Here is a 57,599-nt window from a genome sequence, read left to right as displayed (position 1 = left end):
TTTAAAATTTTTTTAAAGAATTGTTTAATATGTAAATGCATTTTTTAAAAGAAGAAATCCAATTGTTTTTAACTCTCTCTGTATGTGGATATGCGTGTGTTTATTGCATTGTAAATTGTTTTAAGATGCCTCCTAGAAATTGTTTCATAAATAAAAGAAACGACTCAGTAATGCCGTGGATAGAATGGAAAGAAGCAAGGGCCTCGAGTCCTTTCCCCAGTATATATTGGACACGCTGCTGCTGCTGCAATTGCACTTTGAAAAATTCTCATTTTAATTTGGGCTCGGCTATCATTATTCTCTCTCTTTCTTTCCCCAGCCTCCCCCCCCCTGGTTTTACTACTCATTGATCTTCATTCGATGCCATCTTTATATAGTTAGAGTAGTGTTTGCATTGTTGTTAGCCATTGGGGGGGGGGGGGCTCCATCTGGAGGGGAAATAATATATCCACACAGAAAACACTGGAACAGACCACTCTGGCAATTATGTCCTTTGGGAGGGGGGTGGGCAGTGACCAAATCTGGAGAAAAGAGGAAAGCTTAAGAAGAGCCCTGAAATTGGACCAGACCAAAGTGGGCCCATCTAGTCTGCCACCCTGTTCTCACAATGGCCAACCAGATGCCCCAATGGGATAAGAGCAATTCTCTTTTAATTCCCAGTAACTGGTATCCAGACACATGCTGCCTTCTCCATTGTGGCTAGAGGCCACTGAAAACCTCCTCGTCCATGAATGTGTCCAACCTTTTTTTATCTTGTGGCAGTGAGTTCCACTGAGCACCTTGTGGCAGTGAGTTCCACAGTTCCACAGTTTAACTCTCTGCTGTGTGGGAAAGGTCCTTCCTTTCTCCTGGCTTTAATTCCCACCATTCAGCTTGCTTGGATGTCCCCACTACGTTCTAACTCTGAAAGGAGGAAAAACTCTCTGTCTGCTTTCTCCGTGCAATGCTAAATTTTAACACATCGGTATCCCTGTCCGCAACAAAACGTATTTTGTTGACCTTCCTTTGTATTTATTTATTATTTTATTATTTTACGATGTTTTGTTTTAGTTCCTGAATGTTAAAAACCCACTCACCCCCCTTTTTTTCAAGAGCTAAGATACTTTTTTTTTTTTGTGCGACCCATATCTTCAGCTGAATTTATACTGTTTGGTTCCATTTGGGATGCTTCTTACGTATTTAAACCATCACAATTATTCAATCTGCTTTTTCACAACTGTGTTTCCTGGGACATTGTGCATAAGGAATCTTTTAAGTCAGGGGTCAGCAAACTTTTGCAGCAGGGGGCCAGTCCACTGTCCCTCAGACCTTGTAGGGGGCCGGACTATTTTTTTTTGGGGGGGGGGGGAATGAACAAATTCCTATGCCTCACAAATAACTCAAGAGAAGCATTTTAAATAAAAGGACACATTCTACTCATGTAAAAACACGCTGATTCCCAGACCGTCCGTGGGCCGGATTTAAAAGGCGATTGGATTCGGCCCCCAGGCCTTAGTTTGCCTACCCATGCTCTACACCAGGGGTGGCCAACTCCCAAGAGACTGTGATCTAATCTCAGTTAAAAACTGGCAGTGATCTGCCCCCCCCCCCCTTATGGGGTTCAGGTCAAGCTTGTTGAGCTTTTTAGGGAGGAGGAAAGCCACATTTTGGAGGGTGCAGGGCAATAGTGTTGAGCTTTTCTTTAGGGGAGCCAAAGTTGTTGAGCTTCTTTGGGGGGAGCCAGTGATCTACCAGTGATCTACCACAGATGTCCAGTGATCTACCGGTAGATCACGATCTACCTGTTGGACGTGCCTGCTCTACAGCATGTGCAGAAACCACCTTCTTAACCATTGGACTCACTCTTGGTCTCGTCCACTCCATCTGCCAGAGCCTGCCTTCACACGCAGAGGAAGTCCCTAACTCCCGAGGGTTTGAGACTCGTCGGCTCCTCTCTCCTGGTTTAGGCAGCTGGCCGAAGCCATTTCCCATGGTGTGGCCGCAGTCGCATGCTGACAGCTTCTAGGAGCCACAGGTGAGAGTTGAGTGCAAATGGGGACCAGAGGTGGACAAACTATCCCAGAAGGAGCAGAGGTTCTACCCTTCCTCTAACAACCCTAATGCCCCATTATTGTGATTACGTATTAAATCTGAATATCACCCTCCATCCATAGACCTCAGGGCACTTCACAACACAAACTAGATGACCCCTTTGGGTCCCTCCAGTTCTACAGTTCTGTGAATAAGGAACAGCAACATTCCCTTGGAAACCCCTCCCAGTTTTCCATGAGCACACTCACAACAACAACAAAAAACTTTCCCTGAGGACTAGGAACTTGTTTTGCAAGAACTAAAAGCAACGCTGCAACCATCGCCTTGATACATGCTGGGGCTCAAGACGGCTGCACATGAAAGGCACGAGGCACCCACTTACCCCTCTAGCTTGCCCCCCCTCCCCAAAGTGGAACATACCTGTACACCATGCCAGTACACTCCAGCTCCTCTGGGCTGATCCCGGCCTCCAGCAGGTAGCTCTCAAGCCGCCGCTTCTCCATCAAGCACCTGGCCGCCTCCAGCACCTGGGCAGGGGTCAGGGGCTGCCCCTCTCGCCCCATCTGGCCTCCCTGGCTCCGCCGCCGGACGCTCTCCCCCCGCGCCCCTTTGCTCTTCTTGGGCAGCCCGTAGAGTTCGTCCACGCTGAACTTGCCCCCTCCTCCGGGCCCCCGGCCCGCGGGCGCCGGGCCTCCCCGCGAAGAGCTGGCAAACATGATGGCTGGAGGGGCTTCTGCTGGGGCCGGGGGAGGCCTGGCTGAGATCCCCACGGCACCTGCCGCAACCAGAGCCGAGGACAGCGGCTTAGCTGGAGTCACGGTGCTTAATGCCCGGAGATTCCCTTCTCACTCCCTTCCCTCCCTCCCCACGGGGGAGGGAGCATGTGGGGGATTTGCTGGCCTGGCAGCTGGTGAAGCATGGCCTCTGACACCCCCCCTCGCTACCCTCCCCTTTTCCTTCCCCTATGCCCCTAAATTGCCATATCTATCCTATCCCTACAGCCCGTTGCCCTGTTCGGGACGGTCTCGTTTGGCGCTCTATAATTCCTTCCCCATAGATCTGATTCCCCACCGGTCGAATTTGCGGAGGCAAATCTCTTGCATGCTTCTGGCACGCCAAAGACGCCCTGGTGGCAGCAAGACTCCTGGCATGTCTTCCTTGATGGGACACCTCCTTCCCTCTTTTCTTTTCAGGACACTCCTGTTTGTGGACACCCAAGTGAGAAAGGCCACCTAACCACTGGTCACGGAAACAGGAATTCAGGACCCGTGAAGGGTGCCGTAGGCCCAGGAAAGCAACAGGACGGCTCACTTGCCTTAAAGGTAAAGGGGCCCCTGGCCATCAGGTCCAGTCGTGTCCGACTCTGGGGTTGCGGCGCTCATCCCGCTCTATAGGCCGAGGGAGCCGGTGTACAGCTTCCGGGTCATGTGGCCAGCATGACAAAACTGCTTCTGGAGAACCAGAGCAGCGCACGGAAACGCCGTTTACCTTCCCGCTGGAGCGGTCCCTATTTATCTACTTTGATGTGCTTTCAAACTGCTAGGTGGGCAGGAGCTGGGACCGAGCAACGGGAGCTCACCCCGTTGCAGGGATTCGAACCGCCGACCTTCTGATCAGCAAGCCCTAGACTCTGTGGTTTAACCTGGGTCCTTGGGATGTGTTATTGGAAGCTGGAATCTCCCTGCTGGTCAAGGAATCACAGCAAAGCTGAAAGCACGACACAAAATTCGCCGGAAGGGAATCCAGGCACTACCTTGAAGCCCACCTTTGATCCCTCTCCTGTGCTCAGTGCATCACAGGTGCCAAATCTCGTCAAGGTAGGAGAGGAGGCGGGACGATAAATCCAATTTAGGCTTTATGTGCACATTACGAAATGGTTTAAAAAGAAAACCGGCTTAAGCCACCCATGTTGGAAATTGGCATCTGGAGACGGAACTACCTTATTTTCTTGAAGAAAAACCATGCGCAGGAGTCAGGCCTACAAAGAATATTACTAATTGCCTGCCCTTCGCTGGAAAGGAAGGCTCACAACATTAAGACGTGGTATGAAAAGCTTAAAACAACTTACAAAAAGGAAGTTGGTCTTAAAGACATGCACGTCAAATGCCAAAAGCCGGGGGAAAGAGTTTCATAGAATCATGAACTTAACTCGGCACCCAAGCAGGTCTGTAGGAAGGAGGCAGTCTTTCAGTTATTTGGGGCCGGAGTTGTTTAGGGCTTTAAACCCTCCAGCACCTCCCACTGCGTCTGGAAATGAACTGGCCACCAGTGGAGCTGTTTTAAAACAGGGGTTATATGAGACCTACAGGAAACAGTAATCTGGCTGCAGCATTTTGGATCGACTGAAGTTTCCGTGTCACAGCCCCATGCAGGAGGGGGCACTGCTAGGCTCCAATCTGGAAGTTACCAGAGCATGGAGTACAGTGGCTAAGTCATCTCTGCCCCAAAGGGGCTGTAGCTGGTGAACCAGCCAGAGCTGGGGAAAAGCACTCATAGCCACTGAGGAGCCTCCACTAGGGATGGGAAAGAAGTCAGGTAGATTTGCCTGTAAACGCAAACTGAATCTAATTTGCACTTTCTGAAACAATACGCGAATCAAATTCCAAAACCTGCAGGTCTCCATATTTTGCAATGCAATTTATTCGGCCCAGCAGCGTGGCAAGGGAAAGCATGAACATGAAATGCATACGAAAACATGCAATGATGCATCATGTTAAAGAAAAAATAAATAGTTGGGGAAAATATGGCTTTTAATATGCACATACTAAGGAAAATTGTGCACAAAAATGTGCGTTATTAGGAGAGATTTGTACCACTAAAATGCTGATTTCTAAAATAATAAGAATTGCAAACGGATGGGGGAAAATGAGAGAAACCGAAATTGACAACTTTGCCCACCTGCCAGGTCCTCACTGTGCCCTCAAAGGCAGCAGTTAGAAGCTACAGCTGCACACACTTCCAAGAGTTAAACCCCAGCTGGGCCAAGTGTTGGCAGGCCCCACCGATGCCGTTCCCATTTGGGGCTTTGTAGGAATTAAACTCGGGAACTGTGCAAAATTCAAAGCTTCTCAGCACACCCAAAGCACCCTGCCTCTGGCCTAACACCACCTGGTCAGCTCACTGGGATTAGCAGAAAGCTAATGGGTATGTGTGTCAGGCGGGTGGGGAGATGAGAGAGAGAGCAAATCAGCGTGTGGCGTGTGGCAGGGAGGGCCCAGGAGGAAGAAGAGCCAGCGAGTGGAGTCCTCCTGGTGAAGAAATGCTGCCAAACCCCAGCTAGATGTGGAAATCCAGATTCGCCCCCTGCATTTATCCTCCTTAAGATAACAGCCCACTTAGTCCAGCATCCTGTTCTCACAGTGGCCAATCAGACGCCCAAGGCAGAAGCCCACAGGAAGCAACCGAGCGCAAGAGCCCTCTGCCCTCCTGTGGCTTACAGCAACTGGTATTCAGAAGCATTTACTGCCCCCAAGTGTGGAGACCCAACCTAACCATCATGGCTAGTTGCCGCTGATAGCTTTATCCTCTATGAATTGGTCTGATTTCTCTCTGAAAGTCATCTGAGCTGCCTCCCGTGGGAGCGAGTTCCACAGTTTAACTCTGCGCTGCAGAAAGGAGAAGCTTCCTCCTTCCTAGGGATGTTGGGAAAATTTTGACGAAAACAGAAACGGGAGTGGAAATTCGCTTACTCGCCCTGCGTCCCGAACGGAAATCAATGCAGTCTGCAAACAATATGCTGTCATGGCCCCATTTGCACTGAAGTGAATGGGGTGGAATACTCATAGAATCATAGAGTTGGAAGAGACCACAAGGGCCATCCAGTCCAACCCCCTGCCAAGCAGGAAACACCATCAAAGCATTCTTGACATATGCCTGTCAAGCCTCTGCTTAAAGACCTCCAAAGAAGGAGATTCCACCACACTCCTTGGCAGCAAATTCCACTGCCGAACAGCTCTTACTGTCAGGAAGTTCTTCCTAATGTTTAGGTGGAATCTTCTTTCTTGTAGTTTGAATCCATTGCTCCGTGTCCGCTTCTCTGGAGCAGCAGAAAACAACCTTTCTCCCTCCTCCATATGACATCCTTTCATATATTTGAACATGGCTATCATATCACCCCTTAACCTTCTCTTCTCCAGGCTAAACATACCCAGCTCCCTAAGCCGTTCCTCATAAGGCATACTCTGGTGACAATGTTCACCACATATTTAACTGTGTGAATTACCTAAATTACATGATTTTGCAACAGTGAGACACGTTAACGCAGTTTTGGGGAAGAAGGTGAACCGCTGCAGAAATGCAACGGACATGGAAACCGATGCCTTTTGACCCCCTTGCTACATCCTCACCTCCCCCGCTGCATCTTTCAAAAGACCCCCAGCCCCAACCGTAAAACAACCTCAACTACAACTTCTAAACGTGGAGGTTATCTGAATAAAGCCTTCGCAAAGGGCTGTGGGCACCTCTTTGAAAACGGCAGGGTGAGTCAAAGGGCCTGTCCAGGAAACCAGACGTTCAGTGGCAGCAGGAAGTTCTGCCGAGACGAGAGAGACTTGAGACAGCCTTCCTTCTGCCTTCACCACACGGTGCCTTATCAATACTTTGGACTGAAACTCCCATCAGCACTGCTGTATTCTCTTGGGGATTATGGGAGTTGTGATCCATAATATCTGAAGGGTACCAGGTTGGGGATGGAGGGGGTGAAAGACATATTACTACTTTTAAAAATAAAATAAAATACTGTGATTATTTCAACAGGCACCACCAGATTTCTATCCTCAGGCCACTGAGGATAAACGGGAGCCGCTGGCGATAACCCAGGGGGCGCTGCCGAGATCCTGAGTTGGTACCTTTATAAACTAGAATCGAACCCGGGGGCATCCTGATGCTTGGAGGGTCACCCATCATGCTCGCTCGTCCTGTCTTGGGGCATGCAACCTGATGAGCAGGGTCCTAGAGGTGTAGTCTTCTGGGCTCTGAAAGCAGGGAGATTTAAGACTTCACTAAAAAGAAAGCAGGGCTTTCATTGCGACTTTTAAGGTTTTCTTTTAGGCAGACTCATTTGGAAAAGGTAGATTGGGTCAGCTCTTCCAGGAGATGGCAGTTTCAGGAGGAGGAGGAAAACCTGGGCCCTGCCCTATGGAACACAGGGCTGAACCCAGCCAGCGTTTTCCGATTCTCAGACGTGCTGCTCCCCTCCTCGCTACCTGCTTGCCCTTGTTGTCCTGAGGGATTAAGCGAAGATAATCCCCACCAGGCACTAAAACCCAGCACAGGGGACAGGCGCTCTGCTCTGCCTTTTAGCGGCAGGAGATACCTGGCTGCTGACCTGCCCTTGGTTCCTTTGCTGAGACACTTCCGACATTCAGGGGTCCTGGGTGCGAGATGCCTTGTAGGACACCAGGGGGCACCCATAACCGTGTGCACGTGCACAGCAAATGCTGACTCCACAATCCTGGTCCCCTTAAGACACCTTTGTGCCTGTACTAGATTCAAGGGTCGTCTTGTTTTGACAATTTTTTGCAAGCTGCTTCGAAAAGCAGGGCGCAAGTATTCCAAAGAAATATAAATAAGCCTCCTCTTTGGGAGGGAGGGGCACTAAGGCATGAGAGAGGTTAACATAAGAACATACCGTAAGAAGGGACTGCTGGATCAGGCCACTGGACCACCTAGTCCACTGTCGTGGGTTATGCTCCTGAATGCCAGCCGCAGGGTGCCATGGGAGGGAAGAGGGCTCTTGCTGGTGGGTTTCCCATTGACATCTGGGTGGCCCTTGTGAGAACTGGATGCTGGACTAGATGGGCCACTGGCCTGATCCAGCAGGTTCTTCTTATGCCATGCTTCAAAAATGCCATTTCGCCAGTCCTTGAATGCAAGTCCATGCCATCCACCAAGTGACATTGAGGGGCATTTAATTGGATGCATCTCCAGGCTAAGGTTTTATACCATTTAACGGACCGAGATCACCAGCAGGGCAATATGCAACCTTTCAAAGCATGCAAAATTTATCATGACAAGAGAGAACGAGAGACATAATTTTTTAAATCAACTCGCATTTGAAAAAGCTGGAAACAAGCTTGAATCACACACAAAACTCCCAGAGCTTAAAACGTTCAGAATGAACAGCAGCAAATAAGGGAAGGGTGCAAATGGCTGTGGCCTTTTGAGAGGGGGAGAAAAGCAAGACGGTGGTTAACCCAGGCACTTAATTTCTGGCCTGGGGGTGTAGCTGCCGATGCTTTCGCTTTGTTCCCCTTCTCTGAACATCAAAGCCCAAGGACGTAAAAAGCCCCGAGTGATGCAAGGACTTGAGAGCAACGATTTAACGAGCCGGTTAGTCCAATTTGAAGAAGAGCTGCTGCCTCGCTCGCTGGCCTTCGGCATCTCGTTTGCAGGGCGACCAAGAAGCTGAGACTCTCATCTTGACAACAGAGGTTTTTGTGGAGGCGGCCCAGCAGCCATTGCAAACTTAACACAGTCTGGGGGCAATGGCAACAGAGTTAGCCAGCAAAGCCCAGAGAGTCTGTGGTGACCCTCAAGCCACCTAGGTAGGGCCAAGGGTGATCAAAGCAACTTCTGATCTTAAGGTGGCATTTTGTTTAATTCACGAAAGGTGGATCCAAGCAAAAAAACAACAACAGTTCTTTTCTCGACCTGTGATGCTCGTCGACCTTTCCTGGTGGCGGAAATGTGAAACTGGGTTTCGGGCCCGTCTTTTCGCGAGATGCATTTGGGAAGGACGTGCCGCCGCGTCTTCTGCTGCGTCCAAGCAGCATCCCCCCCCCCAGCCCCGGGGCACTTGATGTCATGCCCAGGCTGGGAGAGCACTGGACTGGAAAAGCAGGAGAAGAGACTGGCTATAAATAGGAGCTTGGGGGGCGGAGGGGGGAAGAAAGGGATGAGGCAAAGCTCTATAAATAGAAAGGAAGAGGCCTGGGCTGCCAAAGGACTGGGTGTCGTGGTCAGGAGGGAAAGGAAGAGTGGCTCTTGGGGTCCCAACCAAGGGGGAATACGCAATGGGACAAAAGATGGAGCTGTGGGTCAGGGGACATGTGGGGCTGGAGGGAACAGAGGAAAGCACTGTGGAGAAAGCTGCTGTCCGAAAGGTATCCAAGCTCAGAGTCCTGGTTTGGGACGCAAGTCCGTTATGGCTGGGGTGCAGGGAATGACTGTTGTTCTGACGATGGCCCACCCAGCAGAGAAAGTGCCAAGTTCGCCGCCAGGCAGTACTCCACGTGCATCGTGGGAACTGTAGTATTTACAGCATGGAACGGGGACAGGCAAGCACCCACCCACACCACTTAGCCTGCCCGAGCTGAGAAGAAGGGCAGCCCACGGATGAAGCCGTCCAGCTTGCTCCGAAAGAGCTCGCTCTGGATGTTCTCGTTCAAGCTGCACAGAGGGTTTTTGACCACATACTCCACATAGATCTAGGGAGGAGACGGAAGAAGCTGAGTGAGAGGAGAATCGCGAGGCGAGTGAGATGAGAACACCCCTCCCTCCCCTCTGCTCCCCAACTGAAACCGCTTCAGGGAAATGAAAACCAAACGTTGGGAGGTCTGCCGCTCCATAAAAGATTTCTATTTTGACTAACCCCCGTAACTTATGTTCCATTCTTACTTTGGGATCATTCGCACTTGCCTTCTCTCAGGACAGAAGTGGGACTCCCGTGGAGTTTGGCATGTTGGCAACCACTGAGTCAAAGCAACTGCCGGAGTGAAGTGCAGCTGGACAAGGAATGGGGCAAATGCACTGGAGGAGATGAATTAAAGGCCCAGAGGAAGCAGGAGTCTGGGCTCCTTTTTGAAAGGCTGCACCCCTAAACCCTAATCTGACGGTCTTCCAACATCAGGTAACCGCTTTTTAACAAAAAAATATACAGAGCTTTGGCCTGACCAGTTGATCTGTTTCACTTGCTTCTACCACTCTCTCTCATTTTTTACTCAATTCACCCATAAAATATAAAAAGTACACCAACAGAAAAAAATTCAGTACTGGGGAAAAATAATAAAATTTAAAATACTGCATTCATAATCACTATACAGTCACATCTTGGAAGTCGAACAGAATCCGTTCCAGAAGTCCGTTCAAATTCCAAAATGTTCAGAAACCAAAGCACGGCTTCTGATTGGCTGCAGGAAGTTCCTGCAGTCAATCGGAAGCTCCGTCGGACATTCGGCTTCCAAAAGAACATTCAAAAACCATCATGGGATGGGGGTGGGCCAGGGGAGGAGACTGCACCCCCCCCGACTCACATAGCTGTAGATCTGATGCAGGACATCTCGGATGTTGCCCACCCCTAAGTCTGTGTTCATCACCACCTTGAGTCCCGTGGGCGTCTCATAGTAGTGCAGCTTGTACTTGCTGGTCTGGAAGGAGAGGAAGCCGTCTTTCCTGGGGTGCAGGAATTAAGGAGAACTGGAGGAAGGAGACGTCAGTCAAAGGGGGCTAAGCCCCCTGCTTGCTTCGAAACAAGTTTTACTCCTTAAGTAGATAGGGCTCCCCCCCCCCCCCCCCCGTGAATGAAAAAGCATCCAGTCAAGCTCCCTCTGTCAAAAAACTGCAAGAGTGATACTTTTGAGGCTGTTGTTTAAGCAGAAAGGATACATGTCCACAGGGCTCATCTTGCTAATGAAGGAGCGGATGGAGAAGATCATGCCATACATCAGCTTGAACTCCTGCCGGGGGGGGGGGGGGGAGAAGGAGAGAGAGAGAGAGAACATGAATATGTGCACAGGGAGATTGTTCTTTGTCTAGCTCCTTCCCTTTCACCTTACTACTCTATTCCGAACTTAAAAATTGAAAGCGTAATGCTGGTGGCCAAGAAAAGAGGTTTAAAGACTGTCTCAAGGCAAATCTAAAAAAATGTTGTATAAACACCGACAACTGGGAAATAATGGCCTGCGAGCGCTCCGGTTGGAGAACAGCCTTTACCAAAGGTGTCATAGGCTTTGAAGACACTCAAACTCAGGACGCAAGGGAGGACGTGTGGGTCCAGAATTGGCCTCCACAGTCACTTACGGACTCATTGTTAAAACCGTGTTTATGGAAGACAATCTTACTCGGCAGCACAGGGAGAATGGGGTGAGATTCCATGGCAAAGATAAAGAACTCAGTCATGCTCATTTGCTCTGCTCTGGCGCCACCCTGTGGCTAACCGTACAAGGGCATTCATGGCACAGAAGCTAAGATACGACTGTACTTACTCCTGCTTTTGCTCTTCAATGGCAGGAGGTAGCCAGCCAGTGCAAAGCAGTTCCTATCCCTGGCTTGAAGAACCACTGGAAAGATGAAGTGGGTTTGCTGGTGGTGGTTTTAAATGGCCAGAAAAGGTAGTTGGGATATCACTGCACAGCTGCTGATTAATCTTTTACTCAGTTAAATTGTCACACTTAAAAAAAAATTACTTGCCAGCTGAATTATGCCCACTTGGAACTGAGCCATCATTTCAAGGCTCTGCACCACACAAGATTAACAGAGGTAGAAACGAAGTAACTTGCAGAACACTGCAGTTTGGTTTCCCTCACCTCTGAACAGGCTCCCCCCCCCCTCCGCCCACAAAACTAGGGTGGCCAGGCAGAGATCCCAGTAAGAGACTGGTGCAGTGCAAAGTTAAACTATGGAACTCACCCCCACAGGAAGCAGTGATGGCCACCAACCAACAGATGGTTTAAAAAGAGGATTAGACAGATTCTTGGAGGAGAGGACTATCAACTGACTCTAGCCATGATGCCTATCGTCTGCCTCCACGGTCAGACACAGCAATGCTTCTGAATACCAGTTGCTGGAAACAGCAAGAAGGGAGAGGGCTCTTGTGCTCGGATCCTGTTTGTGAGTTTCCCACTGAAGCATCTGATTGGCTATTGTGGGAACAGGATAGGTCACTGGCCTGATCCAGCAGGGCTCTTCCTATTGTTATAAGAAAAAAAAAAGTTCCTTTTCCCTTATGGGGTATTCCAGAGCCCGTATAGTCCTTAAGTGGGTTCCCTTTTGGTAGGAGAAAACAGAGGCCAACCAGAGTATACTGAGAAGCAAAGTGGCTAACAACAACAATGACAACAACAATTTATTTATACCCCGCCCATCTGGCTGGGCCTCCCCAGCCACTCTGGGCAGCTTCCAACAGATTAAAATACAATAATCTATTAAACATTAAAAGCTTCCCCAAACAGGGCTGCTTACAGATGTCTTCTAAAAGTCTGGTAGTTGTTTTTCTCTTTGACATCTGATGGGAGGGCGTTCCACAGGGCAGGCACCACCACCGAGAAGGCCCTCTGACTGGGTCCCTTTAGCTTTGCTTCTTGCAGTGAGGGAACCGCCAGAAAGCCCTCGGTGCTGGACCTCAGTGTCTGGGCAGAATGATGGGGGTGGAGACGCTCCTTCAGGTATACTGGGCCTTTGAGGCCGTTTAGGGCTTTAAAGGTCAGCACCAACACTTTGAATTGTGCTCGGAAACGTACTGGGAGCCAATGAAGGTCTTTCAAGACCGGTGTTATGTGGTCTTGCCGGCCGCTCCCAGTCACCAGTCTAGCTGCCGCATTCTGGATTAGTTGTAGTTTCCGGGTCACCTTCAAAGGTAGCCCCACGTGGAGCGCATTGCAGTAGTCCAAGCAAGAGATAACTAGAGCATGCACCACTCTGGTGAGACAGTCTGCAGGCAGGTAGGGTCTCAGCCTGCGTACACAGAATTAACCTGCGCCTCCATGGACAGCTGTGACTCCAAAATGACTCCCAGGCTGCGCACCTGGTCCTTCAGGGGCACGGTTACCCCTTTCAGGACCAGGGAGACCTCCACACCTGCCCGCCTCCTGTCCCGCACGAACAGTACTTCTGTCTTGTCAGAATTCAATCCCAATCTGTTAGCCGCCATCCATCCTCAAACTGCCTCCAGGCACTCCCACAGGACCTTCACTGGTTCTGATTTGAAAGAGAGGTAGAGCTGGGTATCATCTGCATACTGATGAACACCCAGCCCAAACCCCCTGATGGCCTCTCCCAGCGGCTGCATGTAGATGTTAAAAAGCATGGGGGAGAGGACAGAACCCTGAACACTCATCCCCCCCCACCACTTTCTGAACATGGCCCAGGAGGAAGGAGCAGAACCACTGCATGACAGTGCCCCCAGATCCCAACCCCTCTAGACGGTCCAGAAGGATGTTATGGTCGATGGTGTCAAAAGCCGCTGAGAGATCCAGCAGAACTAGGAAACAGCTCACACCTTTGTCCCTAGCCCGCCGGAGATCATCAACCAGTGCGACCAGGGCAGTTTCAGTCCCATGATGAGGCCTGAATCCCGACTGGAAGGGATCCAAATGGTCCGCTTCTTCCAGGCATGCCTGGAGTTGTTCAGCAACCACTCGCTCAATCACCTTGCCCAAGAATGGAAGATTTGAGACTGGGTGATAGTTGGCCATATTGGCCGCATCTAAAGATGGTCTTTTAAGAAGCGGTTTAATAACCGCCTCTTTCAGTGGGTCTGGGAAGGCTCCCTCACAGAGAGAAGCATTCACCAGCCCGCAAAGCCCATCGCCCAGCCCTTCCCGGCTAGCTTTTATAAGCCAGGATGGGCAAGGATCAAGGACACAGGTGGTTGGTTTCACTCGTCCAAGCAGCCTGTCCACATCCTCGGAGGTAACAGAATGGAATTGATCCCACACAACTTGACCAGACAGCACTCTAGCACTCCCCCGCCCCGGCCCTGCTCCCATGGTGGAGTCTACCTCTTCCTGAATCTGAGCGACTTTATCTGCAAAAAACTTTGCAAAATAATTGCAGGAGATCATGTGGCCCGTACAGGGCCCCGATGGAGCAGGTGGTTCCGCTAAATTGCGAACCACCTGAAAGAGTCTCCTGCTGCTGTTTTCTGCAGATGCAATAGAGGCGGCGAAGAAAGTCTTCTTCGCTGTCGCTACCGCCACTTGGTAGGCTCGACATTGAGCTCTAACCCGTGTCCGGTCAGCTTCAGAATGAGTTATCTGCCACCAGCGCTCTAGCCGTCTCAGCAATTGTTTCATTGCCCTCAGGTCCATGGAAGCCTGATCTTTATTCAAGGAAATGTTGCAACAGGGTCCCCACTCACCACACGCAGGAGGGAGGAGAACCCTGAACAGTGGTACACAAACCCTTATATAGACTATTGAAATTGCCCACCCTGTAGCCCAAGACCACCCCCCAAAACACCATGCATACATCACAGGAGACGGTCTACAGCAGAAATCCTGTGTCAGGATACCTGATAATGGTCACTGAATGCATTACCTAGGCAGACTGGCTATTCTTTTGTGATGGTTAATACTTTAGTTCCTGAATCGAGGTCACTGGCTCACCCTATTAATACCCTATTTTAGACACATGATTCGTATGGATATGTGCGCATTTATGAATATTTACTGTATATTTGAGACCTTAAAATTCTTATAACACTATGTTCTTAGCAGGTTTAAGCGTTGGTATCCTGCTCTGTATATCTCAAGCCTCACCTCATCTTTAGAGATGCCGGCTTGCTTCTTCCGGTTCCACTCACTGTAGTGCAGGCAGATTCCATTGCGGTCGAATATGTACAAATTATGCACCGTCATCTGCAAGGAAAGCGAGGAATCCAGCATGTGCACCTGGCATGGATCCAGAGATCCCACCCACCACCAGATTGCTTGTGGAGGCATTTAGTTTAGTGGGGTCAGGAAAGGTGTCCCCCCACAAGGCATCCCCCCACCCATGACTTCCTTTTGGGGCACCAAAGAGAGAGGTGTGGCTCTTGGCAAGAGTGGTGCCAGTGATGTTGGCTTCCCAGAAAAATTCCTATGCAACTTAGGGTTAGTTGCACAGTGTGTGTAGAAAAAAACTGTTTGCCTCAGAAAATCTACTGATGCCCTGTAGAGTGATCTGTGAATGTTTATTTTTCTTGTATTTAGTAAACAATTGAATCAGCCAAGGCTTACCTAATATTTACTTGCAATTGGCAGCCATTCACTATTACTAAAAATCCTATGAAAACAATTGGTGGGGGGTTACAAGGCAGTGGGGGGGGGAATCCAGCCAACATCTTTGGGTTGTGGCCTGGGCAGAGGTAGGTTGGCAGACTTGAGAAAGTCCCTTCCACCTCCACTGCCCTAGTGAAGCTGGGCTCGCTGGCGTGAGCCACCTTATAAACTCTGGCAGCATTGCCTGCAACAGGCCAAGTGGCTCAGGCTTGCCTGGTGGTGGCTGCACCTTTCCCCTCAGAAAGGTGTCATTTTAGGAGGTGAAACTTAATTTTTTGCAGATTTCTTCAGTGGGGGAGTGTTAAAAAGATGCTTTTGGGTGTGAGGCATTTGAACCAGCTATTACTTTTGTGACTGTACAACATTAATCTTGGTAAATCTATGTTTGATTAAGAAGCACATAAACTGGTTTCAGAAAACACCAATTTTAATTTTACCTTCTGAAAATGTTGGGCTATGCTAAATAACAATAAAAATATAAGTGCTTGGCAATCATTTTGAATGATTTCTATGCAATTTTACACCCTTTTTTTACTTACCCAGCAAAACTAAATTATATCACTTTAACCAAATTCTCTTTTGAATTCCCAAGTCATGTTACATCTGTTTAGCACCCTTCACTTTTGGAATTCGAAAGTGGGTAAATTACACGCGCCCTGCTCCCCTCAACGCTCACTGTGGGGACAGATAGGGGGTGGGTGGCGGGGGGGGCATTGCCGCGGTCAGCCTCCGATTCCCATCAGGCAGTGAGGCCGATGGCCAAGGGGCGCGGGAGTCGCAGCCCAGTCAGTCCTGGAGCCCTGGACCCAGTGTCTCCCCCACCAGCGTTGGGCTGGTTCTGCCCTTGGTGGGGAAGGTCCGGGTGGTCGCCGTTTTGTCCCCTCAGAGGGCTTCCCGTATTGAAGACTCTCCGGGGCCTTCAGCCCCCATCCCTACCCCCCACCCTCACCCCTCAGTACGGGAGTCTCACCTTTGTCTCTATGGCAACCCCCTCCCTGCCCGGCAGCTTCCGAATCCTCTTACTTCCGGGAGGAGAGGGGGGGAGGGGAAAGAGCGAGAGCGGTAGGGCATGTGCGCGCGCGCTGATTGGTCTGCCGCTCGGCGCGTGCGTGGCCTTGTCACCGCGCTTCCGCCCGCCCGTGTCTCGTTCGGCAGCTCGCGCACGCGCATTTTCACTTTCCCCGCCCCGCGCCTGCCGCGCTCTTGCCCTCAAGCAAAATGGCGGCGACGGCCTCCCCGCCCTCCCTGCCAAGGTGGTTGACAGGAGTTGCGTTGGCCTAAGCCAAATGAAAACCAAGCGTTGGTTGGTTTGGGTTTTGTATTTTGTGTGCGCGCGCTATTTTTTAGGGTGGGGGGCGCCGCCTAGAGGTGGGCGAGCGCGGGACAGGAGGAGCGCGAGGGCGTTTAAAACGGCGGGAAAGAGCCGGGCCCGCGCGGGGCTGTGTGAGAGAGAATTAGGATTTACCTCAACGCTTGGGGGGGGGGGGGAGCGCAGTGTGGGCGGGGCCTGTGGCAGGTGTGAGGCGGGGGACAGGTGTGGGCGGAGCCAGATGGTTGTGGGTGGAGCTCCAGGGGGATTGTGGGGGAGCCTGGTGGTTAGGAATTGTAGGAGGGGGCCTGCCATTAAAATTGAGGTGGGGGCGCTTAAAGGGGAAGAGAGTGTGTGATGTGGGAGGAGGCATGCTTGGGGTTGTTTTCAGAAAGTGAGTGTGGAGCTTTAAGGGGCAAGAAGAGGGATCCCTCTAGGGCAGGAGTGTGGATCAGGACCCTCCAGATGTTGCTGGACTACAGATCCCATTGCCCCTGGGCGCTGGCTGTGGCTGATGGGACTTATAGTCCAGCAGCATGTGGGGGGTGGGGGTGGAGGCCCACCCAGGATCCATAGAGCTTAAACCAAGTAGGAGTTGAGCTCTTGCCATGTGCCCACCAGGAAATGGGGACTAATGTCACCATACAGGGCAAAGGCGAGCAGTGGCGCAGGGCAGGGCTTTTATTCAGCTGGGATCCGACCCCTGATGTCACCTCTGTTTTTCCCGTTGTCCTGCTGTGAGCTCATTTCTATGCCCCTCACGGGTATCGTTTTCTCTTCAGGGCACCGGCTGGGAAGCACCACCTGCCCAGTCCTGTTCCTGTAGCCCCAGGCGAGGCCTCTCCTTCCAGCATCTCCTTGCCGGCACTCTGGGTGGGCCAGCATGTCTGAAAGCACCTTTCCTCTGTCGGATTCCTGTTGTCACGGGACACTCCGCATTATGACAGGGACTCTGGGCTTCTGAGCACAGAACTCCTGCAGCCTGGCCGGCTTGGGCAAAGGCTTTGGAACCACCACCTCCAACTGTACCCATGGATGACAAGAGTGCCTGCAGGACTTTGAGCTCCTCCATCCACAGCGAGGATCTTTTGAGCGACATGGAGCTGCTGCCACCCTCGGCTCCTGCCACCCCAGGGCAAAAGGTCCCTTCCTCTCAGGCGGGCACCCCCTATACCTCCCAGGTGACGGCGCAACTCTATGCCTCGCTGCACCAGAGCCGGCAGGCTGAGGCTCAGGCCCGCTCCCACCTGGAGAACCAGCACAGCTTGGGCCACTCCAGGGAAGCGGAGGCCCCCGAAGTAGATCTGGACACTCTGGCGGAGGAGCTCAGCCACCGACTCTCGACTAGCGTGGAGGCCAGCACCTACAGGAAGGTGAGGAGGAGAGGCCACGTGGCTGGGGAGAGGCTGGAGACGCAGGATAAAACACCCAGGCCTCTTTCATTCTCTCCTGCAGGGACCTGCTGTCGAGTCCCGCCACATCTCTGAGATGGAGAACGTGCGCTGCCATCTGCAAGGCATGCTCCGTGGGTCCAGGGATGCTGCTCATGGTGAGAGTGAGTACCAAAAATAAGATTTAAAAAGAAGCTTTGCCTAGTACGAGGAACATGGTCCAACCAGGCTTCCCGTTGGAGAGGCTCCCCTAATCCTTTTCCTTTTTACTCACTGCCCCGCGTGGCACCCTTTCCACTGCCACCCACCTCTTGATCTCTCATCTAACCCCTGAATCTATAGCAGGTTCTCGCTAGCCAGCCTCCTAAGTAGGAACGCAGGAAGTGGCCTTATACCAAAATCGGAGCTGTTTTTCCCTTCACCCTCAGAAGCTGCTTATGACCTGCAGACAACAATTCCCCCCTTTCTGCCTGCAGGGGATGCTGTGGCACTGCGAACTTTTGAGCAGAAAGATGATGACTCCTTTGAGAGTGACACCACGACTGCCTTGCTCAAGTAAGTTCATCTCAGGACATGAACAGACTTCCTAGGCTCTGGGCAGTGGTTGGTGTTTTTTTAAAAAAGAAAAATAGGTGCTGCTACGCGGCGGAAGGCACAGCCTCCCGGAGGTGCTTTAGCGCAACCCTTTGAATGCCAAAGCACATTCCCGGAAGGTGCCTGAGGATCATAAAAGTTGTTTGTTTGGGCATGATCCTTACGATCACCAAAGCACCTTTTGGGAGAAGCGGCGGCAGTGAGATGGTGGCAGGGAAAAAGAGGTAGCAGTATGCTATACTGATGCGTACTGACCGAAAAAAGAACATTGGCTCTGGGTCAGTTGCTATTGTAGCTTTGAGGGGTTCCTGCTACACAGCTCTTCCCAGCCAGAAGCAGCTGCATCTCAGGAGACAGATAAAGAACCCCGATTAAGCTCTTGGGTGAATTTCAGATTCTGTTGAGGAGCCTTGATGTTTCACCACATGTTGGGGTTTTTTTAAAATCATTGGGGGCCTTTGACAACTGTGGCTTGGTTTGCATGCAACACAAACCTTGGATCAGTCCTGAGCCTTGGTAATGTGCATGAGTTTCTGATTGGTTTTGCTTGGTGCATTCAGAGGCTCATGCATGTCATGAGAAAACCATGGTTCAGTGTTGTGGCCGACCAGAATTTACTTCTCTGCTTCCTCACACATTTGAAGGATGAATGGAGGTGCCTTCCCTTTAGCTAGGACAGATGATCTCATACAAAGCTTATCTTTGGAGTCCACTGTTCTAGAGAGCAGAGGTGAGGAACTGGATCTGGCTGGTGGGCCAGATCCCTTAACTCCACTACCCTCTGCAGGTCACCAACTTATCAATCATTACTGTACATCACCGTGATGTGATTCCCCAACCCCCGGGCTAGCATAGAGCCTGCGCTACACTTTGAAGCCCTGTGGATCAGCTTTAAAGCACCACACGCAGCTCTGTGCCAGCCCCGAGAATCTGGACGGCTCCCAACTATGCAATTCTTGCATAGAGCAGTGCTGGCACTGATTGTCAGGGCTTCACAGCGCCCCATGCAGGACTTTGCAGGTGCGCCTGATTTGCAGTGCCTGCGACCCCCCTTTTTGGCTCACTCCTGCCTGTACCTGCACCTCACATTGTGATGTGGAACAGGTGGGCAAGGCTTGGCCAAACGAAGTCCTAGGGCCCAGCTAACGAGGCCTGTGGGCCAGAAGTTACCCACAATAGTGAAATGCAGACACCCCAGTGTAGGAGCAATATTGTAAAAGGAGGATCAGTAGATAGACGACAGCCCTTGGGGTGAAAGGCCAGGAAGTGGTTCAGCCAACCCTGAAATGTTGAGAGAGAGAGGGGGCTCTAGAACTCCTGGGTCCTTGTCCTGGCATTTCCTGGCACCTCGGGGATAGAAGATGCCGGAAGCTAAAGAGTAAGAGTGTCAGGAGGGTGGAGGGATCGATTGTGGCTGGTTTTGATTTGAAAGAGCCTCTGTTGCCTTCATGTCCCCTTTCCGCTTGTCCCCTTAGCGCCAGGCCCCTGCAGGAGGTCTCTCCTCCCGGCTCCCTAGCCGGCTTTGAGCAACTATTTCCCCGCTACACCAGCCTGCGCTTGGGCCAAGTCCGTGAGCACCCGCCGTATGCCAACTCCCACCTGCTGAAGGACTCTTTGGACAAGGAGCAGGCCCGGCGGAAGGTGAGTGGCACCCCCAGGCAGCTGTGGAGCCTGTCTGAAGGATTCACAAAGGATTGTGGGAGAATGAGGGAACGGGTGGCTGCTGGGACTGGGTCTGCCCTGTCCTCTCCTCTGCCCAAATTGCTTTTAAAGGTCATATTCTTTCCCTAAAACAGTGGCTCTCAAAACATTTTTTCCCTCTGGGACACACTTTCAGAATAAAAATTTGTTCATGCCACCCTGAATTTTTTTTATTGATAAGAAATACATTGGAAAATGAAAAGATCACAATTTGGAATATCCTCAGTATCACTTGGATACTGAAATGTTTCTTTGATTAGTCCTCGAATCTTCCTGCCACACTTACCATCCTCTCCTGCCACACCCCCTGAGAACCATTGCCCTAAACAAAGAGATCCAACTGCTTGAGGATTTCTTGGCCGGGGTGGGGTGGGGGGAATGCTCCATGCAGGCTGGTGTCTAGTAAAAAACGCAGCCTAGTCAATTGGCCCAGCTGCCTCGCACCCCCCCCTTCTCACCTGAGCCTCTCCTAATTGCCAGGATTACTGCTTTGCATTAGGCAGCCAAAGAGGCTTGAAGGATGGACCAATATGGCTGGAGGGGGGAGGGGGCGGCATGAAGTAAGTGTCATGTGACCTGCGACTTTAAGTAAAGCTACTCGGACTTAGCCGGTATCATGGCCCGTAATGAGCTTTCTGACCTTCCAGCCACGTGCCCCCCTACATTCACCTTCAACATGGGCAGAGTTCCATGGGCAGTTAGGAAGATGGGCTCAGGAATCAGGGCTACAAGCGGTGGTTGTTGCTGATCTGCAACCTCTTCACGAAAGAAAACCAGGAGTCCTGACTTCTCTGGGGAAAGGGATTAGGTCCAGTAGATCTGCTTTTCAGCAGCCCCTACCTCTCAGTGAATCGCAAAGCTGGAAGGGGCTATAGCCGTATCCCTGATACGTGTCCAAACCCTGCAGAAAAGCCTCTGCTTTAAAAGTGCACCACCTTTTGTGTCAGCCCTGATCTTCAGGCAAAGGGAAGTGGAGCTGAACTTCCGGAGGTCTTCAGAGTTATCTGTGGCACCCTTTTCTTCTCCCACCTCCCAAAAGCTTGCCAAGCAAAAAAAATAAAAATTGGTGGGTTTTTAAAAATAAAATAAAATAACACAACAATTTTAGGCAAAATCAGCAGGAGGCCATGAGACTTTGATTTCCATGATTTAGGATGCAGAATGTGGCTCTGTTCTGGGGCAGAACTTGAATTTGTTAAGCTTCATACAGCCTGTATAGCCTTATACATAACTGTATACTTGTGACACCATAATAATTAATCTAGAAAATAATAGCTCCAGCTTCACTAGCATAGATTTGGGTATCTGCTCTTTTCACAACAGGTGGGGAATATCCACTCTTTTACCCCTCTTTAAGCTGGGGTGGACAGGCTAAAGTCTTTGGGTGTGGTCTACTTTCCCTGTTGGGTTTTGGTCTTAGAGTGCCTAACACAGAACCTTGTGAAGGGTGAAATCATTCCTCACCTGTGTCAGTTGATCTCGAGTCTGCACTCATGGTCGTGAATATATGAAGTGCCTTGCTGGATTGGGCCAAAGCCCACATAGTGCAGCATTCTTTGCAGATAACCTAAAAAAAAACCCCTGCTAGATCAGGCCAGCACCCATCTAGTCCAACATCCTGTTCTCACAGTGGCTGACCAGATCCCTGTGTGTAAACTTGCAAGCAGGATTGGAACATGACCACCCTCCCCTCCTGTGATTTCTAGCAACTGGAATTTGGAAGCATCGCTTCCTCAAACTCTGGAGGCAGAGCACAGCCATTGTGAGCTCTCTCCTCAATGAATTTGTCTAATCCTCTTTTAAAGCCATCTAGGTTGGTGGCCTTCGCTGCCTCCTATGGGAGGGAGTTCTGTAATTTAACTGTGTTCCTTTTCTAAACTTCCGACATTCAGAGACCTGCTCAAAGGGCAGCTCTTAGGGTATGCAAAAAGGCACAGGAACCTCATTTGTGCCCAACCCTTGCTAATCCACTCTCTGGTGCATTTTAAAGGAGTGATCTCAAGTACCCACTCTTGTCATTGTTATCCTCCCTGCCCCCCAGCTTGTGTTCAACTCCAGCCTCCTTTCAAACCTGCAAACAAAATCCTGGCTGCCTTCTGCCTCCATCTTGTTCTCCTCCCTTGTCCTAAGCATCTTCCGAAGGACAAGGGAGTGAAGTGGGTGGTGGCAATGATGTGCGGAGGAGGCCATCTGACCAGGAGGAGGCGCTGGCGTGCCGCAGACCCAGCCCACGTGCCGGTGGAACAAGCCTGACCTTGGTGATATTGCTGCAGGGCGCCTTGCCCGACTTTAAGCCGCTTGCTGGGGTGGGTGGAGGGCTAGCCGGCCCCCTCCCGAGGCTCTATTTAGCCCTCTAAGCCTATTAGAGCGCAGCAGCCTGCTCTGCCTGGCCCAGGTGCTGCTGGGAACCCAAAGTAAGCTCCAGGGCTCTGATAGCTGCTCCAGAAAGTCCTGGAACTTCCTGGGAGAAATATTCTGGAGGACTCAAATCTCTGCCTTTCTGGGAGGCAGGTGGGAGTGTGTGGGTGAAGCAGCTTCTGCCCCCATAGCGTTGCCCATTGTAAAGGAGTTATGTCCTTTAGAGCAGCCGCTGAACACCAGGGCTTACTTTGTAAAAGAGTTTCCGTTGCTCGCTCGTGACATGAGAGCTTTCCCTACTTCTTGGTCCCAGAGCAGCAAGGAGAGGCACCCATCTATTAGGACTTTTTTGCTCCATGTGTGAGCCCCAGCACACACACACACACACACACACACACACACACACACACACCACTGAATACACTTGGAACTCTCGTTTCTTGGACACCCTGGGCTGATTCACGCCAGGCTACATTTCGGTGGTGCATTTGCCGCAGGTGGTCCCCTGCTGTATCCAAAGCAGGTGCCCGACAGTTCAGCTATGCCCCCCCCTCCCCCAAGAAGTGCCCAGCCAACCTAGGAGTCAGACTCAGGTCTGCAGCACGACAGGCAGGGAAATACAAACACTGCCTGTAACACAGTGGTTGTGATGAGCGTGTCTGGGTGGGAAGAGAACAGATTACTTCCTGGGACATGGCAACTTGCATTGTTACTACAGACGCTTTTGGTAGAAGCAGGAAGCCACTCCAGTCTGTGTTTAAGGAGGCCTGGGAGTATATTGTGACACTGAAAAGTCACATGAATCGAGGCACCCTAGCCCAAGAAGCCCTCTCAGTGGGGCTTGAGGGCCACTGACAAATATCTTAACAGATGGGCAGGTCTGCCCTGAGATGCAAGTGATACTATCGCTGGCTCTCTTCCAAGACCAATTAAACACATTTTTATTCTCCCGGTGTTTTCTCTCCCCCCCCCCCCCAAGGATTGATTTGCTACGGGTACTATAGCTGCAGTACTGCTGTTGCCAAGTCATAGACAGTTCAGCTGCAAATCTATTGTTTTGCTGAATTATTATGATTGCTTTAAATAAGGCATAGGCAAACTTGGCCCTCCAGATGTTTTTGGGCTACAATTCCCATCATCCCTGACTACTGGCCGAGTTTGCTTATGCCTGCTTTAAATACTACAGTATTTATGCTTATCTGTATTGGGGGGAGTGTCTGGGAACTGGCATGACATGTTCCCTGATGCTCATCCCCATTAACAGCCACTGGACCCAGATGTGGGCAACAAGATCTGGCCACCGGCCAGATCATTACCGTATCTCTCCCCCCCCCCCCCCCGCCGGTTTGGTCCAGCATGATGGGCAAAGGCACAGCCTACAAAGCTCCTGTCAATCAGCTGACTGTCGCCTCTTGCAAAGCCCTGTGCCACAGATCAGCTGATCAATGGAAACACCCCCATGGCCGAGCCAGGTCTTCACCTGCCCCGCACCTGACATCGGGTAGGAGCAGCTGGACCAAAAAGGGAGGCCTAGTGGGTCTCATCAGATTTGCAGGCCAAAGAGTCCTCACTGCTGCCCTAGGCTAACCCAAGGCAGCCAAGTCTGGGGCAGGATGGGGGAGATTGTTTCCTTCCAAACGGTTTGCTCATGCAAACCGGGAAGAGCAAGGTTTGCTTCTGTCTGCCACAGAGGGGACATAATTCTGCTCTAGGAGGCAGGGAAGAACTCCACTTCCCCTGAGCAGGGTGCTCCGTGTAGGACAGGAGAGAAGTAGCGACTGAACACCTGTATTTATAAGAGGATATAAACAGGGCAGAAGTAAGGCATGCCCTCCTGAATAATCCCCAGGACTGGCTCAGGTCCCGGAAATCTTCATCTTTCATTTTAGCTGTTAGGGGTTTGACTGATATCAAAGTTTCCATCGCTCAGGACTGTGGTGGGGTGGAGACGGGGGGGGGGGGAGAACCTAGAAGAATGGTGTATCAGTGGGAGTTCTTGGAAAGGGGCCAGGACTTGAGTTGCCTCTTCCGCAAGAATCATTTCCTGCTGGCCTACCTCCCCTAGCCCAAATACTTCACCCTTCCCTTCCACAGCGACTGAATTCTTGACCGCTTCCTCCCCACCCAGCACTGCGAGCGGCACATCCAAGCCTTGCAGAATCGCATCCTGGAGCTGCAGCAGCAGCTGGCCGTCGCCGTCTCGGCGGACAAGAAGAAAGACAGCATGATAGAGCAGCTGGATAAGGTGAGCCTTTGACACGACAGGTGGGTGGGTAGCCAAGATGCCCAGAGAAGGGCTGGCCCAGGAGCAGCAGCAGCAGCAGGTGGGTTGGAGTGGAGCTTCATTGCTGGAGCCATGGGGAGCCCAGGGCATGAATACAAGTGACTGGGGACTGCAGGTGAGGAGAGCACTGCTGCTGCTGCTGTGCCCAGGTCCTGCTTGTGGACCACGGTGAGAAGAGGACGGTGGGCTAGATGGGCCCACTGTGGCCTGATCCGGGCAGAGCTTCTTTCAGCATTTTTACATGTAGCAGCTGCTGCTCTTAGCAATTGCAGGGAGGGCAGTTCTTTACAATCTTCTGACCCCCAGGGTGCAGGAACCTTTGGCCCTCCCAGATGTTGCTGAACTACAACTCCCATCAGTCCCAGCAAAGCACGGCCCAATAGTTGAGGGTGATGGGAGCTGTAGTTCAGCAGTGTCCGGAGGACCTATGGTTCCCCACACCGGCAGTAGCTCCTCCCTACCACCCCCCTGACTGCTGCACTCTTTTCAGTAAAGCCTGAAGACTGGAGCTGTTTCAAAGGCAGAACTTGCAGCAACCCACCCAGGTCAACAACGTGACCCATTCATTCATTCATTCTATTTCTAGGCCTCTTTTGACTTGCACACGAATCACAAAGCAGCATACAAATGCAACATAGGTGGCATAGAATAATTAACAACTCATCAGTAAAGCAATGGCAAATCACCAGCGAAATGAGGACCTCCTATAAAATGCTGTGAACAAAACAGCTGAAAAAAACAAGCAAAATGGCAGAGCCACAACCAGGGTCATATTATAAGATTCACAAAGCATTACAGCTCTCATAATCCACAAAACAAAATTAATATTGGCAAACTCGCAACCGAAAACAAACTAAGCACTGTCAAATACACACACACACTCACACTCCATAGCACAGAGGTGCCCTTTGCACCCAAGGCTTGGACAAGGATCTCGGGTGTTCCCCAGAGAGCCCCTCTGCCTTGCTTGGTCTCTCAGGATCATTGTACGGGTCCCAAAAGTGCATTTGTTGGAGACTCAATGCTCTAGTCACCTCTGCAAATAGAGGAAACAAGAGCAACCCTCATATTGAGCATTTGCCTCTGGAATGGACTTGAGCTTCCAGCTGCTTGTTGGTAAGTTCAGAACAAGCCCTATGCAAGCAAGCAAGCAAGCAGTGGTTGAGTCCTGGCCAGAATGATTGCGTGCAAAGCGAGTGCAGGATGTGGCTTCCAGGGGACGGAGGGGAAACTGGACTACAGCAGTCGACAATACACCAGTTCTCTCTCATTGCCCAGCGAGCGAGGGATCTCTTTCCAGCTGGGGAACCCCCTGGAACCGTGGGGGGGGGGGGAACAGCCAGTTGAGCCTCTCATTCTCCTTTCCACAGACCCTGGCCAAAGTGGTGGAGGGCTGGAACCGGCACGAGGCTGAGCGAACGGCGACGCTACGCAGGCTGCAGACGGAGAAGGAAGGGCTTGAGCAGGCGCTGGGGAAGCAGAAGGAGGTGGGGCTTGGGGCCACAGATCTCAGCAGGGCAGCAAGAGGGTGGGGTTCCAGCTTTGCCCATCGGCAGGCAGGCACATGAGGCCACCAGGAAATTTGGAGAGAGACACTCTGCATTTTGAAGTCGCACTGGGTCAACTAGGAGGCGGAGTGGGACAGCCCCCTCCCTGGTGCTCTTGTGCACAACCCCCCCTTTTCCGTGTTGGTGGTCAGAGCTACGTACGCCACACAGGACCCTATGCTTGTCGCCTGAGGCTCTTCTCTATGTCCCCCTCCCTGAGAGGTTTGGAGGGTAGCAACATGAGAACAGGCCTTTTCGGTGGTGGCTCCCCATGTGCGGAATGCTCTCGCCCGAGAAGCTCACCTGGCGAGACATCATTATGTATTTAGGCACCAGGCAAAAACATCCTCTTTTACTCAGTCCTTTAGCTGTTAAATAATCTATTGGGGGAGACTGTTCTTATGATTACTTTATCATGATGCTTTTCATTATGTCTTTATCATTGTGCTCCGTAAAATGTGTTCTTAATGTTGTACACCGCCCTGGGGTCTTTTGATAAAAGGTGGTCTATAAATCAAAATAATAATAATAATAATAATAATAATAATAATAATAATAATAATAGGCTTAGGGGCTGCTGAATCTCTCCCAATGAGATTCACTCTGTCAGGCTGAGGTCTGTCTCTGGGATGGGCTAATGGAGGGGCACCATCTTGCCCAGGCTTCCTCAACCTCAACCCTCCAGGTGTTTTGAGACTACAGTTCCCATCATCCCTGACCACTGGTCCTGCTAGCTAGGGATCATGGGAGTTGTAGGCCAAAAACCTCTGGAGGGACGAGTTTGAGGAAGCCTGATCTTGCCATTTGCTTCAGGCAGCAAAATGTCCCAGGCAGGCCTGGACGGAACCAGCAACCCATCACCCCGGGTCTAGGAAGGATGCAGCTGGGGGCCCTCTCTGTCTTTGGGAAATGTCTAACTCTTCTTTCCTATAGAAAATCTCAGAGGTGGAGGAGCGCCTCGAACAAGCCTTGTCTGCCCTCAGCCAGCAGCAGCAAGCGGCCAATCAGTTCTGCAAGGAGAAGGAGGCTCTGGTAAGAAGCACCTCTCCCCTGAGCCTTCCCATGCCCTCGCTCCTGTGGGGTGCAGTCCTCTAATCCAGGGAGTAAGCCCCATTGGGCTCAGTGCAACCTACTTCTGAGTAAGCATAGAATGGCCTCCTAGTGGCCCTTCACCTTTCCAGTGGCTCCTGTCCCTTTAATAGGAACGCAGAAGAGGAAAACAACCCACACCTGCTGAAATTCCTCTTCAACTCTGCTATTAAAGGTACAGGAGCCCTGTTTTCTTTCTGCCCCCCCCCCCACCAGCTGGCCTTGATATCACCATGAGAGCTAAAAAGAGCCCCATGTTTTGGGGCAAGAGGCTGTTGACTCTCAAACGCCAAGCGCTGTCCACAGGTAGGGCCGGGCGCCTCCCATTAATGCCCTTCTCAGGACATCGTTCTGGGATTAGGAATTGGGCCCACCGAGGCCTTTCTCGCATCAGAGCTGACAAGTGCGCCCCCATCCCCTTCCGTCCGCTCAGGAGGAGGAGAGGGCGAGGCTCTCTTGCGACTTGGAGGCGGAGCGCCGGCAGGTGCACAGCCTGGAGGCGGAGTGGAACCTGGAGCGCCGGCAACAGGAGACCCTGCGGGCCACCTTGGAGGAGCAGCAGAAGGCTTGGGCGCAGCGCGAGAGGCAGCTGGAGCAGCAGCAGCAGGTCCTGCAGGAGGAGAGCCGCTCCCAGCTGGACAAGGAGAAGGTGAGAGTGAGAGGCTCCTCCCAGGCCTTCCGAATCCCTTGCAGGAGCGGTTTCCCTCCCCATTTAAGAGCATGATCTAAAGCATGGGTAGGCCCAATCGCCTTCTCAATCCCGCCTGCCGATGGTCCGGAAATCAGATCGGCCCCCTGCTGAAAAAGTTTGCTGGCCCCTGATCAAAAGCTTTGCCTAGCAGGCAGTTTCTTACACTAGAACCCATGGACACCCTTTGAAGTTATTACCCATATATACACATTAGTGTGGCCGAAGGAAATGGGATGTAGAGAGGTCAGCCGGCGACTGTTCACAGGAAACAGTAATTGATAACACAGACATTCTGGCCTCGGTGTCAGCATTAGTAAATGTTAAAGCAAAAGCATTGCACCAGTTCTATTAACTGAGTGGAGTTGGAAACAACGTGAGAATAACGTTAACGTGAGAATAAGCCTACAGTGGTACCTTGGTTTAAGAACAGCTTAGTTTATGAACAACTTGGAAACGGAACGCTGCAAACCCGGAAGTAGGTGTTTTGGTTTGTGAACTTTGCTTTGGAAGCAGAACATGTTCCGCTTCCTGTTGAGTGTGTTCTGTTTGTAAATTGTCCCCCGCTGCTATGGGAAAGCACGCCTTGGTTTAAGAACGGACTTCCGGAATGGATTAAGTTTGTAAACCAAGGTACCACTGTAGTTCGATTTTGGACAATTTAATTTTTTTAAGGAGAGCTGGTTGTAATCCTGAGCTTACTTGCTAGCAAACAAGTCTCACCAAATTCCATGGGTAATACTATTTTTATCATTTAAACAATGCTCATCAGTGTGCATAGGATAGCTCCTCCCCTCCTGAGTTTACAATATAAGCTCAGACTGGTGGTCTGATTCGGTATAAGGCAGCTTCCTATATTCCTACCCCCTTTTAAATCTCTCCTACTCTCTCTTGGCCCTCTTTCAGAAGGACTCAGCCCCACTCCAGACTCTTGCCTTCATTTTTTTACTGAGGCTGTAGCAGGCAGGCTCAATATGGAGAAGAGCAGCTAAATTTCTGGGACTGCTGTAGAAAAATAAGCAGAGCTTTGAGTGCCTTATTAGTAGGCTTTCTTACCTGGCCACTCGGCTGCAGTATTCCAGCACAAGGAAGAGCCACAGTCCTTCTGTAAGGAAACCCCCTTGGGAGAGGCGTGGCCTCTTTTGCCTAGTGGGCAGGGCTGACTCTGGCTCCACCTTCGGGCCATAGCCTCTTACATGGAGCACAGAGGCAGGGGAGGCCTTGTTTGCCATGGAATCCCAAGGCTGGGAAGAACTACCACCCTATAGAAGAAATCCCCACCCTATGGAGGAAAAGCATAGGCCGCGACGGCAGCAGCCTTCCCAGTCTGTGAGTTGTGGGGTAGAGATGTCTCATTCCAGTGCTGATTTGGCTGTGTGCGTAGGTGGGCCAGCTGTTATCTGCGGGTCCACGTCTAATCTTGGTTAACAGGGCTAGGAAAGAGCTCCAGGAAACAATATTCATGGCTCCAGATCTAGTTGAATCACTCACACAAAAGCCTCTGCGGCTTTTGCACACTTTTCTGTTTCAAGGAGCCCTTTAATTTTTTAAGGTTTCTAGTCCTCAGTGATTCAGAGAAAAGCTTTAAAAAATATTCTGCTGCTCAGAAGCGGGATTCCAGCAAACGTCCCTCGTCTGACTCCTGTGACTTACTGCTCCTGTGTTGTGCCCTTTAATAGCTAAGGCAGGACTTGCAATGCGTTTACTCCCTAAAGAATTGTTTTGCCACCATTGAGAGCGTCAGGTGAACAGCGCCTGCTAGACTAGGCCAACGGTCTTCTCTTACCCTGCATCGTGTTTCTCCTTGGTGGCCAACCAGATGCCACAAGCAGGGTGTCGGGATACTAGCCTGCTCCCCCTTGGGTTCTCTTGCAACTAGTATTCAGAGGCAGCATGCAAGGGCTCTTAACCTGGAGGGTTCGTTGCTGTGAACCACCCTGTGATCTTCAGATGAAGGGCAGTATACAAATTAGGTAGATAAATAGCTAGCCAGCCGTCATGGCTCATAGCCCTCGAGTCGTCAGGGAAGGACCATGGCTCAGTTTCAGAGCATCTGCTTTGGGTGCAGAAGATCCAGGATTCATTTCCTGCTGGCTTATCCCACAAGCATCTGGCTGGCCACCATGAGAACAGGATGGTGGATTGCATGGGCCATTGGCCTGGTCCAGCAGCCAGGCACTTCTTACATCCCTGACTAGGTTGGGTTGCGAATGTCCCCTACCTGAAACCTTGGAGAGTGGCTGCCAGTCAGTGTGGGCAGCACTGCGCTAGATGGATCCGTGATCTGAGGCAGCAGCTTAGGGGAGGAGTGGGAAGGGGAGAGACCAGTTTGGTCTCACCCAGGATTTCCTTGTATTTGCCAGTGAGGCTTCTGTGTGTGCCTTATTCTGCCACTTCACTGGCAGCGATTCACTGGGTAAAGCTTTTCGAAACACTGCGCCAGAGAAGGCAATTGTTGGATTTCTGCCTCTTGGGTCATGCCTAAAGCCACAGGAGGCCTGCCAGAAAAAAAAAAAGCAGACGGCAAATTTAGATGATCTTAAGTAGCACAAGAAACCAATTTGCTAGGAATAACACAAAAGCCTTCACTCTTTTGTTCTTGCTGCTGTAGTCAGCCTTGTATTTCTGGATTCAGATTGTTCCCACTTGTCATAGTCTAAACATGCCATTTGTGATGAGCTGAACGCCTCTGCAGATGATCTGGGAGGCTCCTGGCCTCTGCTTTGTTTGAGTTAATTCCTAATTCCGCACAATATATACCCAGGTGGCCGGTCCCAAGTGGGAACAGGCTGGAAAGTGAAGCCTTCTCGTCTCTCTCCCCCTTCGAGATGAATAGTAAACTGATCCAGCTGCCGCGCAGATTTTATGTTGTTATTTTGCATGCAGCCATTGAGCAGGTTACCCCGAGAGCCTTGCCTTTGGAGGGAGGGGCAGCGATGAGAAGGGATTTCCCCAAGGGGACAGATCCCTTTTCCCTCACATTTAGGCAGAACCCAGGTTGCTTCAGAGTTGCCCTTGAAAATCTGGAACGGTTCAGACGTGGCTTTCAATGGTATTTGTTGCTCAGGGAGAGGATGCTCGGGGGGGGGGCACACAACACAGCAAGCCAGGAATGCAGTTGGGAGGCAGGCTTTGTGGGGAGATGGTGGTGGGGTGTTTGCAGTCTCAACAGCTTCTTTCGGTGCGTACCCTACTTCTCCTCCTCCTCCTCACCCCTTATCTAGGCAGTGGCCCAGCGCGAAGCTCAGAAAGCGGCCGACGCCCAGCGCGTCCTGGCCTCGGTGCAGTCAGAAGTTCAAGGGCTGGAGGCCGAGCTGGAGGCCATGCGCCGAGAGAGAGACAACCTGAAGATGGAGATGAGTTTGGTCAAGGTAAGCTGGGCAGTGGCCTTCCCGAGCGAAGGTGCTGCTTTTGGGGTGAGTGGGGGGGAACGGCAGCAAACGAGTGTTGGGACAATTTGTGTAAAAGGAAGTCCTCTTCTACGCAGTGTGTGGTCAAACGACGGAACTCCCTCCCACAGGAGGCGCTGGTTTGGAGGCAGTCATGCTTCTGAATGCCTGTTTCTGGAAGCCATGGAAGGAGAGAGAAGCTCTTGTGCTCAGATACTGCTTGCTGGTTTCTCACAGGCCTCTGGTGAAAACAGGATGCTGGACCAGATGTTTGTACAGTAATTGAATTGTATGGAAGGAGGAGTTTTCATTGCTGCAGCTTCTAATAATAATAATAATAATAATAATAATAATAATAATAATAATAATAATAATAATTTATTATTTATACCCCGCCCATCTGGCTGGGTTTCCCCAGCCACTCTGGGCGGCTTCCAACAGAAAAATAAAACACAGTAATCTATTAAACATTAAAAGCCTCCCTAAACAGGGCTGCCTTCAGATGTCTTCTAAAAGTCTGGTAGTTGTTTTCCTCTTTGACATCTGTTGGGAGGGCGTTCCACAGGGCAGGCGCCACCACCGAGAAGGCCCTCTGCCTAGTTCCCTGCAACTTGGCTTCTCGCAACGAGGGAACCGCCAGAAGGCCCTCGGTGCTGGACCTCAGTGTCCGGGCAGAATGATGGAGGTGGAGACGCTCCTTCAGGTATACTGGACCGAGGCCATTTAGGGGCTTCTCCCTGCTTTTGCTCCCTGCTATTTAATTATTTTTATTATATTATTATTATTATGGAGCTGTGATGATTCACCTCACGTATCATTCACCCAGTTATTGAGTTGCCATGGCAAAAAAAATGACTAATAAAGAATACTAATAATGTTAAAGATACAGCAGTCCCGCTGAGCTGAGGTGGTGCCTATAGTCCTTTGCTTCAAGGGCTTTCACCTTCAGCCGAAGTCTTTGTACCTGGCACTTGCGAGCTCCTTGAGGACTAGGAGCATGTCAAATGCAACACCAGAAGCTTGAAGTGAAATTCCTCTTCCCTTCCACCCCCCCACCCCCCCACCCCCGCCCCCTTCTGTACGTAGGCACGTTATGAGGCACAGAAGGTGAAGCTGGAGTCAGAGCTGAAGGTGGCCTTAGAGCAGCGGGTGACGGAGCGCATGGCTGAAGTTCACGAGGAGAGCTTGCGCCAGATGAGCAGCATGAGGGAGCAGCACAGGTGGGGTGGTGCTCTATGCCCCTCTACGCCAAGCACACCTCCAGCCAGAGGGAGCCCCTGTCCTTAGATGCCTCCGCAGATAGTGAGCCCTCCTTGCTGGCTCTGGAGACACGATAATAGAGGTTTATAAAAGTATGCATGGCATAGAGCAAGCAGGGGGAGCAAAGTCCCTCCCCTTTCATAACATTCGAAATGGAGATTTGGGACGAATAAAAGACAGTACCTTTTCATGCAAGTGCATAGTTGGAACTGTGGAACTCGCTCCCATAAGAGGCCACCGACTTGGATGGTTTTAAAAGAGAATTAAACAACTTAAAGGAGGAGAGGGCTGTCGATGGCTACTAGCCATGATAGGTATGCTTGCGGGTTTCCCACAGGCATCAGCTACTTGTGAGAACAGGATGTGGAGCAGATGGGCCCTGATCTCGTGTTTTCTTGAGACAGGTGGAGCGGGGGGGGGGGGGAGAGCTTCCCCTTGCTTTCATAATAAAGCCTTTTCCTAAGGTCCCCACCCCCATAGTTAATCACTGTGCTAGAGCACAGGGTAAGTGGATTCAAGATGGCTCCTTTTCGAGCCCATCCCTGCCCTTTTCGCTTAACCCGCTACCGCTTGGGGAGCTGTCGACTTCTTGGCTATAAACCAGAAGTTCTTGTTTTTGGAGCCAACCCCTTCCCTTCCCTTGGCAGAAAGCAGCTGCTGGAGCTGAGCGGCCACCACGAGAAAGAGCTGGCCAGCCAGCTAGCCCAGTTCAAAGCCGACCTGGCGGAGAGGGAGGAGAGGCAGAGGCACTTCGCCGAGGACTATGAGTGCAGGTACCTGGAAGCGGGCGGAGGGGGAGGTCTTTCTGGGGGTGCTGGGGAAGCTGTGTGTGGAGCCAGAGAGAGGGGGAAGGGGGGGAAAGGAGGGCTGGGCGGTGTCTGGTTTTCAACATTGTGATCTATGACCAGCAAAACCTCATGGTATATCAATATATCACAATGTCTCAAAGAAGGATGGAACTACCGTGTTTCTCCGAAAATAAGACACCGTCTTATATTTATTTTTCCTCAAAAAAACCACACTATGGCTTATTTTCAGGGGATGTCTTATTTTTTCCCTCCTCCTCCTCCTGCCGCGACTGGCATTGCTGCTGCGCCTATCACTGTGTCTTATTTTCGGGGTATGGCTTATATTCCTTGAATGCTTAAAAATCCTGCTATGGCTTATTTTATGGCTACGTTTTATTTTTGGAGAAACAGGGTATGTAGAGGCAAACAGGGTAATGCCTTGGACAACTGGACATTTAGGGGTCTGATACATTTTTACTCACCTTTAATACATTTTTACTAACCTTTAACTGTTATTTTATTGTTCATTGCAATGGGGCAACAGGAATCGGGAGAGAAGCACGTGCGCACACATCCTGATTTGCGATATATGCCATGTTGAATATTATGAAACTGTTTCCATGTTGTGGAAGGTTGTCCTAGAACCATGGTGTCTTTCCCACCCACCCCACCCAGGATCTCCAAGCAGCAAGATGAGATTCGGGAACTGACGGCCAAGTCTCGGCGGCTGGAGATGCAGCGAGCGGAGATGATGAGCCAGTTCCAGGCTATGATGAAGGCGCACTGGAACGAGGCGCTGCGCCTCTTCACCAGTGGCAGCCCAGCCTCCCCACAGCCCAAAGCCCAGCAGCAGCAGCAGCAGCAGCAGGTGAGAGTCTCTTTGGCACTGTAAGCAGAGCTGTCCTCACTCCTGGCACTCCCGGCTTGGACCCTAACCAGAAACGTAAATGCTTGAGGAGAAGAGTAGCGAGGGCAGCCTTTGCCAACACAACCCTGCCCACATGGAAAAATAGAAGATAAAATGTTTTTTTTTTAAACCCACTGCCCAGATGTTTTGGACTGTCACTCCCATCTCAACTGAAAAAGTTTGAAGTAGGACTTGCCTCTGCACAAGCCATGCCTGGTTATTCTTCAGCAAGGCTTGTCCTTCTGCACCAGCCTTTCTGAAGCTGGCGCCTTCCTAGCATTCCAAACTGCAACTCCCAGCTGGCAACTACCGCCACTTGCTTCCCTTGCTCCTGGACATGGAGTTCAGCAACAGCTGGGAGTTTTAGAGGGCACCAGCTTGGGGGTGGGGGTGGGGTGGCAGTGGCGACTGCTATACACAACTGCTAAAACTGACTCCAGCCCCCACATCCCTTTGCCGTACGTGAACACTGTGTCTTACCTGAACTATATTGCTTCGTTCTTCTGAAGCATCTGGAGGGTGGTGAAGGCAGGGCTGGGAGAACAAGCTCGGGATTCCTGGTTTGACTCTTGGGCTTGTAGCTCACTGAGTGACCTTAGGCCAGTCTCCCCCACCCTCCAAAGCCTCACCTGCAGTAGCAGCTTCATAATACTATCCTGGTTAGTTTATTTATTGCATTTTTAATGCCACTTTTTCCTCTGGGGAGCTCAAGGTCGTGCACAGGGCTCTCCCCACCCCACCCCACCCCATTTTATCCTTGCAACAACCCTGTGGGGTAGGTTAGGCTGAGGGGCAGCGACTGATCCAGGCATCCAGTGTGTTTCATGGCTTAAGTGGGGATTAGAACACTGGTGAAGATCAATGTTGCAAAATTTCCAGAGCTCCCTTGCCTTTGAGCAGATCCCTTGTAAAATTCACCAGGCTCTAAGAACCCTGTAGACTTGTTGCTCAATTCTTCATTAAAAAGAGATTCGTGCTGCTGCTCAATTTCCATTGCGTGAAGAACGACTTCTTTCCTTTTAGCTGTAGCGTGCTTTATTGAGTGGGAGGGGACTGACCAGTGCTGTCTTCGGAGCTCACTGTCTTTTAACCCCTTGCCCTCCTTCCATAGGACACCCCCTCCGACCTGGAGCTTCTGCAGCCCTCCGAATCTCTGACCAAGACCCAGAAGGCGGAATCTCTTGGGAGCAGCCAAGGGGCAGGAGACTGCGAGGGGTCGGCGTGGGCGCAGGCGGTCCCCCTCCAGCCTGCCGCCCAGCGCAGCTCTTCACGGGGCCTGCCAGACGCCCCCGAGAAGTCCCTGCAGGATGCTTACCGCCATCTGCTCCCCTTGCTCCCAGACATGGGGCGTCTCTCCTCGGAGTTCAGCCACGTTTTCAACCACAGCCTCCTCAGCCAGCCGGGCTTCCAGCAGCTGGAACCGCAGGTGGACAGCTCTGTAGCAGGTGTGCGTTGGGTCAAGTCCAGTAATTTCAATGGATCTGCTCCTGAGTAAAATGTAGCATCATTTAATACCACCCATTGTGAGGACTTTTGTTAATGTGGTTGTGGAACAGCTGCAGGTTTTTTGAAAATATATATTGGCCGAAGTGTGAGGCCGTTCGATTTCTCTGCTTTGTTGTTTGACTTGCATTAACGCTTTGGAAATATTTTATCTGCATGGCTGCCCTTCATAAAGGCATAAAAACGTAGAAATTGTAGAGTTGGAAGGGAGAGCCCAAGGGTCATCTAGTCCAACCCCTGCAGTGCAGGGATCACAGCTGAAGAATCCCTGACGTGCATGTGTGAATTTTACCTGGCGATGGGTGGTTTAAAAAGAAAGGAAGTTTAAATGCAAGGGGACTGAAAGCTGCAGGTGATTTGCCCACAATGGGCTTTTGCAACTGAGCAGATATTTAAACCTGGGCCTCCCACATTTCTCTGTTTCTGTCTCTCTCTCGCCTGCTTCAGGTCTGCCTTTCCACCCTGATAACCTGGCAGAGCACCCATTCACAGATGACACCGATGAGACCATGACTGAGACAGCAGGCAATGAGGGAGAGACCCTCCAGCAGAGCAGCTTGGAGGGTGGAGCTCAAGTGCCTCAGCCCGACTTGAATTACTACTTGCGTTTGGTGTGTGTCGTCGTGATCCTAATCTCTGCTCTTTCTCTTTTCAGTCTGTAGGGGTGGGAGGGAACTGCGACAGGAGTCCTTCCTTGCAGGGTGGGCAGATTTCAAGTGAAGCCTTCTCATCTTGGTGTGGTGGCACTCAGCCTTCTTCTGATAGGAAATGCTCTATGGGGACAGGAGGGGACAAAAAAATGGAGGGTCGAGGAGTCTCTCTCTCTCTCTCTCTGTGGTGTGTGTGTGTGTGAGAGAGAGAGAGAGAGAGAGAGATGCCCTATTTTTATCTGAGGAATGTTGAAGGGTATGCAATGTGTGGCTTGCATCCTTTTATAATACAGTCGTACATTGGTAGTTGAACAGAATCCATTCCGGAAGTCCGTCGACTTCCAAAACGTTCAGAGACCAAAGCACAGTTTCTGATTGGCTGCAGGAAGCTCCTACAGCCAATCAGAAGCTGCGTCGGATGTTTGGCTTCCAAAAATAGTTTGCAAACTGGAACACTCACTTCCAGGTTTGCAGTGTTTGGGAGCCAAAATGTTCAAGAACTAAGCTGTTTGAAAACCAAGGTATGGCTGTACACTGGTACCTCGGGTTACGTTACCTTCGGGTAACATAATTTCGGGTTGCAAACGCGGCAAACCCGAAAGCGTATACTTCCGGGTTTTGCCGCACATGCGTGCGCAGAAGCGCTCTATCGTGCCGCACGCGTGTGCAGAAGTGGCGCCTCTGGATACGGACTTTTCAGGGTAAGTACGGACCTCCCAGGACGAATTAAATTAAGTTCATATCCAGAGGGTCCACTGTACTTAACCTCAGAATCCTGATAGTGGCTCTCTTTTACACAGAAAAGCACCCTTTGACTCATGGTAAGACGGGACATAATTCAGTTTTAAGTGGCTTTAAGTTTAAAGTGCATCATGTTGGTGTTAAGTAAAGATTTTGATCAGGTTGCTTAAAAAACACTTATTCTAGGTTTTTTTTAAATATGAAGAAATAATTCAGTTTTATCCACAGTGAATTCTTGGCTGTTAATTATTTCTGTAGCATAAATGTCTTAGGAGAGTAACTGCGGAACCTTGACCGCTTCCTTGTTGATTCCTTTGGCCAAGGAGGAGATGGGTGTGTAGGAGGGAGGGAAGGATGCACACCTAACTCCTGTCTCCTCACCACACTCCAGATTTTGGACCGCTCAGCATATGAAACTGCTGGGCAGAAGCAGGAAAGGGTCTCCACGGACAGCCCACCACCTGCCGCGAACCAGACGCAGTTTGGTAAGAGCAGGCCCCTTCTCCTTCTGCACAAGGGAGCTCTGCAGTCCTCTTAGTGGCTCCTGGCTGTCCCTTGCTCCCCAGCCCCTTGCTCCCCAGCCCCTTGCTGTGCCCACCTGTGGGTGGTGGTCGCTGGCACGTTCAAGGCAGTGGCTGGAAGGGCGTTCAGGGTTTGCAGAGCACTGGACTGCTACTAGCGATCTGTCTCGACACTTGCTCTGAGATCAATACCCTGGAGAGCTGCTGCCAGTTAGCAGGGACAGTTCTGAACTAGAGAGACCAATGGTCAGACTCTGAACAAGGCAGCTTTCCACCTTCCTGCATTCTGTGGGCCTCTCCCTCTTGCAGCCTCCATCCAGTTGCTGCTGTGGGGGGAGATAGCGCCCAGGGGGCTTATTTCACCAGCCCAGCTTCCTCAGACACCTCCTGCACCTGAGCTGTGCCGAACCAGTCCTTGTGGCAACAAGTGTTTAGAAACGGCTTCCGATTCGTCGCGCTGGTGAAGTTGGACGCAGGGACTTCGTGCTCTGAAGTCCCTGGCTTCGTGGAGGGGGGGGGAAGTCCGCAGAGCGAGCGGACTCCCCGAAAAAACACCGGGTAGAGAGTCCCGGTGACATAGTGCCCAGCTGTTTGCTCCGAACGCGAATCCTCTGCTGCCCGAGAGCTCAGTAGAGCAATCGAGAGCCAGCGGAGTGGAGTCGCGGGAGCCATTTTTGGGTTTCATCTTACCTCCTTGAAGTGAAGCTCCGAGTCCTCAGCCTGCAAGCGGCGGATTCTTCCAAGGCAATAAAAGGCAATAAAAGAAGGCAATAAAAGACTTCTTCAAAGTAAGTCAAATCTCTATTCGGATCTTAAAAATTTTAAATTTGAAGATAGGAAGAGATTCTAAAGTAACGGAAGCCGATCTCTTCCAAATGGACAATCGGGAGGCGCATTAAATATTCCCAAGCCGAAAAGGGAAAACTTCTTTCAAGATTGCGGACCCGAGAGAAAGAAAGACTTTTCCAAACCTCCCCAGCCCCCCGGTGTCGTTGCCCCTTGAGGTTCAGCAGCAACAAGGGGGAGGACGTTTTGACAGCTGTCAAAAGCTGTCAAATTGTTAAAGGGCTAAGAAAGACGATTTTATTCCTGTGAATTGGAAAAATTGATTCAAAAGGTTTTAAAAGGATTTAAGCGGACTGTAAATTTGAAATCTGATGAGGTTAAAGACAAAGGATAAGAACAGCCAAGATGGAGCCGAAAACGTGGTAGAGAGGAATTTTCCAGTACCCTTCTGCCCTTATCTCTGGTCTGCCTGTGGTCAAGTGAACTATGAAAACAAAATTCTCTCGAGCTTTCCAGGAAGCTGTGCTGGGTTATCTACAAACATGGGAAGATATCTACAAGGAAAGGCAATGTCTCAATCCAACAGAAAAGGAGAATGAGGTGCAAGAGCAAGATCTAGAGGACAATTTTGATTATGAGATTGTGTGTGAGGAGCAACAATTTGAGGACAATTTGGAGACTGATTCAGACTATAAAAAATATGTGTTGGATGATGAAAAACAAAGATCAGAACAAAGAGATGAGGCCGACAAGGAGAAGCAAAGTGAAGAGAAGATTGATGGAAGTGAAAATCCTGGAGAGACTGAAATGTTGAATGGTGTTAGTGAAGGGAGGGAAAGGCAGAAAGAGGGAGGAGCAGAGGTCTGGAAGTGGATGTGGGAAAGAATTGGTGTGGGGTAAAAATTTTAGTTTAAGGTACTGTTTTTGGTCTATGAACAACGGTGTCGGAATCTTGGCCTGTTAAAGGATATGCTGATCCAATTGGGAGGAGGGACATTGGGGGGGGGGAGGAGAGATTTTTATAGTTTAAGGTTAAGAGCTTTCTGGAGGGAGTAAAAAGAATGGCTGAGGAAATAGGCTTAGAGTTTGTTTTTGAATAATTTTGGTGATCAGGTGTTTGGGTGGAAAACTGCCTGTCTCCCCCTTCTTACTCTTGGTACCCAGTGGCAGGGGGTGCCTTGAGGGGAGAGGGAAGGGTGGAGGGAAACCCAGACACAAAAATGGAACCTTTTGACTGCTGGACTCCTCGGGCTACCCCAGTGGCAGGGGGGGGGGGCTCAGAGGGGGACAGCATGAAGAAGGAGGAGGATTGTGTTAATATTATAAGAATAAGATTCTGAATTGGATTAGAAAACCCGCCATAACTATGTAAAGAGGTTGGGAAATCCAGGAGGAGGAGAGTCGTGGAAGCCATTAATATTTTTCCTTTTTCCTTTTTTTTTCCCTTCCCTTTTTTTCCCCTTTTCATATTTTTGCTTTTTTTTATCTCCTTTTTTCTTTGTTTTTCTTTTTTCCAGTACAGTGAAGAAATAGCTGGGGGATAAGCCAATCCCCAGAGATCCTCCGCCTTTGTCCTCTCAGTGGCAGGGGGGGGGATAAGGGGGGAGGAAGGAGGGGGGAGGTCAAACCCAGCTTAAAATGGACCCCTTTGTTCCCCAATACCCATGGGGCTCACTGGTGGCAGAGGTGGGCTTGTGGGTGGAGGGAAAATGAAGGGACAGAGTTTATGTTGTATATTTTGTATGTGTTTTCTTTTTCTAAAAATTAATAAAAAAATTATTCAAGCTAGAAACCAGTGGCTGAGTTTCCATTTTAATTTTCCTCTTCCCTCCCTGCTTGGTAGACCACAAACTTGACATGAGTCAGCAGTGTGATGCAGCAGCTAAAAAAGCCAATGCAATTCTGGGCTGCATCAATAGGAGTATAGCATCTAGATCAAGGGAAGTAATAGTACCTCTGGTCAGACCTCACCTGGAGTACTGTGTCCAGTTCTGGGCACCACAGTTCAAGAAGGATACTGACAAGCTGGAACGTGTCCAGAAAAGGGAAACCAAAATGGTCAAAGGCTTGGAAACAATGCCTTATGAGGAACGGCTTAGGGAGCTGGGTATGTTTAGCCTGGAGAAGAGAAGGTTAAGGGATGATATGATAGCCATGTTCAAATATATGAAAGGATGTCATATAGAGGAGGGTGAAAGGTTGTTTTCTGCTGCTCCAGAAAAGCGGACACGGAGCAATGGATTCAAACTACAAGAAAGAAGATTCCACCTAAACATTAGGAAGAACTTCCTGACAGTAAGAGCTGTTCGGCAGTGGAATTTGCTACCAAGGAGTGTGGTGGAGTCTCCTTCTTTGGAGGTCTTTAAGCAGAGGCTTGACAGGCATATGTCAAGAATGCTTTGATGGTGTTTCCTGCTCGGCAGGGGGTTGGACTCGATGGCCCTTGTGGTCTCTTCCAACTCTATGATTCTATGATTCTATGCTGACTTTCCCCTGCGTGTTGCAGGCTTTTGCTTTGCTTTTTTAGACCATAAACCTGCGGGTGGGGACTGCCTCTTTGGCCGAAGACCTGGGTTTAACCAGCACTCAAAAGCTTCCCGACTTCCTTTCCAGGCACGTCGCTGTCCTATCACGAACGGTCCACAGCCCTGTGGGATCCGGCCCAACCGTCTGCCAGCACTATCCACATCCAGCAGCCCAGCAATACTGCCGTCCACAAAACAAAAGTTCCTTTGCTCAAAGGTAGGTAGGCCAGGCTAGGCTGCTTGAACTCGGAAGCAGCCCTGCCCCAAGGCAAAACCCTGGTGTGAGACCAGCCCATGAGTGCCAGTGGAGATACCTCTAGTATGAATTCTGTGGGCCCATTCCCTGATCTTTTTTCTCCCTTTTCCCTCCGCAGCCCATGAGGGGGGGATCCTGTCCCCAAAGCAGGTCGCTGAAGTTTCACGCCTGCTGAGGTATCACCAGGCCAAAGGCAGGACTGTGCCTTCTCCCGAAGACCTGTATAAATACTTGCGTGAGATAGGCCAGAATGGGTAAGGCTTGGTGTATGTGTGTTATTTTCCTGATTCCAGGCACAACCTCTTTTTTTTGGGGGGGGGGGTTGGCAGGATTTGGACAGGACTCCTCAATAAATGTTGCCCTCGGCGGTGAGGGGCAGAGGAAAGAGACAGGCTTTAGAGTTTCCTGGTTTTTTATAGAAGGGGCCTGAAGTTCATTGTACAGTGGAACTTCGGTTTACGAACACCTCGGTTTACGAACACCTCGGTTTACGAATTTTTGGTTTACGAACACCGCGGACCCATCTGGAACAGATTAAACCACTTTCCATTACTTTCAATGGGAAAGTTCGCTTCAGTTTATGAACGCTTCAGTTTATGAACAGACTTCCGAAACCAATTACACCCATACTTTGAGTTAAGTACGCTTCAGGTTGAGTACTCTGCAGACCCGTCTGGAATGGATTAATCCACTTTCCATTACTTTCAATGGGAAAGTTCACTTCAGTTTATGAAAGCTTCAGTTTATGAACAGACTTCCGGAACCAATTGTGTTCATAAACCGAGGTACCACTGTACAGGATTTTGGTGGGTGGCGGGGCAGGGTGCCTGGGTTCTGTTCTGAAGTAGCATTCCCATCTTCTTCCCTTTTTTATTTTTCCTTTTGGCGGGGGTGTTTTTGCTTCAGGACAGATGCCAAAGGCGATGCAAATCTGCAAGCACGCCGGAACCCCAACCCCAAGTTGATTGATGCCATGAGGAAAGAGGTATGTGTGTGCCATTGTTTTGGAGGGGATGGGAGAAATTCTGAGGTAGGAGTTGCTCTTTAATTTCCAGGGACAGCAGAGAAGGTGGGGGGTGGGGAGGTGGGGAGGCAGGTTAACGAACCGGGGAGCAGAAAGCTTAAATCTTATAGGAGGTTTTGGTCTGTCATGTCAAGGAATGGGTGTCTGTCAAAAGCCACTGTCATTCACCCCCTCTTCCTTCTTCAGATGGCCTCTGCCCGCCGCGTGGGTGCTTCGGGGTTTGGGCGCGAGAGACCCCAGGCCGCCGCCAATGCTGGGAAGAAGCGCTCCAGCACACCTGCCTTGAACCCTCGCACCAGCAGAGGAGGCGGTGGCGTGTGGCGATGATATTTGGTGCAGCTGGACTATTTATTCCTTACCACGCTGACCTTCCCCCCCCTTTCCCTGACCTACCTGTCCTGTCTGGGCCTCTGGTGGGGTTTCTGGGAGCTGCTCTTTGATTTAAAGCCCGCCATCTTAATCTCCAGCTTCACCCTCCAACCATTTGCTCCAACCTGGAGTCTAAAATGTTGCCTTTTAAAAAACGGAATGTGCATGTTAGACTTTGTGGGTTTGCTTTTTTTGGAAAAACAAAATCTTCTCTTAAATCCTGCAGCTTTGAGAGACTTGAGGTGGCAGGAACAACAGCTCCTCTTTTTTTCTTATTCCCAGCAAAAGGCGACGGCCCTCGCTAGGCTCAGTGCCCTTTGCATCCGTCCCTCTTCCTGCCCTCCTCCCCATCTCCCTTCCTCAAGTCAACTTCAGCCATTTCGTTCTCTGGAGAGAGGAAGCCAGTGATCCAAGGCAACCTGGTTCACCCGTCAAAGCAGCTTGGTTGCAGTTGTGCATGTAGGACGTTGCAGCGGGCGAGAGGCCTTCCTTGCCTTAACGGAACCTTTCTGGGCCTCTTTCCCAACCCGCTGCATCCTGATGTTTTAAGTGCTTTGTTCTGAGTGTGCTGTTTTAGACACACCTGACTTTGCAGTGTAAGTTGACTCTCTTTTTGCACAGTTAATTATTTTTGTATTATCATTGTTATTATTTTCTAGAATAAAGGAATATTGAGTTATTTGTAAGCAGTCGGTTTCCGTCTCTCTCTCTCTCTTTCTTTCCCTCTGTTTGGCTTCCTGCCACCGTCAAAGGAAATAAAAGCTATTCTCCTCCCTGCTCATGGCATTACCTCCCTTCTGCAGTATCTGTTGAAATTAAGCAAAGACCCAACCCCTTTCCTTCCCATGGCAACATTGAAATTTGGGGTGCAGAATTCCTGGGAGACCGGAGAGCAAGGATGCTGTTTCTGCTGGTGATTAGTTCAGTTCTGAGGCCGTTTGTGAAATTCAGCCTTTTTCGCAGTCCTGGAATATACACAGCCGTCTTTTATGCTCTACCAGCAAGTTATTTTACTTTACAGTTCCGTTGACATTCTCACCAATGGGTGCAAGATTGTGTGTGTGAGAGAGAAGCGCGTGCGCACATATTCCCTGCTGTGTGCCCTCCCTCCAAATAAAAACCACACCAATAAGCATGTGCAATGTGTTTTGCCAGGGTAAATAGCACACTTTCCTCTAAACACCGGGGACTTCAGTTCCAGAAACCTTTATTGCTCTAATCGGCATTTCCTAGAGCAAAAAAAGAGAGGTCCTCCCTGGACGGGTGTGTGCTAGATGCCTAGTGGTGAGAGGAGGCTTCCCTGAGGTCTGCTCTTAGCTATAAGGCTGGCTGCACCGCAGTTCTTTCCCCATGCATCTCCCCCACTTGTTTACAAGCGGGGCTCTGTAAATTTCAGGAAACATTTTCTTGGATGCCAGAGCATAAAAAAATTCCTTTTGCTTTCCTGCTAGTGCAGTTGCTGCTTGGTGACTCACAGTTCCCATCCTAACAGTCTTTAAGCAGTTGGAGCCTTGGCAGTTCTCCATGGAAAGCGACATAATTCACATGGCCCACACTTTAACAGGTCTTCTTGGTGCAAATGCCACCTACCTGTTCTGAGTGCTTTTTGCAGGTCTGCTTTCAAACATAGCTGCCCCTAAATGCAGACCTCCCAAGCTCTTCCTTTGAAGCCCCCCCCCTCGTATGATAGAAATGGAGGAGGTCTAAGGAGCTACCCCAGTGGTGGGGGTGGGTGGGCTCCTCGCCCCATCCCTAGAGCCGACAGTTTTGTAAGCCAAGCTGTAGAATGAGCCAAGGAGGCAATAGCAACATCCCAAGGCTTTTGCAACACAGACAGCCTCCAGATTGCAGAATCTCTTACCTGTGCTTGATAACTGCTTCCCGCCTGTCCTTGCCTCCGTTAACTACCCTTTAACTGCTTTGACATCTCTGTTAACCCTCTCCTTGCTTGCTTCGTTTGCGGAGAACTTCACACTCAAATGTCCCCCAAGCCCGGGCTGACTAGAGCATCCTCGGGCTCTGTTCTCCTCCAAGCCTCCGTCGGGTTGCCGTGCAAAGGAAATAAGTCTTCACCTGCCCGCATCCTCTTCTTAAAATGTCCTGGTCATCGCTGTGCATTGGAGAGACTGTCCCCTGCTGCATTGCTCCTCTTCCTTCCTGTTGTGTGAGCCTTCACCCCTCTCTCTTCTTTTCCTCCCCCCCCAAATTCACACCAGCACCCCATCCTTTGTAACCCCCCCCAGCACACTTAACTATGCACACTTAACTTCACACACTCCACTCTTTCAACCACCCTCCATCCCAAGATGCTCTCATCTTCCTGACTTGCCACATCTGATCCTTTGTGGACTGCAAAGCTCCCCGCCCTCCCCCCCCTCCCGGGGGCACCCATGGGCACATGGCTGTCATGGCCTCTCCCTCCCTCCCCACTCTCCACCTTCCTCCTCCATGAGAACCTAATCTGATTAGCTGTAAGAGACAGCGAACATGGATTATGGGTTTATAAAAAAAACAAAAATCCAGTACCCTCCCCCTCCTGACCGCGCCGCTCCCCCCACGCCAAGCACCAGCCTTGACAGATCACGAACGCCCAGGTATTACAGCTCCAGTGTGTTGCTCTTGGACCTGAGAGGGACCCAGCACCCAGTGGCCACCGGTGCCCCATATTCCCTGTGCCCCACAGGGAAGATCTGGGGCGGGGAGAGGAGCTCTGTGGTGCCGGGCAAACCCCATTTCTCCAAGCCGGACTCCCCGAAATGGATGGTGAACTCTGGGGTTGACTTTTGGCCTTTGCCTTTTGTTGGAGTTGCTTCATCGCTCTATTGGGTTCCTGGATTTTGTTTCGCTCCCTCGGATTTAGCGGCTGGGATAGAATTTTTTTTTTTTTTTGCTTCAGTATTTCGGAAGCGCTGGAAGTAGCTTGCGGACCAAGTCTTGGTAAGAGTGTGGTGCCCGTAGCCTGACGGGTGTGGTGTGGGCATGGGTCCCTGGACCGGGGCTGGAGAAGGAGCTGAGAACCCCCCTCCAAAACCCTCTGTGGTCCCCCCCAGTCCATGTCCTAGTGGGTTAAACCAATCAAGAAAACGGTGGGGGGGGGGACAGAAGGTCTGCTTTTAGGGTTCATGACTGGGACAAGAGTTCAGTCAAGGGAGATCAGGAGACGGAGCATCTGCAAATTCTTCCTTTTCCTCATGGCTGCTCCTTTGCTGTTTCGTTGCAGTGTCTAGTGTTTGGGTGCTGTGAGTGTGTAAAAGAGAAAGGAGGGGGGATTTTTATTTCCTTAGGAGGTGTGTGATGAGCAGGTGGGGGAGAGTAGCCCAAAAGGAACCAGAGGGGAAAAGAATTGAAGGAGGGGACCTTGGCAGAATAGAGTGAACATTGTGTTTTGTGGACCCTGCAGGAATTTGGCTCAGTGATGGAAACTGTGATGCCCAGCATTGTATATTTTGGAATAGGATTTTTTTGGGGGGGGGGAATAATCTCCCTAGTGGTCATTTTCGCCTGTTGGGATTGGGAGAAGTCAGTGTATGTATTCCACTTCCTTCAGTAGATGCAGTTGGTGGGCTTAGACCAGCCAAAGTTAAGTCACATTTTTGCCCCATTAAAATAGATGGGATATAGAAGTTCTGAATCTGAGCGAGTACGGTTCAATTGTTCTGCTTTGCTTCTCTCCCCCACCCCTACCCCTACCCCTGCGCCCGTCTCCCCGGCTGTGATCTTGTAACTGTCATGTTGGGGGAAGCGGGGAAGGGATTAAGCCAACCCTCACACCTGTCTGAGCTTCATGTAAGAAGCTCATCTGGGGGTGGGGGTGGCAACTGTGCCAGAGAGCCTTATAACTTTTGAGTCCCAGGGTTAAACGCTATAGCTGCCATCTCTTCCTCCTCTCTTGCTGGCAACGTTCCAGAAGGAAGAAGGAGCTTGGGAGGAGAATTAGCATAGGTGGCAGAGAGACAGGACCCTGGCAGTCTGCAGCTCATTCTCCATTCAGGGCATTCAGAATACACCTTTTGCCGTGAAAATGGGCTGCGTCCCCATGTGCTGAGATGGTCAATCTAGGCTGTATCCAACTAACTTTTAACTGAGTAGAGCCATTGAAATTATTGAACCAAAGTGAGTCATGTCCATTAATTTCATTGGGTCTGCTCTGAGTAGAGCCAGCCAACATTTGGATACAACGCCATGGGTTTTTATACAGTACATAGAAATCCAGACTTTAGGAAGGAGTTCCACTCTAACCATTCCCTCTATGTAGTACTGGAAATTTTTGGAATTGTTGAGACCACATTTGGACTTGGAGGTGGTTCTGTTTCAGCACAGACCGGCCACCAACGAGCCTTAACCTTCTGTCTGGGCTCCTAAAAGTTAGGGGTACCAAGGAACAAGCCTCAACCGATGGCGCTTGTTTGTACCTCCTGCCATTTGCTTCAAAGAGAGAGACCTCAACAGCCGGCCATTTTGCCTTGAGTCAACGGGTGGAAATGGCAGGGTAGGTTTATGAGGGCGTGCTTTCTGACTTTGCAGCACTAAAAAGAAAGGGGAGATGCAGGCAAAGAGCATCCCAACATTTTACTCCAAAGGTGAACAGCTGTATTGAAAGAAACCTTAATTTGAAAGGTGCTTGTCCAGCTGTGGCCTCCCTTTAGTTCTTATAGTTAAGAAACAGGTTTTTAGAGTAGGTGGAGGCAACAGGAGAGAGGCTGTTGAGTTTTCTGCTGGAGATCTCAAGTCATTCCTTTTTATTTCCCCTGTCTCCCATTCCAGTCCATGCTGTTGCAATCTTCTAGACCTCTGTCCCTTAACATAATTCTTTTCCTGTGATTCTTCCCATTGCTGCAATCGTTACTTTGCTGCTAGCCATCAAAATAATCTGATTCCTCCTTTCATCAAACTGTTATTCTTCCCTTCTACATCCCTGTGCTCTGTTCCTCTCAGCCGCATGACTTCATCTCTCCTCCATCTTGAATGTCCCACTTCATCAACCCTCCATCCCTTTATTGAGTCTTTCTGCATCCTTCAATTCTTTGTAGGGCTGGGGAAGAAACATGCAACAATATGCAAACCAAAGCACAGCTACCCTTTGGAATTTGCACTTCTCTGAATATTGTGATGCCTTTTTTCCAACCAAAAAGAGGTGTGTATTAGGAGGAAAAGTTCGTAATCATGCACGTGTTGAAAACAGCATACAGAAATGCATAATGTTAAAGGAAATTGATTATACAAATTTGCTATATTTGGGGGGCAGGAATTGCTTACAAAAGATGTGTATTGGGAGAGATGTTGATGATTTTTTGTGGGGACTTAAATCAAAAGCACCCCAGATACATCATCCAGTCATCACATTGTCCATTTTGACTTCTGACTTCTCTGCATTTGACCAGCCTCTGTGCTCTTAATAATTGGGATTGTCTTGGATCTAGTAGGATTGATTCGTGTCTGGCTGGTGCTAAAGCAGGGTTTTATTACCAGTGCCCTTAATTTGATTATAAACTTGCATTCCATTAGCATGCTCAGAGCCCACTGGATCAGGTCGGAGGCCCATCCACTTGAGCATGCCCTTCTCACAGTGACCAGTGAGATAATTCCTAAGAAGGCAGGACCTGAGGGAAAGACCCCTTTCACCACTTGGGATTTCCAGCAGTGGGTGTTAGAGGCACACCTCCTTCTCTGATAACCCTCCAAACACCAGCTCTGCCGCGCAGTATTCTGGACACCAGCAGTGAGTTTTTGCTAAAGCTTTTAAGAGGAAAAAGCCAACTGCAGTAGGGAGAGAAGCAAGAGGGGATCCTGTTGCTTTTATACGTTTCTATACCAAATAATGTCGCACCTTTCACTCATTCATTCATTCATTCAGCCAGAATCTTTGAGAGACTTGGGGAGGCAGTGAAAATTTTACTTGTCCTGTTTAGTGTGTGTCGGGGGAATTCCTGCCTGCCATTGAATCAGTTTTCCCTGTGGTGCCACCAGAGTGGGTGCAGATCATAGAATCATGAAATTGTAGAGTTGGAAGGGTCCATAAGGGTCATCTAGTCCAACCCCCTACAATGCAGGAAACTTTTGCCCAACCACCCTGAGATTATGCTCTACGGACTGAGCTACGGAGTCTCATGCTCTACGGACTGAGCTACCAAAGCGGATATGCCTGCAGAGTGTTACCCCCACCCCCAACAAGACCATTAATTCCAAAGTCTACAATTACCTATGATGTATGGAAGTGAGAACTGGACCATAAAGAAGGCTGATCACTGAAGAATTGATGCTTTTGAATTATGGTGCTGAAGGAGACTCTTGAGAGTCCCATGGACTGCAAGAAGATCAAGCCTATCCATTCTGCAGGAAATCAGTCCTGAGTGCTCACTGGAAGGACAGATCCTGAAGCTGAGGCTCTAATACTTTGGCCACTTCATGGGAAGAGAAGACTCCCTGGAAAAGACCCTGATGTTGGGAAAGATTGAGGGCACAAGGAGAAGGGAATGACAGAGGACGAGAAGGTTGGACAGTGTTCTCGAAGCTACATGAGTCTGACCAAACTGTGGGAGGAGTGCCTGGCATGCTCTGGTCCATGGGTCATGAAGAGTCGGAAACGACTAAACAACAACAACAATTACCTAACTTTCCTGCTCTCGGATCGTGAAGCAGAGGAAGAGATCTGGCAGAGGGCCTCAGCAACATCTTGCCACTGCATCAGGCACAACACATATCACAGGAGGGGCAGAGAGTGGTGCAAGGGAATGTCTCTGGCATGCGTCTTATTCTCAAAGGCATTCTCTCCAACGTAGCTGACCGGTGAAGACATGTGCAAGAGATTCATGACGCAATAGTGTGTCATAACTTATCAAAGTATGATTGAAATGCTTATTTTGGAGATAATAATTCCTGTAACCCAGAAAGAATGCTCTCATATTCAGATGTCGCACACTGCATCTTTTAAACTTTAAATGCTCCTGTATTTCAGAACTTTGTATACACGTACATCTCTCTCTCTGTGTATGAGAGAGAGCCAGTTCACAAGCGCTTGGATAGTGTTCTGCTCCAACTGGGTCAAAACTGGAGCAGAGAGGGCAATTTAACACACACACCCGTCAGAAATTCATTGACACCAGTCAGGAGTAAGTGGAATCTGAAAAGCAGAATCTAGGAGAGCTTCCATGCTTGAACATTCACGCTGATAATGTTCGCACACAAAACTTGGGCAGAGGTTCTACAATGCCTCCTGTTTACTGAGCATTCATCCTGAGGTTTGCGACACCTAGGTTACAAGGCCTTTTCAGCTAGTGGCTGTTATCTCACGCTTTCCAGTGCAATTTTCTGTCACCTTTTTTTTTAACTCTCTCTTTATGGCCAGAAATGTGACGTTGCGGAAACGACAGGTCCTCCTCTCGTGGCTCTCCCCGCAGCTTGCACAGTTCCCTCCTTCTCGTCGAGGCTGCTGTGGTGTGTGTGCTGCTTGAGTGCGCCGCTGTACTCGGTGTACTTCCTCCCTGTCAGATTCGGATTCGTCGGTGAGGTCTTCGTGGTAGACCCTCGGTTGGGATGGCGGGGCCGGTCGTGCCTCTTGCGTTGACCTCTCGGCGGCTTCGGTTGCCAGGGCTTCCTCCAGAGCAATCTGGAACGTGAGGTCTTTTTTGGCGTAGAGGCGTCGTTGCAACATCTCGTCCCTCAGGCCACCGACGAGGCGGTCACGAAGCATGTTCTCCAATTCTGAGAAGTTGCATAACCGGGCGGCTTGGCGGAGGGAGGTCACAAACCCAGTTATGGTTTCCCCCGGGGCTTGCCGTTTTGCGTAGAAGGCATTTCGGCAAGCTACCACCGAGGGCTGTGGTGAGAAGTGCTCCTTCAGCCGTTCCATTATTGTTTTGTAAGAGACGGTAGCGACATCTCTAGGTGCAAGGAGAGCCCGGGCGATTTCAAACGTCTCCTCTCCACAGACGCTGAAGAATGTCGCCCTCTTCATGGCATCGTTGGTGACTTCTTTCGCTTGCAGGAGGAAGTTGAAACGGGCGGCGTACCCTTCCCAGTCTCCTGATGCTGGTTTGAATGGCGAGAAGCTGCTGTTGGTTGCCATTCTGGGTTCCTTGGGTCCTGGAGCTGAAGCCTGGATGCACGGTGCGATGCAGCGGTGCAGCAGGGGCGGTGCTGCGGTGCAGTGCGTGGTGGCGGTCAGCTCAGCAGGATCCCATCCTCGTCGCCAGTGAAATATACTCGGAGTCAAGAGTGAATTTCATGCTCTTTATTCAGCTCATAGTCATCAAGGAGGAGAAGAGAAGACGAATGGCTCTTTTCCCAAAACCATCTGCTTATATACATTATTTACACAATGGGCCTTGCGTGATTGGCTACTTCAGGGCTACACCTGTGGGCCAATTATATTGTGGATTGACTTTTGCTTGCAGCCTGATTGGCTGCTCCTACAGGCCAATCAGGTAGCAGATTCACTTCTGCCAGCCGCCTGATTGGCTGCTCCAGCAGGCCAATCAGGTTGCGGATTCACTTCCACCTGGAGTTGGATTGGGTAGCTCCTGCTGATTCTGAATCCTATTGTTCTAGGATTCAGCTCAGTACATAACAATAATTGTACTAGAAAAGTGCAGCATCACAACCACATTTTGTGTTAATAAACATCTCATCTAGAAGCACCCTGGATTTAGCAGTAGTCTCGGAAGCAGGGACTGAGAGCCTAGTGGTCGGTAGCATGGGAGATGAGCCAAAGTTAGGGCAGAAGAAATAAGATGTCTCAGGCACCTGACCAGCTCCCCAAGAACCCTTTACTCATGAGCCCTTTAGCTCTATTACTTTGGGCTCCCAGGCACACACTCCTTTGCCAGCTAGCCTGAATGTCTTTGCTCTCAAATTGAGAAATGGTTCTTCTGCTCCAGAAGAGTTAGGGACCCACCCCAAAAGTCCTTCTTTGGAAACCTATAGAGACATGTTTCGGGGGTCCGGTCTCTCTCTGGACGCAAAGGTCTTCTGATCATTGCCAGAGTTGGACTCTGTCTGCTCACCAGGATCTCCTGGCTCTGGGCAGCCTGGGGCTTCATTGGAGGAAGTGGGCGGGACAGGGCCCAGCTTGACAGGCTGTCAAATAAGCGAAAAGGTAAATGCAGCTATTAAGATGTGTGTTCCCTACATAGTGCAGAAAAGGGGACGGATGGAAAACTTTATTATGCATTTGCAGGAATCAATTTCTCCGTGAGTTTTCTGTGCCTGCGATATTGATGATGACGATCTAGTCTCAAATGCTGTAAAGGTCATGGGCATTTTAATTCCCCAAGTGTAGAAATGCCTCGGCTACAAATCTTGACATCTGCTATTATCTGTTTGGAGGACAGGTAACTGAAATTTTACCCATTTCACACTCCGCAGTGAATCCGCAGCAAAGTGCAATGGGGCAGGGGAGGTTCTTGTAGAGAAGGGAGGAGCTGTTTTGACATCACCAGTGTAATGGTCTGGGTAAAGCAAGGTCTCAGAGGTGAGGATTAACTCTTTAAAACTCCCTGAAAATATCCCCATTTATCTAGCACACTTAGAATGTGGATCAGAGGCGGTTTAGATGTGAGGTAATGCCTGGCTAAGAGATACAGTAAGCTAGATCCAGCGGAAGTCAACCCCAAATGCGGGATGTACCAACTAAAGGAAATATTTCTCCTTGCCTTTGCTTTGTAGTTTTCTTAGGCCTGTCTGAGCATAAAATAATAATAATAATAATTAATAATAAATGCTTGATTTAAAATGGGGGTGGGGGTCAGATTTGTCTGTTTCAGCCTGAAGGTTGTTTTCTGCCATCTTTCTGTTGTTCTTTTTGTGCAGTATTTCATTTATTGATTAGATTTCTTACCTGTTCTTCAGCGTAAGGCACCAGGACAGATCACAAGAATCTAATATACAATTATAATACTATTTTTGGATGGGGGGGCTGCATGTTGAGATCCCTGCATTGTAGGAGGTTTGACTAGATGACCCTTGGGGTCCGTTCCAACTCTAAAATTAGATGATGCTATGTTACAAGCAAACAAACAAACATGTAAAACAGTTCCAAATGCAACAGAGCAGTGTAAATGCAACGAAAGAGGTGGTCCCCGCAATGAAAAATACCTAAACCGCCAAAGACCAGGATAAAGAGGTGTGCATTTTTAGCACACACTGAAAGCTATGCGGTTAAGATGCTAAAGGCACTTCTTTGGGAAGGGTGCTGCTCCCTGCACTTTTGCCTGTGCGTAGTAGACATGCACTTTACCTTTCGTTCATGTGACTGCAGCCAATTTATTCAGGGTTGCAGTTCCTTTCCTATCCTGTTCTTCCAACACTCCCTTATGTAGGTGTGCATTCCTCGCAAGGGAGGTCAGAAAAAAAATCATTGTATATAATAATAACGACAATTATTTTGCACAGGGCACTCTCTGCGCTTAAAACAGTCGGCAGAATCGAGTGGCAAAGCCATTCCCAGACTCCACCACTTCAGGCAGCTGGTGGGGAGTTCTCTTGTGTCAGGACTCTACTACAACCCCACACCCCTCTGAATACAGGAAAATAGCATGCTCCACTGCCAGGCTAGGCTAAAAACCTTGTATACTCAGAATAGCTCTGCAAGTGGGAGTGGTGTTTGTTTGTTTTAAATAAAAGGTGTGGGATTATTATGATTCTCTTCTATAAATACGTAAATGGCCTGAGTTGTGGGGGTGTCTCTCAGGGAAGCAGAAGAAAATTCAGGAGGTCCTACTCTGTTAATATGTTTTGTTGTGTGTGTGTGTGTAGGTCTTGGGGGAGGTATTTCTGGTTCTACTCATGTCCAGTTGGTGTAGCTCAGGGGTCAGCAAACTTTTTCAGCAGGGGGCCGGTCCACTGTCCCTCAGACCTTGTGGGGGGCCGGACTATATTTTAGGAAAAAATTGAATGAATTCCTATGCCCCATGAATAACCCAGAGATGCATTTTAAATAAAAGGACACATTCTACTCATGTAAAAACATGCTGATTCCCAGACCTTCCGTGGGCCGGATTTAGAAGGCGATTGGGCCGCATCCGGCCCCCAGGCCTTAGTTTTGGGACCCCTGGTGTAGCTGATAATATGCTGGAAGAGCGTTGATGGCTATCAATGCTTATCTCTTAAATTGGTGAATACATGTGTGGAGTGCAAAAGGGACTCTGACACATTATTATTATTTATTTATTCAATTAATATCCCACCCTTCTACCCAAAGCAGCCCATGGAGGCAAACACATCATTAGAAAAACAAAAATCATTAAAAACACTCTGACAACCATCAAATCCTCTCAGCCACTGAATTCAGCATTGCCAGGAACAGAATATTTCAGGCGTCAAATGCCTGAGATAAACGGGTGTTTTTTGATTTCTCCTTGAAAGTCAATAATGAGGGAGATGGGGCACACCTCACCAGGGAGGGCATTCTGCAAGCAGGGAGCCTCCACCAAGAAGGCTCTGTCATGTTCCAGTGCAGTCAGGGCAACCCCCAGTGGTGGCACCACAAACAAGCGTCATCTCCGTGTCTCACAGGGTCCAGGATGGTCAATATTCTGGCATGTGCCAGAGAATTGCAATGGAGAAGAATCATTCCTAGATTTGGATTTGACCTCTCTTTGGCCCTTTCAGAAAACTTCTATTTAAAAAGTACTTTCTAAACATGTTTTTAATATTGTGTTTTAATTATAACCTACCCTGGGACCTTAGGGGAAGTGCAGGTTAATGAAATAATAATAATAATAATAATAATAATAATAATAATAATAATAATAGTCGTGGGCGGAAGGGAGGCCAGTTGGTGGTATGGGGGTCTTTTTGCTGTGCTGTTGTACTGTGAGGGGAATACTGATTGTATGAGGTACATTTTTTCTTTGCATTGCAATGTAGTTGAAGCAAAATTCCAAGTATGGTTGATACTTGGCCAATAAATTATTCTATTCTATAATAATAATAATAATAATAATAATGCTGGTAATAATAATAATGTGGGAAAGCCAAGTAGCATGACTATACCATCTGATAAATATCTGTACACTACATATGATAGACAACCCCCCCCCCAAAATTGCATATGTGTGTAGCTAGTTGTTCATTCTTGTTAGAAATGGGGGGGGGAGTGTTGTATAGTACTATAGGGTACCCCTCCATTCTGACTTAGTAAAAGGGCATGATCTCTTAGACCAGGCATCCCTAACTGCGGCCCTCCAGATGTTTGGCCTACAACTCCCATGATCCCTAGCTAACAGGACCAGTGGTCGGGGAAGATGGGAATTGTAGTCCAAAACATCTGGAGGGCCAAAGTTTGGGGATGCCTGTCTTAGACTCTTCTGGAGTGTGTGCTTAGGAGATGTAGAACTTCTTGTTCTTGTTGCAATGATATCATAGGAACCATCCCATAGCTACCCTATCACAATAGCTGCTGTCCGTGTAAGTGTGTGTGTGTGTGTTTGAGAGAGAGAGATTTCTCATCTTCAAAGGGTCTTGGAGAAAGAAGGAAAGTTGATTTCTCATCTTGTGATATAGCTTTTGACTTTAAACACTATGCTACTAATGGGTTTTGAATATTAAGGCCCATAACAAAAATATGTGAATATGTCTCCAGTGGTGGCTCAGAAGATCTCCCTCTAGGGCACGGGTGTCAAACACAAGGCCCGGGGGCCAAATCCGGCCCGCCAGACCTCGTCATGTGGCCCGCCGAGCGCCCCAGCCAGCGGGACCTTGCTGCTGAAGCACCGCGCCGACAAAGCACTGACAAACAGCTGGGGCCGGGGGGGGGGGGAGAAAGGCGGCCAGAGCAGCGCTGCGTGGAGCGCCCCGAGCCACAGCAGGAGAAGGAGGCGGCGGCTTGCCGGGTCGGTGCCCGGCAGCGCCGTGCGGAGAGTCCCGAGCCTCTGCGACGCAGCAGTGCTCTGTAGCACTTTGAATCCTCCTCCTCCTGCCAAGGCTCGGCGCCTGGAAACGGCTGCTGCTGCTGCTGCTGAAGCACAGACAAAGCACCCAGCAGCGTCGCATGGAGGAGGAGGAGGATTCAAAGTGCTACAGAGCACTGCTGCGTCCCAGAGGCTCGGGACTCTCCGCACGGCGCTGCCGGGCACCGACCCGGCAAGCTGCCGCCGCCGCCTCCTCTTGCCTCACCTCCTCCTCCTCCTGCCGCGGCTCAGCCTCATGAACGTGAGCTCAGCAGCGGCTCAGCCTCACGAACGTGCAACTCTGAGGCTTTACGCACTTCTCCTAAAACAGACACCCGCTGCCTCACGCTGCACGGGAAATGCTTTTTGCCCCTGGGTCCCTTCGTGCTCTTTTCTGGCGCTGAATCAAGGCGGCGACCCCCCCCTTCCCTTTCTTTCTTTCTCTCTCTCGTTCTTATTCTTTCTTTCCCTCTCCTTCCTTCCTTCTTTATCTCTGTCTTCTCTCCCTCTTTCTTTTTCTTTCCTTCTTTATTCCTTCTTTCCTACTCTTCTTTCTCTCACCTCTTTCCTTCCTCTCTCCCTCCTGCTCCCTCTTTTCTTTCTTTCTTCATTTCTTTCTTTCTTTCTTCCTTCCTTCCTTCCTTCCTTCCTTCCTTCCTTCCTTCCTTCCGTCCTTTCCATCTTTCTTCCTCTCCCTCATTCCTATTCTTTCTTTCCCTCTACTTCCTTCCTTCTTTCTCCCTTTCCGTCTTCTCTCCCTCTTTCTTTTTCTTTTCTTCTTTATTCCCTTCCTTATTTCCTACTCTTCTTTCTCTCCCCTCTTTCCTTCCTTCCTCTCTCCCTCCCACTCCCTCTTTTCTTCCTTCCTTCCTTCCTTCCTTCCTTCCTTCCTTCCTTCCTTCCTTCCTCCCTCCCTCCCCTCCCCTCCCCTCCCCTCCCCTCCCTCCCTCCCTCCTCAGAAACATAGGATGCTGCTTTATACTTCTGGCCCTTAAACCCTGGAACCAGGAGAGCAGCTCCAGTGAGTCAACCTCAGCCAGTCCCTTTGGTGAAGGGTGGTGGCTCACTGGCAGAACATCTGTCCTGCATGCAGAAGGACCCCAGCATCTCCAGGTACTAGTAGCTCTGCAAAGGTCCTGCATGAAACCCTAGCAAGCCTCCACCACCCTGTGCAGTTACCAAAAATCATTTTTCAATAAATTGTACAATAATTGTACATTTGAATATCTACTTGCCATTATTCTGACTATGTTTCTGCTTTCAGAGCTAGTTATTACTTACATTATTACAAAAAACAGTAATAATTGAATGCAGTGACAATAATTTATGATAATAAAGAGTGGACACATAGTCCTACAGATACAACCAGCCCTTTGAGGGTGACCAAACTGCTGATGCGGCCCCCGATGAATTTGAGTTTGACACCCCTGCTCTAGGGCAAAGACACTTCACAATGTCTTGGGATAATTTATGGCCTAGCCGCCTACTGTATGTTCACCCTACTTAATTTTCTCCACATGTGTTGCGTACCTGAGTGCACAACCTCTTGGAAAGTTACAGGGCATCCAGTGGTGGAAAGAGCTGCCGGCCATTTTCCTCCCTCCTACCACCTGTTTGGTGCAACTTCACACAAACTTTTCTCCAGAGCTTTGCTCATTTCCCCATGGAGAAGGCATGATGTGGGGCTTGCATGCATGAAGTGATTCTCATTCAGTTGCCCAAGTCTGCTTCCCACTAGCCCAGCAGCCTTCAGCATTTTCAGTCCTCGGAGCCACACTTGCCTTTGGGGACCTATTTCTTCACTTTTCACCATATATTTGTATGGTGGTAGTACTGCTGTTTCCACCCACCTCAGATTAGACCTCAACCCACCAGTTGAAGGCCAATGTACTACCCTCCTTAGCTCTCCTTTGCTGTATCTCTTGTCTTTTGCCTTTCCTTGGTAAACATAAAGGTCTTAGGAACTGCCCCATGTCCACCCCCCACGTCACAGTATTCTCCTTTCCCTCCCAAAGACACCGTTT

General features: G+C 49.9%; 2 protein-coding genes across 6 annotated transcripts; one reads left to right on the top strand and one right to left on the bottom strand.

Moving 5' to 3' along the window:
• Positions 1–8,015: 8,015 nt before the first annotated feature.
• TRAPPC1 (trafficking protein particle complex subunit 1) lies at positions 8,016–16,082 on the bottom strand. The gene is made up of 5 exons (XM_035136671.1): positions 15,979–16,082; positions 14,508–14,606; positions 10,636–10,706; positions 10,284–10,422; positions 8,016–9,458 (listed from the first exon to the last, which is right to left on the bottom strand). Exons 2-5 carry the CDS (start codon positions 14,604–14,606, stop codon positions 9,330–9,332), a joined length of 438 nt encoding a protein of 145 aa, XP_034992562.1. The 5' UTR covers positions 15,979–16,082; the 3' UTR covers positions 8,016–9,329.
• Positions 16,083–16,199: 117 nt separating this feature from the next.
• CNTROB (centrobin, centriole duplication and spindle assembly protein) lies at positions 16,200–43,367 on the top strand. 5 transcript variants are annotated; one of them, XM_060281890.1, is made up of 20 exons: positions 16,200–16,311; positions 17,100–17,690; positions 17,773–17,866; positions 18,185–18,263; positions 19,778–19,943; positions 24,490–24,606; positions 26,016–26,132; positions 27,126–27,224; positions 27,715–27,930; positions 31,194–31,340; positions 32,445–32,578; positions 33,266–33,391; positions 34,082–34,274; positions 35,425–35,758; positions 36,264–36,427; positions 37,599–37,692; positions 41,128–41,256; positions 41,414–41,549; positions 42,202–42,280; positions 42,506–43,367. In XM_060281890.1, exons 2-20 carry the CDS (start codon positions 17,349–17,351, stop codon positions 42,644–42,646), a joined length of 2,907 nt encoding a protein of 968 aa, XP_060137873.1. In that variant the 5' UTR covers positions 16,200–16,311; positions 17,100–17,348; the 3' UTR covers positions 42,647–43,367. The 5 variants fall into 5 exon arrangements, with proteins under 5 accessions (XP_060137873.1, XP_060137872.1, XP_060137870.1 ...); XM_060281889.1 differs by having other exon boundaries at positions 17,773–17,872; XM_060281887.1 differs by having other exon boundaries at positions 17,773–17,872; positions 18,137–18,263.
• Positions 43,368–57,599: the final 14,232 nt, after the last annotated feature.

This window comes from Zootoca vivipara, chromosome 13, assembly GCF_963506605.1.
Source record: "Zootoca vivipara chromosome 13, rZooViv1.1, whole genome shotgun sequence".
NCBI lineage: Eukaryota > Metazoa > Chordata > Lepidosauria > Squamata > Lacertidae > Zootoca > Zootoca vivipara.
Note: the sequence above shows the minus strand (reverse complement) of the source record. Positions and strands in the feature narration are given on the sequence as shown.

Bases quoted from the DNA above. Each gene is read 5' to 3' on its own strand.
- TRAPPC1 (XM_035136671.1), bottom strand. From the start codon at position 14,606: ATGACGGTGCATAATTTGTACATATTCGACCGCAATGGAATCTGCCTG. The intron at 10,707-14,507 runs GTGAGGCTTGAG...CCCCCCCGGCAG, and splicing joins CCGGCATCTCTAAAGATGAG to GAGTTCAAGCTGATGTATGG. The intron at 9,459-10,283 runs GTGAGTCGGGGG...TCTCCTCCCTAG, and splicing joins TGCATCAGATCTACAGCTAT to ATCTATGTGGAGTATGTGGT.
- CNTROB (XM_060281887.1), top strand. From the start codon at position 17,349: ATGGATGACAAGAGTGCCTGCAGGACTTTGAGCTCCTCCATCCACAGC. The intron at 34,275-35,424 runs GTGAGAGTCTCT...CTCCTTCCATAG, and splicing joins AGCAGCAGCAGCAGCAGCAG to GACACCCCCTCCGACCTGGA. The intron at 41,550-42,201 runs GTAAGGCTTGGT...TTTTTGCTTCAG, and splicing joins CGTGAGATAGGCCAGAATGG to GACAGATGCCAAAGGCGATG.